Source organism: Mizuhopecten yessoensis, unplaced genomic scaffold (assembly GCF_002113885.1).
Source record: "Mizuhopecten yessoensis strain PY_sf001 unplaced genomic scaffold, ASM211388v2 scaffold11069, whole genome shotgun sequence".
In the NCBI taxonomy this organism is placed as follows: Eukaryota; Metazoa; Mollusca; class Bivalvia; order Pectinida; family Pectinidae; genus Mizuhopecten; species Mizuhopecten yessoensis.
The window spans coordinates 1133024-1205112 of NW_018408864.1; the positions used below are offsets into that span (position 1 = coordinate 1133024).

Genomic DNA, 72089 nt, shown 5'->3' on the forward strand with positions numbered 1-72089 from the left:
TGTTTGTGTTTAACGGCCAAACGAAATTTATAGTAATTTAGGGCAAGTATAATCTGTTTAGGATGAGATGACTATTTGACAAAACAGAATCAAAATACGACAATAACTCGTACGTTTTATAGCCATCAGCATAGGCGTAGAAAATTAAGAAAACAATCTTGAATGGGTTAAAATAACAAATAATAGTTAAAATATCGCGTAAGGACTGAAATTGAGAGATGATGCATAGATTGTAAATGCCGTAAAAGAGAGGATGGATTAATGGAATCCAAGTTTATACAACAGACCGATGTCTTATATTTAGCTAATTGTTGTCTTCAAATCTACGAACTAAAAAGGGTCTTTATATCCGGGACACGATATCACGATTGTCTCTAAAATATAAACGTTCTATTAACTAATGTTCCACATACTAATCGACCACGATTGTGTATGAAGCAATGATAAGTGGAAAGACGACGAAGACGACGACGACGTCGATGATGATGATGATGATGATGATGAATTATTTATAAGTGAGTATGGAAACCCTCCTACATTCATTCTAAATGGCTGATCAAGGAATAGGTAGGTATACAATCTTTATTAGGAAGTTCGATATTGGTTTGCTAGGAGTTCAACGCATTTGTTCCAAGGCGACTCAGAATCGATAGATTTTGCATTTCTTTGATATACATGTACCCTCTCGAACTGCCCACATAGTTCCAAATGGTGCTTAAGAAAGAATTAAAAGTGTCATTATCCACTTTCACACTTCAACTGAGCTAAAAAAAATCAACTTATCCCATCCAGAAGAATCCAAAAATAAAGTTAATTTATCACATAAATAGTTTTCCGGAAATACTAAGGGGTACTGAACTCAAACTGGCTGTTCGAAATACTTCACAAAATCCAAGATGATCGCCACCACCGGGCAAACTTTATTTCCTTAACGAGGTAAAAACGTCAATGAAGAGAGTTACACTGTAGTCTATTCAATAAAGAAACAAGAATAGAATACCAGGTCAAAGCCCGGGCACTGTACAGGAGCTCTCGGCTTTACACCTCTCCATTTACATCATATGATTAGTTTACTGTAAAGGAATCTTATTATATATCTTTGATAGAAATACATTTTTAATGCAAGGTCGTAAAGCCACATGATATAAATGAATTTCTTTCCCTGAAACGGTATGATTTGTAAGAACAAGCTTAAAAGTTATCTTACACTTTACCTTGTCCCGATAGGAATGTAAATATTTGTAATAATAAACCATATCAAAAAATGTTTTTTTTCTTTTGTTTCGGCCTATGCCGAAAGTTTAACTGTCCAAAATAATAGAAACCCTGCATTAAATCTCAACCCCTAAATCAGTTTATGTTTCTTCCTTTTTATTTCGAACTATAATTATTTCGATATTAAATCCATGATTGGTTTTTATTCAGTTTTGTTCCAATTTCACCTTATATATAATATTTATTAATCGAGTATTTATAATTTCGTCGCAATAATTTAGTAATGGATTGTGTAAAGCATAAAACGATGTGCTACTCTACATAGAACATGTACGTTTGGTATTGTTATCAGCAAATATCGTATGACATAACCTAATATAAGGCATATTTCACAGTGTATATATGTATATTATTTTCAATTTAAGTATATCAGTTCTCTATCTTCTTGTAATATGATGTATATGTACATGTAACTGTTCTGTTTCACTGTGTCTTGATAAAGGAGCGGATCGCTCCTAAAATTGTCCACACTGTTGGAATTACTTCTTTGCCCCATATTTATATGAGGATATATACTGCGATCCGAAATTAAACAACAAACTAAAGAAGTTACCATTTCGATTGCTTGATATTTAACGTTAAAAGTTATTACTTATTGATTGGAACAGTCGGGGCTTAATGATGATAACTGTTCTGTTGAAAGTGTTATATATATATATATAAACAAACAGATAACGACAATTTCTAATTCAAATTCAAATGTCAAATTCTAAGGTTACTCCGCCCCTTTTTCAAGGCAGAAACATGAACACTCACATATGAAACATATAACAAAGATAAACAGCCAAACAGCCACTGTGAAACAATACTACAACAGAATAAAATAATCAAAAAAGCACGTATCTTTTACCCCCTCAGTTATCTTGTACCCCAAGGCTACGTTTTGTAAAAAAATCGTCTACAGGACGAATTAATAAATATAGCAGAATAGTCAAGTGAATTAATAAATGTAGCAGAAATCCAAATAAATGTAGTGAGAAAATGCATACCTGACGGGATTCATCGGCGAAGAAGACACTGACCCTTTCGGAGAACCTGCCCTTATTATCCCTGTACTTCTCCATGGCATCTAGCTAACATTCAGTTATTAATTACTAGTTTGAATTGTCGATAAAACATGTTAAAGACAATACAGTCAAACGTTTTCAGGTAGTCTAGAATTTTGAAGCTTTTTATTATTTGCTACACAAGTATTCACCTCGTATCGGCCGAGGGTCAAGGCAATATAATAGCAAGTGCTTTACAAGTTCAACATGTCTGTAACATTATATTCATCGAGACTAACCTTTTGGTTGGTTTCAATAAAGAATGTGAGTTATTAATATGACCCATCTGCAGACGGGCAAAGTACAAACTCATCTGGATGTCATCCTCTTCAGCTACATGCAGGGCACCATTTCCCCAAATACAATAACAGTTGTAACAGCGTGTAATTCGATTTAAAGGGTGTAGTGTGCTTGTTCTGGTTATGCGAGCCTAGGACAACGTATGAGTAACATATATATTGCTTTGATAGGGTTTAGCGTCATTGTTTATATTATACCTGAGTGTAATCATTACAGCGTTAGGTAAACAAAAAAGCAGTAACGCATTTCTATACCACGCATTGTCAGTGAGCATGCGCAGATGTATATCTAGATGTTACATTACTCGTTAACCTCTGTTAAGGTAACAGGTACCAGATAGTTAAAATGTATCATTACCAACGTTACAATCGTGAAAGAATCGATTAATGCCTGTTCAGGTTAATTGTAATTGTAACTGAAAATAAGAATGAAAAGAAAGAAAACAAGAAAAGGATCGAACTGGGGACCTTAACATAACAACGCCTTCATGTTACCACTATACAAGCCCGACATCAATAGGAGTATCATGGACCCGATTGAAGATAAAAAAAAACCCAGGACGATGGAAGTCATCGTGGCCAGAAAACGTCGTCTAGGTTGCCTAATCTTCTATAGAAGGGAGCATACTCCGAGTAAGATTATAATGATAAATAAAATCTGATTGGAACTCTTCTTCGCGATTGAAACTGATGCATTGGTACCCTTCACGAGTACATTAAGGGGAAATGTTATTCAAATTGCCAATAGACTGAACAGGCGACTGACTGGAGTGTACATCAGATATTACATGATAAGATATTGATCGTACCTCTTGACCCCGTCCAAATGACCATGGTCTGGTGTTTAGCTACATACATAACATACACGAGGGACACTGGTCAGTAGTATAACAACATACATTATGTACAAGCTACCCGATATGGCTCATTCAATTAACTCAAGTAAAACGGTAACTGAGACAGCGGGGCAAAGCCGAGAAATATATTTGTGTAGGCTACTGTAAACCATAGCGATGCAATGTAGAATTGTGTAGGCACCTTTTATCAATTAGACTGAGATATAAAGAGAGAAAAGAAGATTTATGTAGGTTACTGTATAACAAACAGGCTGAGGCAGAAAGAGAGAGATTTCTGTAGGCTACTGTATAACATACAGACTGAGACATAAAGAGAGAGATGGGGCTGTTTTATTAAAGTTCTGTTTATGTTGATGTGTTGGTGTTGTCCGCTGTCTGCTTTTCGTAATGATGTCATATATGATGGGTTTTTTTCGTGTGTTTTCTTTTGTCAGTGTACTGTGTGTAATGTTATACATTTATGTTAAGGATTAACATGTTATGTGTATGTGTTTCCTTTGAATTATACATGTATTATATATATGATTGAATATAAGTTATATGTGTTATGAATTGATGTGTGTATTTTTTGCTTATGTCATGAAGTGTTGGTTTGCCGATGTATGCCATCTACAGGACAAAAAAACACATTCAGTTGTCGTTTGATCTGATGCAGTATTAATTAGAGAGAGTTGTAACATCTACAGGACTTTTAACACACTCCCATTTGGTCTGGCCTGTTGTTGTGTTACTTGGTAGCGAGAGATGTAACATCTACAGGACTTTTAACACACTCACATTTGGTCTGGCCTGATGTTGTGTTGTACTTGGTAGAGAGAGATGTAACATCTACAGGACTTTTAACACACTCCCATTTGGTGTGGCCTGATGTTGTGTTACTTGGTAGAGAGAGTTGTAACATCTGTAGGACTTTTAACACACTCCCATTTGGTCTGGCCTGATGTTGTGTTACTTAGTAGAGAGAGTTGTAACATCTACAGGACTTTTAACACACTCCAATTTGGTCTGGCCTGATGTTGTGTTACTTAGTAGCGAGAGTTGTAACATCTACAGGACTTTTAACACACTCCCATTTGGTCTGGCCTGATGTTGTGTTACTTGGTAGCGAGAGATGTAACATCTACAGGACTTTTAACACTCTCCCATTTGGTCTGGCCTGATGTTGTGTTACTTGGTAGCGAGAGATGTAACATCTACAGGACTTTTAACACTCTCCCATTTGGTGTGGCCTGATGTTGTGTTACTTGGAAGAGAGAGTTGTAACATCTGTAGGACTTTTAACACCCTCCCATTTGGTCTGGCCTGATGTTGTGTTACTTGGTAGCGAGAGATGTAACATCTACAGGACTTTTAACACTCTCCCATTTGGTCTGGCCTGATGTTGTGTTACTTGGTAGAGAGAGTTGTAACATCTGTAGGACTTTTAACACACTCCCATTTGGTGTGGCCTGATGTTGTGTTACTTGGTAGAGAGAGTTGTAACATCTTAGGACGACTAACACACTCTGCTACTGTTTGGCCTGATGCTCTACCGAATTTTAACATCTACAGGACGATTAACAATATCCCACTTGGTCTGGCCTGATGCTTATTCACCTGGCAGATTGTATCCGAGGTGTACCTTCTTCAATAAACCATTGTTTGTTGCAGAAACATTCAGGAAGCAATGGAAATATACTAAGACAATCAAGTTAACATTCACGAAGCATTGGAAATAAACTTAAGACAAGAGAATTAAAGTACATGTAAGTATATGTTGACCTTTTTCCTCAACCTAACATTTTACCTATTTTCAGTCATGTTTTGGGATTTTTTTTATGATAGTGTATTTTTTAGTTTTATATTTTATTGATACAAAAGGATTGGGCACAAGTTATTAAACTTATATGAAGCCCTCTCCAACACATGTTACAAACATTTATATTAACAATTCGAAGATGGCAGACTTTCAACATCGTGATAACAAGTATATTAAAAACAAAATATTATTGTACAGGCCTGTTGTTTCTATCATATTCAACTAGAGTGTATTTTTTGCCTTGTATATATATACAATGTAGGTCCACCATTGTCTTATGTTCTACCCCAACTTAAAATTGGCCTTCGAATGCATCACATGGTAATTTGTTAAAAAAACTATGGAAAGGTATGAAATTATTCTAGAAATAGGTAAAATGTAACTATTTATGTATGAAAATGTAATACGAATTGGTCATACTCATTTGTTTTCTTTATGTTCGACTATTTACAAAACAAGTGTTTAAGACATTACACTGTATACAATGACATTGTCATACATTTATTTGGTTTGTCAATATTGTTTCTCGATAACCTTTGTGACACACGAGATCAGTTTCATGTATGAAGCTGTAGCAATGAGTCACCCGTTGAGGGCGACACACAATTAATTTATTTAAATATTCTTTGGTGATATTGGTGATAAATTAGTATGGAATACTTAGATTAACTTTAACATTATATTGACTGTATTTCGTAATGGGATCATTAGGATAGTCTTCCTGGTTGTCCCGACTACAACCGGTCTGTGCTGAACAATATCAAGGAACCCTCTCCCCAGGCTGGTCTTTAAAATGATAGTTAATATTCCCTGCTTAACAGTCTTGAGGGTAATCACAACAACTGGTTCACCTGTTGTCAGTATAATGTGATCGAGCGTAGCGTAGTAGTCTAATTTCGGCATCTGATCCAATATCAAGGAACCCTCTCCCTATGCTGGGGTATATCAAAATCTTCAAAATGATAGTTAATATCCCCTGCTTTACGTTCAGTATTTAGAGTAATCACAACTAATGTTATCGGGAGGAATACAGTGCTGGCTGTGTATGGCATGGTATTTCAGTGGGGGAGCACTCTAATTTCGGCATCAGATCTGTGCTATCGGAAGGAGGCAAATATATGTACGCCAACAGGCTGCATCCAGCACACATGGAGGCTCGTCCTAAATGACCTTAGCTGTTAATAACGTTTAACAAAACAAGACATACCCTAAATATATCGAACCTTTAAATGAATTCTGATATTATAATATAATGTTATCTCTCTTATAGCCTTCTGAAAGAAAGTTCCTTTTAAAGTGAACTACTTTCACATGCATTTTAATTATTTTTACTCTCTCTCGTAACTCTTTCAGAGTGGTTTTCATCATATGTTTAATGTATATTTTATTGAATCACTGTATATATGTATGCGGAAAGTGAGACTATATCTAGATAAACTATCTATATCTGTATCTGTATCTCCGTCCTACCGACTTGGCTAGGGAAACATCTCTTTAGCTCAATTTGTAGATCGTAAGACTCGTAAGCCAGCCTAGGTAGGATCCTTCAATTAATAAGAGATATTGGGGAAAAAATGAATTATGTTACTTTGGTGTTTAAGCCAGGACCCGGTAAATATTGACAAAAACTCGTACTTCTTGTTTCACCTTAGATTTTTGTCTTGGTCTAAATTGTCTTCATTAATTCATGTACTCAAAGTTATAAACACACCTCAGAGCTATGTATGTCATAATTCCCGTTAAATAGCATACACCTTAAAGCAGGAGAATATACAGACGATTAAAAGTAAGAACATCTTAAAAAGGTCCTCAAAATACTTTTTTATGCGTTGATATAAAATTGACAATACGTTTAAGTGTATCATTTAAACAGAGGTTTAATGATTTCAAAGTAAAAAACCTTTACCAAACGGAAGTATAAAACCGGGTTACGATGCTAATGCTGCGGTAAGCTGAATTATATTTCTTTCTTGTCGATATATCGTATAGTTGTATACATCAATCTAACCAGTCTTTCCCGTCAGGACTTGATGTGTTATATTTTCAAGTACGCGAGCCCTCAATTGTTAGCTTCATGGAACATTTACAGGACGACTGTGTTCACCGTGCAATAGTCATAGACATATAGTTGTATGTAGGATTAAACTACAATTCACTTCAACGTTGATAGTGATGAGATATTATACACTGTTATATGTTAAATAAAGTTGTAGTATAATTGACATCACAATAAGCTATTCAAAGCTATAGACTGGTCATGTTTCTGAGCACCAGGATGCAGTGAGTCAGTACGATTTTGTTGACGGAGAGATCTCCGGTACACGCACGTCTACGTCCGTTTTAATTGTCACTTTTGTTATGAAAGCATTAAAAAAAAAAATCTGTACACATCTCACAAAACTCAGCTTTAACACGTCCATACCTGAAACAAACGGAGCATCGTGAATCACCCGCCACTCACCTGTAAACATCGGAATGACAGCTCGGTTTGTGTGAGGTAGGTTTTCTTTGAGATTGTTTTTCTATTACCCCGTGAGGTGTTTTTTTCTGTCGGTTACATTTTCTTTGAAGGAGGTTTCTGTGAGGTACATGTAGGTTTGTCGGTGAGGTAGGTTTTTCTGTGAGTTTGGCTTTTCTGTGAGGTAGATTTCTGTGAGGTAGACTTCTGCGAGTTGTGTTTCTGTGAGGTAGATTTCTGTGAGGTAGATTTCTGTGAGTTGTGTTTCTGTGAGTTGTGTTTCTGTGAGGTAGGTTTCTGTGAGTTATGTTTCTGTAAGGTAGAATTCTATTTAGTAGGTTTTCTGTTAGGACGTCGTTTTGAGGTAGGGTTTTTGAGATGTTAAGACGTCGTTTTGAGGTGCGGTTTTTGAGATGTTAGGACGTCGTTTTGAGGTAGGGTTTTTGAGATGTTAGGACGTCGTTTTGAGGTAGGGTTTCTGAGATGTTAGGACGTCGTTTTGAGGTAGGGTTTTTGAGATATAGGTATTGTTAGACTAGAGTCTCTGAGCTGGTTTTAGTTAAGATATCTATTTATAGGTCTACACTGACCGGGAAGTAAATCATTTGTACGACGAGATCTTACACAAACAAACCACAACGCGCCTCCTAGTATGGGTTATTATGAGCGAATGGGACCGTGGTTTCTATAGGTTATGAATTTTAACAGTTAACTACTTATTATATCGAGAAGGTTTATCATGTTCATTGTTAGGTTGAGGACATGCTTTGACTTTACATGATCTCGGAAAATAGTGAATTAGTGTAACTTATGTAACTTAACTTGTGTACCACATGTACTGACAGGTTGCAAAGTTATAAATAGGAAATAAAAGGTAAACGATTTTTAAAATTATTTAAGTTTCCCTATTTGCACTGTGTACTTCATGAATCAGGACAATTACCGGGACTGTTATCAAATGTCAACAATGCTTTAAGCTGTTCCTAGTACTAAACACGCTATACGGGGACCTTAAAAAATCCGTCACAAGTGTCAAGAACCACATATATGATATATATAGCTTGATCTTTATATTACAATCCTTTGAAGTGAAGCAGAAACCCTCTTTTGAATTGGTCTTTTCATGACGTAAACGCTGCGCGGTAATTCTCCCTTGGTATACTGGCGAGACAGTCACACTGGTAGATTGTACTACACAGAGCACTCCTAAAGTTCTACAGTAAAGGGATCAGAAAGAAGTCACACGGACTTAGATCTTGTGAATAGGATGGGTGGTCGTTCTGTACTACTTCCCTTTGCTTCAAAAACGCCTATACAATAATGCTTCATTTCATTTCATCAGATTTTATTGACTTTATATATGACAATTGGATTGGACATCAGGCTAGGCCTATTTAAGTCCTTTCCAAACTTATTTACAGACATTACATATATTCTGTCTTAACAATCCAATTAAACAGTGCAGGGGAGATAACTCCAATTTAGCTTGTGAAATGAACATTTTCAACTTTTGTTGAATCATTTTTTGTTTATGTTTTAGATATTAATAATAAAATAAATCATGTATATTTATTGACAACTTATCCTACATAAAATCCAAGGGATACAGGCCCACAATATTGCTTGAGCTGGTTGCCACCTAATACTTTATTTGCACGCTTTTTCGTGTGGGTTCTTTTCACCGGCCTCGTCACTTTGTCGTTGTAAAACTTGGCAGTGATATCTTTCCATTCCTTGCACGGTATCCGATCCACAGACCCACTAGAATCAAAACAAATATGGCATACTAATCCTTATTGGCGCTTTTATACGTCTTGTAATCACTAATCACTAGCATTTCTTGATTTCTCGACAATCATTACTTGTTATTTAGGTATCATCTCCTGTAAGTATCAATTACCATACCTTTTCAAATCATATTAAGCAAATTTCAAACTTTTGGTCTTTTGTTCAGATGTCAGCAAATGGGGGATCCACTAGGCACACAGCTTCTTTAATTTCAAGCACTTTGTCAGAATGTGATGTGTACTGCCTTCTGAAATGCCAACCATATACGCTATCGCCTGCCTGGCGGTGTGACCTCTTTGATGCCAGTTAAACCATTCTTGAATTTGTTCACCCACCTGAAAAACAGTTCTGAATGTGACGGTAGAGGCATCTATTTTGGCGGTATCTGTAAAACACATCGTACTTAAATATAGGAACGTGTTTCAGATTGAGTCTCATCCTTCATTAAGCATTGGAAGGTAGCTACATGTCACGAGTGCATACCATTCAACAACGAATCACCTGTTTAACTCGTGTCAGAGGATGTCGAAATTGTGCACATACATTGTTCTTAACACAATTTGACAGCGTGTCAATGCGCTAAACTATTACAATGCCCCTTCGTATGGGAGCTGTGTGGTGACAGAATTTATTGAATGGCCTTGAACATCGCAATGCATATACGGGACAACGTTAGACTCGAACGTCCAATGCTTACAGTATATCACTGCTAAATAGGGTTTCGTCAAGGTATCATTGGTACTTATTCTTATACAGCTATTCTAAAAGTTTAACCCCTTGCTCATTAATTAAAACATGTTGTGTTTGCCTTTAGAACAGGAAGATGGCCGACGGTTACTAAATGGACAACTGTTAATCTGGTGGATGTAACTATGACGTTATCTTGGGCGATATGTCTTTGTTTGAGTTGCCTACCGCACGTGCTCTGTAAGTATACATGTAACTAGTTTAACATATTACTTTAATCAAAGAAATTCTCTTTTGACAACGTGTAGCGACAATGTCTTAAACATTGTATCATTTGTCGGTTAACAGTGTTATAATGTGTCACAGATTGTAGCACCTATATGGCGATGTCTTACTGATTGTAGCACCTATATGTCAATTTCTCACTGATTGTAGCACCTATATGGCGATGTCTTACTGATTGTAGCACCTATATGGCGATGTCTTACTGATTGTAGCACCTGTATGTCGATGTCTCACTGATTGTAGCACCTGTATGTCGATGTCTAACTGATTGTAGCACATGCATGTCGATGTCTTACTGATTGTAGTACCTGTATGTCGATGTCTCACTGACTGTAGCACCTGTATGTCGATGTCTCACTGATTGTAGCACCTGTATGTCGATGTCTAACTGATTGTAGCACATGCATGTCGATGTCTTACTGATTGTAGTACCTGTATGTCGATGTCTCACTGACTGTAGCTCCTGTATGTCGATGTCTCACTGACTGTAGCACCTGTATGTCGATGTCTCACGGAATGCAGAACCTATATGGCAATGTCTAACAGATTGTAGCACCTGTATGGCGATGTCCTACTGATTGTAGCACCTATATGGCGATGACTTACTGATTGTAGCACCTGTATGTCGATGTATCACTGATTGTAGCACCTGTATGTCGATGTCTTGCTGATTGTAGTACCTGTATGTCGATGTCTTACTGATTGTAGCACTTGTATGTCGATATCTTACTGGTTGTAGCACCTGTATGTCGAGGTCTCACGGATTGTAGCACCTATATGTCGATGTCTTACTGGTTGTAGCACCTGTACGTCGATGTCTCACGGATTGTAGCACCTATATGTCGATGTCTCACGGAGTGTAGCACCTATATGTCGATGTCTTACGGAGTGTAGCACCTGTATGTCGATGTCTCACTGACTGTAGCACCTGTATGTCGATGTCTCACGGAGTGTAGCACCTGTATGTCGATGTCTCACTGAGTGTAGCACCTGTATATCGATGTCTCACGGATTGTAGCACCTGTATGGCGATGTCTCACTGATTGTAGCACCTGTATATCGATGCCTCATTGATTGTAGCACCTGTATGTCGATGTCCCAATGATTGTAGCACATGTATGTCGATGTCCCACTGATTGTAGCACCTGTATGTCGATGTCTAACTGATTGTAGCACATGCATGTCGATGTCTTACTGATTGTAGTACCTGTATGTCGATGTCTCACTGACTGTAGCACCTGTATGTCGATGTCTCACTGAGTGTAGCACCTGTATGTCGATGTCTCACGGAATGCAGAACCTATATGGCAATGCCTAACAGATTGTAGCACCTGTATGGCGATGTCCTACTGATTGGAGCACCTATATGGCGATGACTTACTGATTGTAGCACCTGTATGTCGATGTCTTACTGATTGTAGCACTTGTATGTCGATGTCTTACTGGTTGTAGCACCTGTATGTCGATGTCTCACGGATTGTAGCACCTATATGTCGATGTCTCACGGAGTGTAGCACCTGTATGTCGATGTCTTACTGATTGTAGCACCTACATGTCGATGTCTCACGGATTGTAGCACCTGTATGTCGATGTCTTACTGATTGTAGCACCTGTATGTCGATGTCTTACTGATTGTAGCACCTACATGTCGATGTCTCACGGATTGTAGCACCTATATGTCGATGTCTTACTGGTTGTAGCACCTGTATGTCGATGTCTTGCTGATTGTAGCACCTGTATGTCGATGTCTTACTGATTGTAGCACCTGTATGTCGATGTCTCACGGATTGTAGAGCATGTATGTCGGTGTCTCACATGTTGTGTGTTAAGTATGTTGTTGTCTCCCGGGTTGTATGATTTGTGTGTTGTTGTTTCACAGATTGTATGTTCTGTAGGTCGGTGTCCACATATTTTATGATCTGTATGTCGGTATCTTACAGATTGTATGATATGTATGTCGATGCCTCACGGATTGGATATTTTGTATGTCGATGCCTCACGGATTGTACGTTCTGTAAGTCGATGCCTCATAGATTGTATGTTTTGTATGTCGATGCCTCACAGATTGTATGTTTTGTATGTCGATGCCTCACAGATTGCATGCGTTTTATGTCGGTATTTCACGGATGGTATGTTTTGTATTTTGGTATCTCACAGATTGTATCATCTGTATGTCGATGTCTCGCATTTTATGAGAATAATAATAATAATAATTATAGGTTCTTAAATACCGCTTTATCACAACCTAGTTCGTATGTCGTCTCAAAGCGGTTCACAAATTATTATCCGTGATTATAGGGCCTTTGCAACCAGCCAATACCGTTCTCTACTCCCTGGGAAACATACAGCCGGAGCTGCCATTTCGGCGCTAACAGCTAGTATTCAACAATTCTAGCACTGCCAAACCACGTACTCATTTACAGCTGAGTAGACTGGAACTAGCGGCGTAAAGTATCTTGCTCAAAGATACAACACATTGCCGTACCGTGACCCGAACCCGCAGCCCTTCGGTCGTGAACCCGGCGTCCTACCACTGGACTACCGTGCCTCCACAGATCTGTATGTCGGTGCTTCACGGATTGTATCACCTTATGTCGGTATCTTACAGATTGTATCATCTGTATGTCGGTATCTTACAGATTGTATGATCTGTATGTCTCTGTCTCGCAGACTGTATGTTCTGTATGTCGATGTCTCACGGATTGTATCATCTGTAAGTCTGTTTCTCGCAGATTGTATCATCTGTTTGTCGGTTCCACGCGAATTTTATCATCTGTATGTCTGTGTCTCGCATATTGTATCATCTGTATGTCGATATCTCACGGAATGAATCATCTGTATGTCGATGCCTCACGGATTGTAGGATCTGTATGTCGGTGCCTCATGGATTTTATGCTATGTATGTCTCTGTATCGCAGACTGTATGTTATGTATGTGTCTGTCTTGCAGACTGCATATTTTGTATGTCGATGACTCACGGATTGTATCATCTGTAAGTCTGTTTCTCGCGAATCGTATCATCTGTGTGTCGGTGCCTCACAGATTGTATCATCTGCATGTCGGTGCCTCACAGATTGTATCAGTTGTATGTTGGTGTCACGCATATTGTATCATCTGTATGTTGGTGTCACGCAGATTGTATCATCTGTATGTTGGTGTCACGCAGATTGTATCAGCTGTATGTTGGTGTCACGCATATTGTATCATCTGTATGTTGGTGTTATGCAGATTGTATCATCTGTATGTCGGTGCCTCACAGATTGTATCATCTGTGTGTCGGTGCCTCACAGATTGTATCATCTGTATGTCGGTGCCTCACAGATTGTATCAGCTGTATGTTGGTGTCACGCATATTGTATCATCTGTATGTTGGTGTCAGGCAGATTGTATCATCTGTGTGTCTGTGTCTCGCAGATTGTATCATCTGTGTGTCGGTGCCTCGCAGATTGTATCATCTGTATATTGGTGTCACGCAGATTGTATCAGCTGTATGTTGGTGTCACGCATATTTTACGGTCTGTATATTGGTGTCACGCAGATTGTATCATCTGTGTGTCTGTGTCTCGCAGATTGTATCATCTGTATGTCTGTGTCTCACAAATGGTATGTTTTGTGTGTCTGTGTCTCGCAGATTGTATCATCTGTGTGTCTGTGTCTCGCAGATTGTATCATCTGTATGTTGGTGTCACGCAGATTGTCTCAGCTGTATGTTGGTGTCACGCATATTGTATCATCTGTATGTCGGTGTCAATGTGTTATTGTTTCACGATTACATAACCAGAGTTTCTTAAATACTAGAAAGTAATCAATTATGGACTAGTTGAAGTTTGATGGACAAGCTGAAATTTGTTTTTAATTTCCTAAAAAATATATTTTTCTGTCTCCTTTAATTAATGTCCGTTCACCCTCCTTTTACTTGCTTTCTGTCCTTAGGTTTTGTCCCGTGTAATAACGCGTCACTGCCCGGATATTGTTACGAAGGATGGCACTGCTGTGATAACGGCTGGTGCTGCTCAGACGATTTCATGTGCGGAGACAACAGGTGTATCTACCTCAAGTAGGTATCTTCAAATACAGTGTCTCTCCAAGTTACAGAATATCTCCATAATCCCAAACATTACGTTAACATTATAACTACCTCAAATCTACAAACTGAGCGTCACTCCCAGTAACAGAATATCTCCATAATTCCAAATATTGTTGTTATCATTATAACTAACTCACGTAGGTATCTACAAAAAGAGTGTCTCTCCTAGTAACAGAATATCTCCATAATTCCAAATATTGTTGTTATCATTATAACTAACTCACGTACGTATCTACAAACAGTGTGTCTCTCCAAGTAACAGAATATCTCCATAATTCCATACATTACTGTTATCATTCTAACCAACTCAAGTAGGTATCTATAAAAAAAGTGTCTCTCCAAGTAACAGAATATCTCCATAATTCCATACATTACTGTTATCATTCTAACCAACTCGAGTAGGTATCTACAAACAGAGTGTCACTCAAAGTAACAGAATATCCCCATAATTCCATACATTACTGTTATCATTATATTATGGTTAACGTCCCCAAACGCAGATTAGTTCGCTTGCAGTTTGCTTTGATTACATAGCGTCAGTTTCAATCTGCGAAATGTGCTTGACCGCTTTTGAAGGTTACAAATATTAAACTTGGTTTTAATAACTTTCATGTTAAATGTGGCAGATGTAGGATCAGTTTGCCAGCAACAATAGATAACATGTAAGCAATGCAGGTCATTTGAGCATCTTTTGTGTGTATGTGTGTGGTAACGTCATGTCCTATTTGACCTTGTGTGCTGATGTGGTGCATTTCGTGCATGTGTGTTGACGTTGTTGTATATCTGTCTTGGTGTATTGATGCAGTGGTTTATTTGTATTTGTGTGTTGACCTTGTGGTACATTTTTGTAATAATGTATATCTTTCAAATGTATTCCATAGGGGTCTGTATGTACCTGTTGGTATTGTTGTGGTGTCCCTCTGTGGCGGACTATTCATCTGCCTGCATCAGATGCGTAAGTATCCATACACATGTCTGGGTGACCTATCAACAAACGTCCCGGATCCTTTTGTTTTGTAGTAAATGCAGCTCCTTGAAACATTATTTTGTACCTATCCTTGGTTGATACTCGTTGCTTCTTGTTATCTCATGTTGAAACTTGTTATTTCTTAGTTTGACATGAAAGTCGACGTTTTTAATTATTCTCATCAGTCGTTATTTGTTGTATCCACCTCATTTCTATCACGAGGACGACTAACACTTGAATCTGACGTAGTGTTAGGGGTGAGACTGACTGACGTAGTGTTAGGGGTGAGACTGACTGACGTAGTGTTAAGGGTGCGACTGACTGGCGTAGTGTTAGTGGTGAGACTGACTGACGTAGTGTTAGCGGTGAGACTGACTGACGTAGTGTTAGGGGTGCGACTGACTGGCGTAGTGTTAGGGGTGAGACTGACTGACGTAGTGTTAAGGGTGAGACTGACTGGCGTAGTGTTAGCGGTGAGACTGACTGACGTAGTGTTAGCGGTGGGACTGAATACCCTTACTATCCTTTAAACAAAGTCATATTTTCCTTTGCTCATATTTATCCTTCTTGTTTTTATCGATTTCGAATTCGAATTACGGTTTTGTTAGCATTTCAATATCATCTTGTTATACTATATCACATATATAAGCTTGGTAATCCTCGATACCAATCGCAAACGGCAGTAATTATTAATAACGTAAATCATTTCATCGTGTTTTTCTGATGTTGTGTTTTAGGTAAAAAGAAAAAGTTCGGGCTGACTGAGAGATTACATAACGAATCAAAACAAAAAAATGCAGGACCCTGAAGATATTAACAATGATCGGTGCTCCAAGAAACACGCTAATGATTGAATCATTGTGTTCTTCTGAATGGTCGAGTGACTTAATCATTTAAATAATTTCATATCATCATGTTTTTAATGGTAACCAAAGTGTAATTTAGAACCGTTGCCTTCAGCTGTGAAATTTATCGTTGCATGACAAGACGTAATATACCACGTTACTGTCAATGTTACCACAATACACAATGTTACAGTGTGACCTATCTGATCGCAATTTTGTTTTCGTCGCTTTTTTACCAAGTGGTAGTTTCCAATCAGCGTTGTGTCGCGCAGCTGAGGTGACAGGGCATATATCTCTGTGAGAGAAAACAAACACACCACATGGACTACAGAGGTTTCCCTGTGTGATTATAAAGACAAGTGTATAATTAACACCTGCCTATTAAATTATGTTGCTCCCTACCCCGGACGTTATGCAGACATATCCATAATTATTACATGCCTATTAATATTGGTTTTTACGTATCAACGTTTATAATAAAGTGACGGTGTTATGTTGACATTCGTTAAATGTATAGTTTACATTCGTAAGCTGGTTGTCGTTAGGTAGGGTTTGGACTTGTTTGCTGATAAGTCGAAATACTGGTATATATATCGTAATCATATGCTTTTAAATCGAACGATTGTAAGGTTTGGACTTGTGTGTTGATCAGTCCTGATTCTGACCCTTGTGTTAATAATTCCCTTTGTATGTTTTTGACTCGTATGACCAGATGAGTTGTTGAGTTGTTGTATACTTTTGAATCGTACGTTGATCAGAGTGAGGCAGCAACTAGCGTTGTTTTATATGTAATATTTATGTGAATGTTTCAGCCCGTGATTTTGAATTTTATTACCTGTAAATATTACTATATATTTGTACGAAGGTTGGATTTTAAAGATGGACTGTATTGTATACGCATACCATTACCTTGTTTATACAATGAGCATATCGCTATGGCAAGTCAAACATAATCTTTTTAATAAATAATTACTAAACAAACAAAAGCTTGTCGATAGACTGTTACTTATTATTACCGAATAAGTGGAGCGAACAGAAAACCCTCGTTTCATCAACGAAACGTATATGTCGCAGTTTAACCTGTAATAAAGACCAGGATACGTTAATATTATGGCTTTGTTTTAATTTATAATTTTGGAATCATATTCCCTTTCCCATCATACCTGTAGAGCTTTTCATATCCTTTAAGCGTGTGAGATGGCCGTTCAGCATCATACAACACACAGATTAATTATGACGTCACAATGACCGGTTTGGTTTCGTGGAACAAATGTGTCTAACATAATAAGCTTTCTGTTAAAGTTGTTTATTTTAAAAGTGCATATACCTGGACCATTACCGAACACCTTCCTCGACTTTTCGAAGGCCGGCAAAATCCGAAAGCATAACAAAGACACACGAAGACGCGTGCTCATGTCACAGACAACCATCTCTAACCAAGGGGAAACATCAACATTTCATTCTAACAACATCGATTTCGTCGCCTTGTAAAAACGCAGGCCCGCTTCCGAATCTTCCGCATAGAAAGAAACACTGGTGATGAAATAATAGAACACTCTACGTGTTATTTCATATCAGCGTGCAAACATCGACCAAACATGTTCGTTGTCTTTTCAGTTCGCCATTTCCTAGGGCTTTTATTGTAAACTGGTGCACGTGTTACACGAGAAGTCAAGTTCGATAGCTGGATATCTATCGTGGAAATAAATACGGAACAAAATCACACGTGTGGTCAAATAATTTATTTTTACTCGGATTTCCTTTCCTTAGCAAGGCCTTAATTATTTTTTGAGCAATTAACATTCATTGTGGTCGTCTCATTTGGCTCTAATGGGGGGCTGTCAGTCCCCGAGGTTGGCGGAACCCGGTAGCTGGAATTCGTTGTGCCACGGTTTACATGAAGTACTAGCTAAATAATAAAGTATCTATTGCTGTTAAGAGTTGCAGATTTGTAACTTCATGAATTTTATAGGCACTTTTCCTCTTTCATTGTTTTCTACATATATTTCGGAACATTACGACATGGATTGTTAATCGTTTAACCTTAGTTCCACTGATGAGTCTAGAACGGACAATATGCATATGTCTACAAAGTATGAAATAACTAATTCTGAAAGTGAAACCAGTGAATAAGCCCTTTTTGTAATATGAAAGTGTATAAGAAATTGACTTGGTTCAGAATGAAGAGCTAAAGTTAGATTAAACATATTTTCTTTTAGACCATCAACAAAACGGGATGATGGGACAATTTCATTTGCATATATTAACCCTTATTATTTGTATAGTTAACAATGATTGGAGATATTTGGCGATCGTATCATTAAGTGTTGCTGTTCATTCCGTTACCGTGGTGATAAAACTTGACAATGTGGAGCTTTAGAGTATATGTATACCAATACCCGACAATGGAGGAAATAGGAAAGTGCATTGTGTCGTGATATCCCGTATACACCATTTGTAAGCTTAACAAAAGACACAGAAACAACCGTCATCAAACTAGCCGTAAAAAGGTACCCAGTACTATCAATGAAACAGGCTACCACACCAAACATCTCCCATTCAATAAGATAACACATGGCAAACTATTACATGTTAACTTACAGGTAAACGTCTCAAACGGAACATTCCGATTTGTCGTTCATATACAGGTTAAAGTTCGCAAGTCTAACAAAGTTTAATTAGGAACAACATCTATAACCAATATCAAATATTTAATGTGTAGATAATCAAATCAAATTGTATCTTTATGCAAATTTAAGTTTTACTTTTGGCTTGACTTGACCAAACTGGTTAATTTTTCCGATCATCTTAATATTGACAAACACTTTGTAAACAGCACGCTTCGTAACAGAATCAACTTGGACTATCTGACTTGTTTACTAACACCTTGTCAACTCTCTGTAAGGTCAACAAACCAACTTGGTGGATTAGCAACATCGTGTAAGATCGAGATACTTTCCATTGTTTGACAGGAAATAACACAACGGCACATTTGCATACTTGAAGTAATTCTGTTAATGACATGCATGCTAAAGATAATGTAATAAAAGGTGGCATAAGTATGTGTGGATGTATAATAACCCCCAAATGAAAGGTGAACACACACATGCATATGACTATGAAAATATGAAAATAATACACCTAACGAAGCCAACCTTATGTACAAGGAACAATTGTTCGTAAAACTTGTCTTACGTCTCTTCCAAATATGATCAAGTATCATTATCTCATACATATTACTTAAACTTGTATATAAAATAGAGACTTTGCCACACACTTCTCTATTTACCACCGTTATATCTTTGGACTTAATTTGTTTAAAATGTAAGATATGATTAAGTATCATTATTTCGCCGTACCTACCGTACTCTGTAACTTTAAATTCACAATTCTGTTCCCGCTGCAGTATTACTATATTAAGTTAACTATGCTCCCTATCAAATATAGCTTTAATTGTATATATCAACATGTCACCCTTCTTCAGCTTAGTAAACTCTGACTGCGTATAAATTAACGTATACGCAGTGAAAAAAAGGCTCGGCGGATATATACTTATTTCAAATATGGCGCCGTTTACGCTTTAGCGAGATAACAGTCCAATGACATCCAATGCTTGGATCATTCACCATCTAGATACATAGAACAGTTATGGATCCATTATGTATAATAATACAATAAAAGGATGCTGACAAACTTCTTTTCCCATGAATGTACATTAAAATTTCTTACGTAAACAATGGCGGCTTCGTTCTGAAACATTTGACCGCGTCCCTTCATGAGCAGTGTGTCAATGCTTGTACATGACGACCGTTGTAAATGAAGAGAAATATTCGAAGGGCTTCACATTAATTTAAAATTTAAAAGCTAAGAAAGGAAAAAAATAATGTCGTTCTCTGTGTTTTTTTCTAAATTTACTCATACATCGATGTAGATTCACTGGAACTATATTATCCTAGCAACCACGGCTACTGTAGTTATAGCTTCAGCTGTTTGTTTTAAGTATAGAAACATTTAAAAAAAATTGAATGTAAATATAAAGATTGACCTTCATTTTAACGGCCTATACGGTAGTATGAACGCAATTGGCAACGAACATATTCTTTATGAAGCACTTACGCGCACCATAGAATAAGTTTGTTGCCAACTGCGTTCATACTACCGTATACGCCGTCAAAATTAAGGTCAACTCTTAAAAATATGTACTGTACAAACGTGGTCACTGAAGTGTATGATTCAATATATAAAATGCATCGGTAACTGCAATCCATACTGTGTGTATTAATCTTTCAGGTTTTTGTCCATGATGATGTTTTTATATATGTACGGTATAGCATTTTGTTTCCTAAGTTATTAGCATTTTATGAGATTCCTAAGGTTAATGAAATTCAAGCCATACAAGAATGCCTTTCTCACATTTTACTAGCATATAATGATAAATCGTATACGGAAAACAAAATCACGGCAAAAAATGAAAACAATGAGAAAATATCACTGTATATAATGATAAGGTCGTAACATGTTATGAGAAAATATCACTGTATATAATGACAAAGTCGTATCATGTCATGAGAAAATATCACTGTATATAATGATAAATTCGTATAATGTCATGAGAAAATATCACTGTATATAATGATAAAGTCGTATCATGTCACGAGAAAATATCACTGTATATAATGATAAAGTCGTATCATGTTATGAGAAAATATCACTGTATATAATGATAAAGTCGTATCATGTCATGAGAAAATATCACTGTATATAATGACAAAGTCGTATCATGTCATGAGAAAATATCACGGGCATAACATGACAAAATCGTATAATTTAATGAGAAAATATCACTGTATATAATAACACTATCATATAATTTAATGAAAAAAATCATGGTACATAATGACCAAGTCATATCAATTGTTCGGAAATATATCGATATGTAATGACAAAATCGTTACATTTAATGAGAAGATATCACGGAATATAATGATAAAATCATATTATGTAATTGTAAAGTATCACGGCATAAAATGACAAAATCGTATCATTTAATGAGAAAATGTCACGGTATATATTGACAAAATCGTAAAAAAATGGGAAAATATCACGGTACATAATGACAAAATCGTATCAATTGATCGGAAAATATATCGATATATATTGACCAAATCATATAAAAAAAATGGGGAAAATGTCACGATATATAATGAAAAATTAATATCATTTAATTGAAAATTATCATAGCATATAATGACAAAATATGATAATATGATGTTTTTTTATATAGTACTATCACATCACTTTATCTTTAATGTTTATCGTATAAGAACAGAATCCTTTCATTTACGTATACTTTAAAAGTTTTTTAAATTTTATTCCGCAGCGCCTAATTTACGTGCTAAAGCGGGAAATTTCGCAAGATTTTTTAAAGTCTTTCCGCAAATTTCAGGTCTAATGTCATGCACATATTGCTACGGTAGGAATCTGGTGAATTTTTGCTTATCATGCATTATACCCCTATTATCGTAAATATCATGACAATTCGAACATCACGAAACAGTATTCTTTGATCATGAAAGCATACCATATCACTATGAAGACACATCATTATAATGTTTCAATAAAGACAATTTGGACAAACAATTATCTTTACATTTAATTTAACAATACTTCGAGCCACTAAGCTACACGCGTCTCTATTTACCGCCGGTGTATTGTTGGACGTAGTTTGATAAAAAGATAAGATAAGATGTAAGATAAAAGACAAACATAATTTACATGAAACACGAACAAGGCTTAATGAAAAGCTATCGATGCGTAAAATGTTATTGATTTCACGAAGGTTATAGTCTAAACAAATTTCTTCCCTGAGTTACATTTTGTTTGTGTTTAGTATTCGTTTATTATAAAAACTCACCAAGTGACTTCATTTGCTATCCGTAAATATCGTCATTAAGAAACTATAACAGAAATACGAGGAGGTTTATTGTGTAGTCTTTTCTGTTAAAGTTAAAGTTCTGTTAATCACATCCTTACAGTAGGACCCTGGATGTTTAATTGGGCAAATGTAACAAACGTCTGTGTACACGTAGAAAGTGGACCTATTTTGTCGAGTGTTGGGTTAGTTCAAAACTGAATGAAGGTAAGTAAGTAGCAACGTGATCAAATGTTAACATTTTTTTCACGGTTCATTTTAAGATTATGCAGTTCGGAATATGTTGCATGAATTAGTTTTTGTATTTTTTAAAAACAATGAAAATATTAATGTATTATAAATTTTGCCTTATGTGAACATAGAACTGGGAAATATAGGAACAAATCTAATAAAACAAGGGTGACAGCAAAATAGAACAGAGTGATATATCTAAAGTAGAACTTGAGTGATATAGCCAAAAAATATGACAATGGTTAAATAGCAAAATTAAATCCCAGGATTAAATCAAAATGCTTCAAGTAAAATATGGTTGATATCCATCTCTTAGTTCCAGAGGAGAAGTCGCTTAAAGCAATATAGCCAAATCGATCCTTTTTGGCCCGCCTCTCAGCCCCCTCAGTCCCACCATTTGTACAATTTTGAATCCCCATTATCTAGGGTTGCTTCCAGTCAAATATGGTTGATGTCTATCTTTTAGTTGTAGAGAAGAAGGCGCTTAGAGCAATATAGCAAAATAACCCATTTTTGGCCCCGCCCCTCAGCCGACATGGGGGTGAGCCCCACCATTTGTGCAATTTTGAATCCCCATTACCTAGGGATGCTTCCAGTCAAATAAGGTTGATGTCCATCTTTTAGTTGTAGAGAAGAAGGCGCTTAGAGCAATATAGTCAAATTGATCCCTTTTGGCCCCGCCTCTCAGTCCACTTGAGGGTCAGCCACACCATTTGTACAATTTTCAATCCCCACTACCTAGGGATGCTTCCAGTCAAATATGGTTGATGTCCATCTTTTAGTTGTAGGGAAGAATGCGCTTAGAGTAATATAGCAAAATAACCCTTTTTGGCCCCGCCCCTAAGCAGACTTGAGGGTCAGCCCCACCATTTGTACAATTTTCAATCCCCACTACCTAGGGATGCTTCCAGTAAAATATGGTTGATATTCATTGCACAGTTCTACAGAAGAAGTTGTTTATAGCAATATAGCCAAATTGTCCCCTTTTGGCCCCGCCCCTCAGCCCCATGGGGTCGAGCCTCACTATTTGTACAATTTTTAATTTCCACTACCTAGGGATGCAGTACAATTATTGCTAGGGTAATGTAGTAAAAGTGTAACTAGGTAACGTAGTGAAATTATAACTAGAGCAATGTAGTGAAATTATAGCTAGGGTGATGTTGTGAAATTATAGCTAGAGTGATGTAGTAAATGAATAACTAGGGCGATGTTGTGAAATTATAGCCAGGGTAATGAAATAAAAGTATAACTAGGGCGATGTAGTGAAATTACAGCTAGGGTGATATCGTAAAGGTATAACTAGTGCGATGTAGTGAAATTATAGCTAGGGTGATATCGTTAAAGTATAACTAGGGTGATATCGTGAAATTATATCAAGGGTAATTATGAGAAGTTCTTTTTCCACAACCAATACAATTTTCTATGTGACGTTTCGATGACTAGTACGATATGTACACTGTCACCTTCATCAGACAAATGACCAATGAAGCGTATGCACACAAAGGTGTTACATGTGTTCGAGTTGTCCATAAAATCTTTGTGTGCATACGCTTCATTGGTCATTTGTCTGATGAAGATGACAGTGTGCATATTGTACTAGTCATCGAAACGTCACATAGAAAATTTTATTGTATATCAGCCGTTCATACACGAGTCTATACCGCAATTATTTTAGATGACGATCTTGACAATATCTTATGCCCCATATCACAACGTCAACAAAATACGTTCTGTTTTAAATTGTGACTTTTGTTGAGGAAAAAATCACCGAAACGCGAAAACGACTGAGACGAAGTCGCGTTCAGCTTTTTTAAGATCTTAATTGTTAAAAAAATATAATAGTAATATGAAATTATGATGTTTGTATTATTAACCATGAAGGAACGTAGGACATTGTCAGGAGTAAGATAAGGCCGAACAACTATGACGTCACAGTTAAAGTTAAGTCATAATAGAATATGTATCTGTTCCTTTAAATGGGTGTATTCACGAGTCATCATCACAAATAACGGACCTCCATATGATCATTATCCAACTAATTTAAATAAAATCAGCAAATGTAATCAAATTTCATAACACATGTTTTCTTGTTGTTTATTTATGTGATATATAAATCTAAATGCATCTTGTATCCTCAGTCATGGCATCTAAATCCTTCATCCATTACCTTAGACGATACCGCTCCAGAAACGCGAGAATGTGGATTTTAATAGCGACGGCTGTAGGATCTTTTTTTCTTTTATTTCAACATCGTTACTCCGGAATCGTCCTAGTCGAACTAAGACCAACATCCTTCAATCGGACGTGGTGGGACGCGAAGTCCTATCCGGTACGTACGACGGCATTGGTCCTATCCGGTACGTACGACGGCATTGGTCCTATCCGGTACGTAGGACGGCATTGGTCGGCTGTACACACTGAAACTCAACGATTTTAACATTTTTATTGAAAACATTTTGTGGGGTATCAGATGACATCCATGTCAAATCCTCATTACCGGTACTCTTGCGTGTCAAACTTATATTAACCCCAGGAATCGTCACGAATATTAAAAATAGTTCTTACATGTACCTCGTTATATTATTTCCATTTTTGATATAATGTATCCATTACCAATTTTTTTGAGATGCAGTTGCATGTGTGTGTGTGTGTGTGTGTGTGTGTGTGTTACGTTCATCTATACATAAGGGTTATAGTAGTGTTTGACAGTGCGGAGACAGCGAGTCCTGCATTCATGTGAGAACACGTATAGCCAGAGTTTCCTCTGGCACTAACACCAGTGGGGCCTGTTGGTTTATGCGGAACAACCGGTTTGACCGTTTATAGATGTAAGAATTTTGAGTATAGTCTTGGCGAACCTGCAAATGTGTATGCAGGCCTTGCAAGGCTTTATCAAGGCTCGCCTGAAAGCAGCATCAGATTACTAGGTCCGACCTTATTTAATAAACAAACAACAGTGGTCCGACCGGTTTGACCGTTTAAACGAAAACGGCCCAGACTTAAGACATTTTGACATATAGATGGCTGGTACACCAGCCGTCTTTATTTCAAAATGTCTAAGTCTGGTGTCAGGGCCAGAGGAAACTCGGGCTATGCTAGGTACAACAGTGACGTTGTTAATTATTTGTGTTATATTGCTTTCCGTTCACAGAAGGAATCTGCTTTTTCCCTGTGCTCTTCTGTTATCCCCACGAGACATAATGTAAGTTTGACCGGGAGCCTGAAGAAGACGATGGAGATTGGTGACGGACCACCACCAGTCAGGGACAAGCTTTGTAGTATGTCATTCGAGGACCTGGAAATGTACTACCACACGTACGTACTGTTAAGGGGAGATAATGCAAATTAATTAGACAACATAGACTGTCAGACTATCTATGAAACTAGATATTAGATCCTGGAATACCTAGCTATTCTTCATCACGATTGCAATATTTTTAAATCATGGAATTGCATAAATAAAATTACTATTGAACCAATCATAAATGCATAACATAATAATAATATTCATTTCTAAAATAGCAAATGAGGATTATTGATGGTATGTTTCAGTATGTAGGAGTTTGGTCAAAGGGATTTACAAATATCCTCCTAAAAAGAGAGACAGCACCTAATCGTTACTAAACGAGGTCCGATTTGAAATTCCGATCACTGCTATGATATTCGTCATATCTAAAATGACGAAACGCCTGTATGTCGCAGTTGATTCATTTTTGACATACTGCATCAAATATCAAATTGTACATACACAAGTCTATGTCAAACGTTCATCTGAAATGAAGTTCAGTCGTCATCGACGGGGCACCTCTCTTCTTTAACTGAGTAAGAATTTTGGAATGTTATTTGTAAATTTTAGACAAAATGTTACTTTTCTCAGCCGATGAACAATTATTTAGGTAATATACTTGTTGACTTCACAGGTACTTAAGTACGATCCAGCGACCCTGTAAACGGTCTGTGCGAATGGGACACACTATGGACGGCGGATGGGACGTGTGTGGTGAAGAATTTAAATATATACGGAACGAATGTCTTGTTTACTCTTTTGGGTAAGTACCAGCGACGAGTCCTCGAAGGACGAAGCAGCTGTATGATGCAATGTGGTTCCGTTTTTGGCGTGCTGTATCTATTACAGAGTTTTGGGGGTGCATCACATGTGTGTGTTACGTTCACCATTCGATAGTTCCCGTTCGTTATCACTAGTTCCCATGAGGGATACTAGACAGATCTTCGTCAAATTTCAAATTCAGGTTCTCCTTTTAACACACTAAGTAATATGTTATATTAGGTCAAACGTCAACCTCTCTTTGAAGGAACAATCTCGTGTACAGATGTATGAAGTTTTGATCTAAAGTTACCACAAGGTGCATTTAATGTTTACACGACTCATTGAAACGGATAAGAGAAAATGTCTTTCTTACATAGAACATATGAAGTCGTCAATATTCTTCTGGTCATTGAAAGCCAATCCACAAGAACCGAAAACTTCCCCAAAAACATAGAGTACACTTACTCAAAGATGAATGATATCAACGAACGTGTCACTGAAGAGATCGTATACTTTATGAAACGACTGTGATATGCTCTATATATACACATACCAAATTTGATCTGAATTGTGCAAAATCGAACTGTCTGATATCGCTATTGTTCAGGAATTACTGGAGAAGTCTTCTTAAAACTTTGCGAAAATGTACACTCTGGACATTAAATGGCAGACAGACTGGTTCAGGTTAACGTGTTCACAGTACTCTTTACTCGATAAAACCATTCTCGGGAGGATGATTCCAGGTTATATCGAAACACATAGGCATATTGTTAATGTTAATAATTCTGAATTAGTCATACTTTCCTTCTTTGCTTGTTCCTTTTAACGACAGAGGGGACTTTGAAGTCAGAAAAGAAAAGATCTTTCTTATTGTACTATTCAGTCTTTTCGTATTACATAGTTATCTGCTCCTGTGAGCAGGTATTGATTGCTACGTCATTGGTTTGTGAGAATAACGTCATCAATTGTTGAGAAAACGACGTAATTTTCTCACACAAACCAATGATGTAACAATCAATACCTGCTCACAAGAGAAGAATACGCAAAGACGGAATATGTCTAACAAAGGTCGGACTCGAAGAATCTTCTAGGATATCTCGTTCCTTGCATCTAAGGTCAAAACTGACAAACAACCAGATCTATATCGACTGCCCTGTTTTACACAAACGACACATGGCTCAACCAAGCATGTCGATCAATTGATTCTGAGACTAAACGCGAATAAAAGTGCCACGTGCCTGGTCACCTGTTCATGCTGTATTTAGTCTCGCTACATGTACAGTACAAAAGTGCAATGTAAGTCGCTGTTTTCCTTATCATGTATTTACATTGATTTCGCCTCTCCTAACAGTCTCAAAAAGTCTCAATAATTGACACATTGTCGATTTTCTTTTACAGGATACAGTTTGATTTTTCGTTCGATGATGAAATGGCGTCAGTGTTTGGATGTGAGGTACACTCGTTTGATCCAAGGTAGGTACCTGACTCTGAAAGACATACGAAGATACATTATAATATGCAAGTTAAACAAAGTACCAGAAAATGGAGAATGGAGAATATGGAGAGTTTCGCAATACTATTCGATTTGCCTATATGGTTGTTATGCCTTGTCTCTCCTAATTGTTCAAGGATTATTTCTGTAGTCTTGCTTCAATTGCAGCATGCACGAAGTGGACCACGTACACAATCCGTCGGTGTACTTCCACGCCACTGGCCTTTCAGATTATAACGGTATCAGTAAAGACATGGCAGGCTGGAAAATGAGGACATTCAAATCCATCCGGAAAGAGCTGTTCCATAACAGTGTAAGTGTCCTTACAGCAATGGGCTTGACAATAGCAATGGGAATACGCAATAGCAACGGTAGAAAGATCAAGGTTTGACAAACAGTAAAAGCAACTGGAGAGGTGTTTCACGGTAGCAAATCAATATTAGCGACATTAAAAGTGGGGTGACTTGACAATAGCCGAGGATGAGTTTGGTAAATACATCGGTAGAAGGATGAAGGTTTGACAAATGGAAAACAACATGAACCAGTAGAGGTGTTTTACGGTAGCAAATCAATTTGAGGGACATTAAAAGTGGAGTGGCTTGGCAATAGCCGTGAATGAAGCGCTTTACAATAGTAATGGGGGAGGGTATGGAAATAGCAACAGTAGAACGTGGAGTCTTGTACATTTTAACCGAGTTTTGTCGTCGGCCGCCATGTTGGGGAGATTGACCAGTGGTCAAGTTTGGGTTCAGCTTGCTGATAGCATAAGTTCGAAATTCTGACGGTATCAAGATGGAGCTCTTATCGGAGCAGTTGTTTGGTAGCCGTCCAGGAGAACCGGGCTCCTCTGAACATGGTGGTAAAGATCGAATTAACAAAAAGATTGTAGTGGTCAGTAGGATTCCGTTCATTCCCGCCATCTTGACCGGAGACCGGACCATGTTATGCTACATTAGAGAAGGGTCCTAGTGATGATTCGGTCCAGCTTATTTTCTTTTGAAGTCTCCCGATCCTTTAGGATACTATAGGTTTGGACTTCGTCTGTTAGTCAGAGTGTCCCTTTTTCCGTGGAGTATCACCTACTGAGTATCTGTTGGAATAGGACTAAGTGTCAGGTTCCGTGTTCTACATACACAATCACGGCGCTTTTATATTTTTGATACCGAAGTTTGTCCGGAGATAATGGAATATTTTTTGCCTTATTTCATAACTGCTCAAAAAACAAATCAAAACAAAAAAGACAAAAACAGCTAATTGGGGGTCCGTCTATAGATTACGGGAAATATAAAACAAACAGCTGCATCTTATATAATCAACGAAGAATATAGACAAGTGCGTTCCTTTTATACATAACGAGTACTTCCACATTAACACTAATTCTCTCTTTTACAGCGTACCCCTGACATTCTAAAGATGGATATAGAGAGCTGGGAGTGGAACGTCCTCCCCGACATGTTAAAGACGTCACAACTTGATGGCGTCAAACAGCTTCTAGTGGAGTTTCACGCGCGCACCGAGAGTCGTGTAAAGGAATACTGGGTCCATAAGCTCCTGATACTGCGTGGGCTGTACCTGGAAGGGTACCGCGTGTTCTGGGTGGGACGCAACATGATGTGTACCTACACGTCACCCGCGCTTAACCGTACATTTTACGGTTGTTACGAGGTTTCGTTTGTCAAGGTGAATATACCAGGTGCTGGCTAGGGACACGTTACTGCACTGGTAGTAATGAGGTGAGACTGTTTCTCGTGGAGGAATTTGGACACAAATGATCGGGTGAGAATGTTAGCCGACGGATAATTAAAAACAAAAGTGGTGAGACGGAAGACCGGGTAGTAATGTGGACATGCGTAGACCGACAGTTGGGTATTGATCACCAGTGGGTGTGCAATACTACGTTTGCATACACGCACGTTTTCAGCCATCCATTTATTTCGGTTTTCTCATTTTTTTCATATTGTGATTGATGGATTAAATAATGTTACAACTATCGTGTTGTGTGTACGAAGTTTACAATAGGCCCCGTCTTATGGCAATATGTACCCCATAATCATCAAGAAGCAATCTGCCCATATACATGTAGCTGAGCTTGACGTTTGACATTTGGACTTCAAAAAGAATCACAAGGAAGCAAAATATACATTTTACATGTACTATGATGTGAGTCTTGTTTCCTTCCACCTCCATATTTGCTGGGCTTACAGAAATGTAAATACCGGTGCAATACTCATTTGTAAGCTTTGGATTGTTTTATTTCACCTTATTTACCTCCTCCATCAAGAGCCAGGGTCAAAGTCAGAGATCCACATTGTCTTTGACCTTTGGACCCAAAAGACCTTGACCATAAACCCAGTGACCCTGATCTTTGGTCAGTTGACTTATTCTTTAATTCCGACAAACTTTGCTTCTTAATATCATAACAAAATGTTCATCAGTGAAAAATACAAAACTTGACCTTGACCCTTTGGACCCCGTAACCTGGACCTAAGGTCAGTTGACTCTGTGTTAAATTCTGAACAACATTGCTTCATAATGTCATAACAAAATGTTCATCAGGGAAAATGTACAAAATTTAACCTTAACCTTTAACCCAGTGACCTTGACCTTTGGTCAATTGACTCCTTGTCTTATTCTGAGCAACATTGCTTCATCATGTCATAACAAAATGTTAATCAGTGAAAAGATGCAAAATTTGACCTGGACCTTTTAATCGAATTACCTTGACCTTCGACCTCGACTTTTTTACCTCAGTGTGTCTCTTTGTTAAATTACGAACAACTTTCCTTCATAATGTCATAGCGAAATGTTCACCAGTGAAAAGCTACAAAATTTGACCTTGACCCCTGACCCGATGACCTTGACCTTTGGTCATTTAACTCATTGTTTAATTCTGATCAACTTTGCTTCATATTATCAAAACAAAATGTTCATCAGTGAAAAGATGTAAAATTTGACTTTGACCTTTGAACCTTATGACCTTGACTTTTAACCTCAATGTGTATTTTTGTGAACTGAACATCTTAACCAAGTTTCATGTACATCAGTCAATTTATACCAAAGTTATCAGCCAGGAACGAAATTTGTGGATGGACAGACAGACAGAGTGATTACTATAAGGGCACCTGATTTCCGATACGGGGCCCTAATTAAGCTTATGACATCGAGAATGATTGTGAAAATTTGACCCGACAACTTTCTGGAAATGCTCTATATGGTTAAACATACTAGGTCAGTCTAAGGGTGTGTAATTATGTTTCTTCCACAACAAAAGCAAGGAGAGATGTTGATGTTACAATAGGTTTATTGAGTGGGCCGATACATCTGACCCCAAATTCTGAAGAAAAAAGAAATAAGGTTAGACTCAAAATTCCTCAAAATAACCTTTTTCCTTTTCATTTCTCATGATGATTTTGATCTATCCTTTAATGTAAAAATCAACCAATCACTGATAATATCAAATATCTTTCAGTTGTGATATTTACACATTAAAAACACAATCCTTGATTTACAGAATTACTTTTATCCCAGAATTACTTTTATCCAAATCGAAACAGTATTCACTAAACCAGTATCAAAACTTGTTTGATTTAAATAATAATGAGAAAGATGATAAAAGAAAACTATTCGAGAGTAAAATGCTATCCTGGGAATTAAGTCTGACCTTTATTTTTTCGAACAGGGGGTCAAATGACAAAATATACATGAGTGCTTATGTGACACATGTTACTAGTACGCTGGTCCAACTGTCCAGACTTGACCACTTGGTCAACCTTTCACCAAGGTCTGACCTATACATCAGGCCTGTGACGTCATCCTACACACATTAAGTACATTAACAACCGGAGAGGCTCATTACAAATCATGAAAGACATAATTCATAAAAAATAAGTACAAAAATAAGCATTGGTATTTAAAGAACCCAACAAATTCAATATATGGCTATGTTCAAAACAATGTCAAAGGGTTTCTCTATAATATCTATATATCATATCTGCAAATATATTGTAGCCACAAAAAACCAAACTCATGTCATACAAATGTATTCGTGTCTTGTATCTAATAACATTTTGTACTTGTTACCATTAAGTACCAGATAACCTTTTTGTACTTTACACCATTAAGTGTGTACCAGATAACCTTTATGTACCAGATAACCTTTATGTACCAGATAACCTTTTTATACTTGATAACTTTTTGTACTTTACACCATTAAGTGTGTACCAGATAACCTTTATGTACCAGATAACCTTTATGTACCAGATAACCTTTTTATACTTGATAACTTTTTGTACTTTACACCATTAAGTGTGTACCAGATAACCTTTATGTACCAGATAACCTTTATGTACCAGATAACCTTTTTATACTTGATAACTTTTTGTACTTTACACCATTCAGTGTGTACCAGATAACCTTTATGTACCAGATAACCTTTATGTACCAGATAACCTTTTTATACTTGATAACTTCTTGTATTTTACACCATTCAGTGTGTACCAGATAACCTTTATATAACTTTTTGTACTCTACACCATTCAGTGTGTACCAGATAACCTTTATATTACTTTTTGTACTTTACACCATTCAGTGTGTAACAGATAACCTTTATATAACTTTTTGTACTTTACACCATTCAGTGTAAGCCAACATGATTCAATACACATGCTGTTAGCATGTAACAGTTTTATCCTGTATCATAACTAAACCTTTCATACAAATATTCCATAACTTCTGTGATATAACGTTATTACAGCGGGCTATCATGCCGTTCTAATTATGACAACATGCAGCCCCTTGTCAGCTCCTTAAAATGCAGCATGAAAACAAAACAATATTATAGTGAAAACACCTCATCAATTATCTACAGAAATCATTCTTATTTACACAGTCATGTAATAAACAGCACCATGCAAAAATGTCGACTAAACTCACGCCTTTCCTCTTAACAAACATATTTTGGCAACAAACAGAATGATTTATGAGTAATTGTGAATTGCCTCAAAAAAGATTCGTCCTTTATAAGTTTTAATACATCAACAAAACTGGAAAAAGTAATAAAAAAATGACAACACTAGTACTGTATGCTGAATATTAGTAAACAAACGAACAGCAGATTCATTCTCAAGATAGTTTAACTATCACATCTGTTATAATCTGTAGAGCTATCACTGTACACATAAACAAATATAAAAAATATTAAATCCCAAACGATTAAACCAAACTTTAATCAAATATCAATACAACACAGAAGTGAATTGTATTTAGTCATTTATCTTTTTATGTGTTTCACACTTGAAAATACAGGCACACTTAAAATAACAATTGTGTCAATGTCTAAATCAGAGCAAAATGTTGTCAACGTCTGTAACAATACAATGTGTTGTCATAGTCGAAATCAATACAACACGTGTTGTATCAGAGTCTTAATCAATATCAATACAACAAATGTTGTTGAATTTTAAAAAATAGAACATTTTACAATTGTATGTGTGAATATTTAGTACAATTACGTGCAAAACCAGGATTTTGTCTTGAAGTTCAAGTGTTATTCTTCAATACAATATTGAAAATTATACAGCATAATGACCCATGTATACTCAAAGAGCTATTAAAGTGGTGCTGTGACCCTTAGCTGGATTGTAGACTGTAAACAAATATCAACTTGAACATGTTACAACATTGATGTGTATAACTTGTCCACGTTGTGTATGCAACAGTAAGTTCCACTACTTTGATGAACAATTTTGCATTCTCTAATATTATACAATTGGTAAAATCTAGAAGAATTTGAAGGTGGTAATTAAGGGGTTGATCAATCTGAGTGGCTGTTTTGTTCAGTTTGTGACAACCTAGAAACACAAATTCAGTTTGTGACAACCTAGAAACACAAAAACACCAATTGTAAGTAACAACACATAGTCCGATTGACCATGGTTTGTTACAACCGGGCTCTTCCAGTTTTTACTTGTAACATTATATTACAGAAAACATTCACATTAAAGAACCTGAAAGCACTGTTAAAATAGGAAATACATGTTGTTTTGTAGTTCTTATAGGACACATAAAACATTGTTCAATGTGAGCCTCTATACTAATGTTGACAGGTACTTTGTAGAAATATTTAAGACACATTAAACCATCCCCACATCCACTACATGCATTTCTATTGCCTGTATTTTCGATTTGTAACATGCTATTATAAATCCTGACTGGCAAAACCTTTAATTCACTTGGGTCAGATTAATAAAGTCATCACCAGAAATGAAACTTTAAAAAGGTAGATGAGACCTGTTTGATGTCTTAGGTCGGAGATAATAAATACAAAGGGGTATCATTGTGGCCACGTCTCCAACTTATAGACTCTAATGGGTCAACACATGAAAGCTATCCATAGCATGCAATGCCTTAGTGATCATACAGTCTACAAACCCTAATCATTGATCAGAGTTAGATAACAGTTTCACATGATATTTTCACTGACTTGGAAATCAATCTAAGAGGTCCCATCTGCATGATATTTTCAATGACCTAGCCAAGCAATATCTTCAAACAATCTATAAGGTCTACACACTTGGCTTCCTATGACAATTTTAAAACTTTCCGAGAATCCAGGAAAACAGAGATTCTTTGGTTTGTAAATCTCCATGTAACCATTAAAGTCTGCAAAGGATATAAAACCTAATACAGCTGTAAGGTCAAAATCTCAAAGTACACATTTAAATCCATATGAATGTGAGTTTGTCTATAAAATCATACAACTGATTCCTTCTCTAGACAATTGGGGCAAAAATCCTCTCATATTCACAACAAAGCAGAAAATGATGTAAGCAAAATTCTGATGAAATTGATCCAGATGGAATGTGTCTGATTAATACAAGTTTACTAGAGGGTAGGAAAATAATGCGTTGTTTCAGGCCAACACATGTACACAATCCCTCGATATAGAGTTTTATTTATCCGAGCATATTAGAGTTAAATAAAGCCTATTTTACCATAGGGAGAAAGGGACATATCTCTCTCTTGTACATAACATCTGACTGTTTAAGTTTGTTATCACCAAAGACCTGAGTCAAGACATGTCATGTTCGTGTACCAGACACATGCATGTCTGCAATGTATACAATTAACCTTTCTTATTGCACTCTCCAACGCATTATGACTTCAAGATACAAAACATAAATCTTCCAGTAAATGATGTGATGTCAATGTCAGAACATGTTTTGAGAAAATAAGTTACCATCTCTTGAAACAAAACAAAACAAACTGTATGCCACTACCATAAAACTGTAGGCTGGGAATTTTTTGTCGCAGTTGAACTTTCACCAATTTATCATCAGAGCCAACATTAATAACATCATAATAAACATGGCAATCAAACGGGAAGGATACCATTAACACTGGGAAAATACAGATTTCACCAGCATAGGGTGAAGGATACCATAAACGCTGGGAAAATACAGATCTCACCAGCATAGGGAGAAGGATACCATTAACACTGGGAAAATACAGATCTCACCAGCATAGGGAGAAGGATACCATAAACACTGGGAAAATACAGATCTCACCAGCATTGGGCGAAGGATACCATTAACACTGGCAAAATACAGATTTCACCAGCATAGGGAGAAGGATACCATTAACACTGGGAAAATATAGAAAATTAAAACCAGCATAGGGCGAAGGATACCATTAACACTGGGAAAATATAGAAAATTAAAACCAGCATAGGGCGAAGGATACCATTAACACTGGGAAAATACAGATTTCACCAGCATAGGGTGAAGGATACCATAAACACTGGGAAAATACAGATTTCACCAGCATAGGGCGAAGGATACCATTAACACTGGGAAAATACAGATTTCACCAGCATAGGGCGAAGGGTACCATTAACCCTGGGAAAATACAGATTTCACCAGCATAGGGCGATGGATACCATTAACACTGGGAAAATATAGATTTCACCAGCATAGGGCGAAGGATACCATTAACACTGGGAAAATAGAGATTTCACCAGCATAGAGTGAAAGTTAGACTGGTATACAGTACCCTTGCTACAGCTCGAAAAAATCAGAAATGGGGCATAATTCTCAACAAAATAAAACAAAAATTGATACTGCATAACTACCTTAATAAGGCCTTCATCATTTCTATCAAATTTCATATTAAAAAGATGATGAGAAGGTAATTTGGACAAAAGATATAACTTGTAATCAGAAAAGGAGCATAACTCTCATAAATATAGTTATATCCAAAATAAATCGTAAATCAATCTTTCCAAGGAAATGGTCATGTATATCAGGTTTGTTAAGCATCCGTCAGAAAAATAAGTAGTACTTTTGACAGATTTATAAATAGATATCAGGCATCAGAAATGGGATGTGATTTCCGACAAAACTGTCAAAAAAACTAAAAATATATGGCAGATGCACTATGGCACTCGTCATGTTTGCCAAGTTTCCAAAAGATTCATTTGAGAAAGAAAGGAATGCATCTCTTGTCAGCCACAGAAGGAAGACCACTCTTATAACAGTGTCAACTATCATCAGGCGTGACAATAACAACAACAGGGTCATACCCCTCACCAGGCATAAAAACTCAGGAAAAGAAATGATTGTTTTCAATCCAAAACAAGAAACCAAAGATAGTGTACATAACAAATAAACTGTAATTATACAAAACAACCATCCGGTGTATATAAACAACCATCCGGTGTATATAAACAACCATCCCGTGTATATAAACACACAGACCGATGGGGGTAATAAACATGTACTATCAGATTCTAGAGCTCCCATAGGAGCAACTAATGTATCCACAATAAGTATCCATCAGTGTTACATGTAGTCGACCCGAGATGTATCCACAAATAAGTATCCATCAGTGGTAAATGTAGTCGACCCGAGATGTATCCACAAATAAGTATCCATTAGTGTTACATGTAGTCGACCCGAGATGTATCCACTAATAAGTATCCATCAGTGGTAAATGTAGTCGACCCGAGATGTATCCACAAATAAGTATCCATCAGTGGTTAATGTAGTCGACCCGAGATGTATCCACTAATAAGTATCCATCAGTGGTAAATGTAGTAGACCCGAGATGTATCCACAAATAAGTATCCATCAGTGGTAAATGTAGTCCACCTGAGATGTAGCCACAAATAACGTGGTAAATGAAGTCCACCCAAGATGGATACACAAATAACGTCTGATGACTGATGGACTTGTGGTATTACAATGATAGAACACCGAGATGTATCCACAAATAACGTCTGATGACTGATGGACTTGTGGTATTACAATGATAGAACACCGAGATGTATCCACAAATAACGTCTGATGACTGATGGACTTGTGGTATTACAATGATAGAACACCGAGATGTATCCACAAATAACGTCTGATGACTGATGGACTTGTGGTATTACAATGATAGAACACCGAGATGTATCCACAAATAACGTCTGATGACTGATGGACTTGTGGTATTACAATTTTAGAACTGAAAAGTTTGACCAAGATGTTGAGTGGCTAGATAGACAGACCAACCAGAAACACTTAAAACCTTACTAGCTATATGCTGCAGGAGCCTAAGAAATCATATGAAATCTTACAAACAGTAAATGTTATGATGCTAGCTTTATATCACAGGGGAACCTCTATATAATGTTTCTTGTGTTGTCTATCTTACAGTGGTATCAGCTGACTACATCAAATTTCATATTTCTAAGTATAAAACAACAACTTAAGAAATACAGAATGACCCACCAAAGAAAAATATGTGTAATTTTGTATCAATAAAATACAAATTATTGGAAACACCCAGCATGGTCATTGGAGGGATAAAAGTATACAAGTTAAAATAAGAATTTGAATATGTTACATCATGAAGTACTATTTTTTTTCCAAATAAGTTAATTTCAAACATTGTTCAAATAAGTAAATTTTAAATGTTGTTCAAATAAGTTGATATAAAATTTGTTCAAATAAGTTAATTTCAAATAATTTTCAAATAAGTTAATTTCAAAAATAGTTCAAATAAGTTTATCTGAAATATTTTCCAAATAACTTAATTTCAAACATTGTTCAAAAAAGTTTATTTCAAATATAATTCAAATAAGTTTATTTTCAAAATGCAATATACACCACAGATCTACATGATACATAAAGTATAACATCGAGATATGTAAGAGATCACAAAAGCCAAACTATAACCTCTCAAATCCTCCATCTATATTTGGCAACCCTTTGAAAAAGAAACAATTCAGAATGTGTAATATTATACAGATCTAGCCAACATACAATCGGTCCATCACATGTATATATATATACGTGTATGCATGGATTTTTTTTATATTATATAAGTCTTTGGATATCACACAGAATAATTCATTTTCTCCTTATGTGTGGATTTTTTTTATATCTGTATTTATCATAACATTCTTTGGATATCTCACAGAACAGTTCATGTTCTCCCTACTGAAATCATCAAATGATTTTTTTCCCCTTCAAATCACAGCAATAACTTATCTATGTAAATTATCGCAATAAATATTTATGGTATATTGTACAGGTTCATATAGGATCTTAAAGGAGTTTCCATTTCCTGAGATAAATGAAACACGTCTTGAAATTTCAGTTCATCAAGGTCTTACCAAGATAAATAAAAATTTGAGGACAAGCTTTGTAAATCTCAATAAGAATTAGAAGTTTGAAATTCAAGCTTCCTGTTATATCACATTGTCATATACGAATACACAGTATTCACGAAAAGCACTTTCCTCTTGACCATTGTCAAGTCTACAACCCCATTTAAAACCATTTCTAATATCTTCAATGGGCGCATCACAAAGTCATCTTAAAGAACATCACCTACCGGTAAGGTCTATTATCGTAATTCTGACCACACAATAAGTGATATGAGATGATACACATATTACAAGGGTGTATTAAGTACGTACATAACAGTCGTGGTGTGATAATATGATAACTTTAAACGTTAACAATCAACATTCATCCACTCGCAAACACTTAACTAATAGTACTATTTAGTATCACATAAAATTTGTTAAAGTTTTGAGTAAGTTTGTAGTCCCCCAAGCACACGACACTCCCTAGTCTGTGTCTTCCCTGTAAACATGCCCCACCAACATAATGTCCAGCATGTCAGGTACACAACCAATTTGCAACCCAGTGTCCCACCTGTCAGGTGCACACACGTGAAGTGACCCACCAACCCAATGTCCCACCTCATTTAGTGTTCACACTTAAAGCACTCGGAGAGTTAAAGGTTCACTATACTGTCCGACTGTACACGACTGGGGTCCTGATAGCTTGTCTGATACCCGTTTCGCTCTTGATGGAATGTTGCAGCCATGACTCGGCCGTCGGCAGATTGTACTGTGTAGTTACTCTCTATGCCAAGATCATCCACCTCTGGTTCTACGTCAAAAAGCTCTGAGGCTACATCCCTCATCAGTAGTTTCTCCTTCATTGCCCGTCTGTTACGTCTGTAGCTATCAGCACGCTGGTGACTCCTGGCGTTTTGCTGAACTTGCTGGCTCTGTGCCTCCCAGTTAAGAGACTGAGACTCTGGACTGTACTTGGTGCCCTGTCTCTGGATCCTGTAACAAAAGCAGCATAATGTTACACAATGGTTGTCACTCACCATAGCCAATACAACAGATTTATTGCATAAATTAAGGCATTGAATAAATATAAACTTTTTAATTTGCATCTGGTTCAGTTAAAACAGGGCAGGACGGGCATTGAAGATGGCTGTAGTCTGGACATTTAAAACTGACAGATACATATACATCATTGTTTGTAAGGTTGTCCATCACTACTGAAGATGAACACACAGATAAGTTAGTAAAGTGACACAGACTACATCGTGCTACAACAGGAGTTCTGTGGGTCTGAAACAATGTATGCCACCACATGCAATGTAGTTCCCTTCTAAACTCAATGTATACTAATAGAGTTAAGTAATTGACGGAACAAGATGATAAAGGATATATGGCAGATGGAAAACAAAGATAAATGGACAGTTGTATGGAAAACGGCAACAGATGGAAAACATAATGAAGGAAGCAATTCAAGAAACCCCAAAACTTCCCAAGCTGCTTAGTATAGCAAGTTTTGTAAATGTAGAGGAAATAGGAGGAAAATTAAGTCATCATGGACAAGTTGACCCCACAGTCCAACTGGGGAAATATCTCATGCTTCTGCTTGAAAAGGCACCAGGCCACTACAGGTTTCTACATGCTGCAACAAGTGAGAGTGGCTTCAAGTTACTTCTAAATCACAGTGAATACTGGTTTGATAAGCATTGTAGGAATAGGCACTACATCACACAGATTGAGAGGCTACAGAGTTACCTCTCCTTCACATACATGTCATGTCATTGAATGGTTCTCAAATAAGTCAAGGTAAATTATACAATGCAATGTTTGGGCACACAGGCATATCCAAAAGCTTTTAAGTAAAGAGCGCTACAACACCTGAATTTACATAGATTTACATTTACAACATTTACATAATGGAGAATAGGTCATCATGACAAAATACTAAATTTGCTTACAAACAAAGTTTGAGTGAGCCTTCTAAACAACACCCCCCTCCCCCATCTCTGTAACAAGTAGAATTAGCCAAGGTGTCAATCATGTACAGTTATACATGCATAGTATTGTGAAGTAATAGTTACTTAACGCTATAATATAGGATTACAATATATGCTGAGATATCAAGTAAGTATATCCCAATACAGGCAGAAACTGAGCAAAGTTCTGTTTAAATGAGTGAGGTACAAAACCTGTTTCCAAAACTGAGTTATTGCTCATGACATTGTCATTCAAGGTGTATTTGTATTTCCGCATCCGTAAACTACAACACATATACAGCAGCACTGTGAGCAGGAAGATCTGTTACAGATCCTTTAAACATCACACTCCCCTTTAACATCACACTCCCCTTAAACATCACACTCCCCTTTAACATCACACTCCCCTTAAACACCACAATCCTCTTAAACATCACAATCCTCTTAAACATCACAATCCCTTTGAACATCACACACTTTCCCCATGAACACCACAATCCCCTTAAACATCACTCTCCCCTTAAACATCACTCTCCCCTTTAACATCACAATCCCCTTAAACATCACAATCCTCTTAAATATAACACTCCCCTTAAACATCGCTCTCTACTTTAGTATCACAAACCCTTTAATCATCACAACCCCTTTGAACATCACTATCCCTTAAAACATCACTCTCCCTTTAAACATCACTACCCCTTAAAACATCACTCTCCTTGAACATCACACTCCCCTTAAACATCACAATTCCCTAAACATCACATTTCCCTTACACATCAAACTTCCCTTGAAAATAAAATTCCCCTTAAACATTCACTTTCATCATTGAATGATCACTAGAGACTAAACTGTACACAAAGATAAACTTATGAACATTTAGCTTATAAAAGGTGGAAACTTACATACTAGTAGTATTGTGGTTTAAAGGTTGTTTGTGGGAAGTGAGTTTGAACATTCTATAGTACGGCCATTTCTGTTTTGATCAGTTATGTGACATGGGGAGTTAGTTTGAACATTCTATAGTACGGCCATTTCTGTTATTATCAGTTATGTGACATGGGGAGTTAGTTTGAACATTCTATAGTACGGCCATTTCTGTTTTGATCAGTCATGTTACATGGGGAGTTAGTTTGAACATTCTATAGTACGGACATTTTTGTTTTGATCAGTCATGTGACATAGGAAGTGAGTTTGAACATTCTATAGTACGGCCATTTCTGTTTTGATCAGTCATGTGACATGGGGAGTGAGTTTGAACATTCTATAGTACGGCCATTTCTGTTTTGATCAGTCATGTGACATGGGGAGTGAGTTTAAACATTCTATAGTATGGCCATTTTAGTGTAACATTGAGAGCAATCTAAATGTTCTATTAAATTTAGAAGCTTTAGTTCAGTGACTTTATCTTGAATATCAAATTTCAATGGGAGACTTGAAATAGACTTTACTAAATAGACTTAATTAATAACTGTGTTAGCAGCAGCCTTTCTTCATGTACTGTATTAATTTTTGCAAGTCGAACAAGCAATTTGAACAAAAATCTTTAAATGTTATGAAATTAAAAATACAATAGAGATAACATGCATGTCAACCTAAGTTGCAGTGACATATGTTAAAATGTTGTGGTGTACATACCTCTGTACAATAAATATCACTATAACAAGTATGGCAGACAGCACATCGACCGTCACCCACAGAATCAGGTAGTTCCTCGGCAGCTACAAGTAAAACACCCTGTTAGTACATATCTCGTCTTATCATTGTTTTGACTGTCTAAAACTTATTAACCTTTTGTTTTATGCAATTTATACAATAAAAAAAGTACACAAAAGTCTAAAATTCAGGTCACACACTATGGCCACAAGGAATAGGGCAAGAAAATGAGCAATAATACAATATCATGAAGATAAGTAATGCTATTTATTTAAAATTAAATACATCAACTATAATTCTTGTTTTGAGTTTCCTTTCTCAAAGTGGTGTCGCGCACGATAGATGGGTTGCGATGCAGTAATGGTTGACAGCGCCGCGCTATATGATGGAAGGGTTAAAGAATACCATAGCACATCAAAATATTTCTGGGGAGAACACTGACACAGGAATGTTAAAGTTGTGTCCCTAACCACTCACCATATTGAAATATTTGTGTAATATCTCAACACCTATCCACTTCGAACTCCACCCCTTTCCAATGAAGCTTTCTAGGAATTGTAAATGCAAGATGAAAACAATGGCAAGGGAAGTGACTTAAGGCATACAGACTGACAGATGGATGAACACCGCACGACAGCTACATCTCCCTGAATTTTTTTCACAGGGATAAAAAGACAAGTTACACCGAGGAAATCTGATACTGTAATAATATAAGCTAAGTGATGGTTATCCAGTGTATTGTAAACACTGTGGTAAATGTGGGTTAGTAACTCACCAGAGTCCACACTGGCCGTTCCATCTGAGAGAGGGTGTGACAGTTATTAGTACTGATGCTGGTTGTGCCCACACACCAGAACAGAGACAGAAACCAGCCTTTGTTGACGGTGTGTATATTGGTAGTGATGTTATTGGCCCGGTACTCCCTGAAACATGACAGGATAAAGTGGTCACACACAAAACTAACTAGTCACAGACACAAAACGTAGTACCAATACAGGACAAACTGTTCCAGATGGGACAAAGTGATCCCGGTCAGGACAAAGTGGTCCCAAAGTGGTCGTGTACTGGACAAATGATCCCAGTTAAGACAAAGGTTTCAATGACATGACAGAGAGATCATCCGAACTAATATAGTTGTCATCAATGATTACTATTCTTAATTCTAAATAATAGCAGTTAGAGAACTATCTTTTTCACTTCAATTGGTATTTAGGTTTTTTCATTTACTGAAACCTTTTTCCGAACCAATGGCAGCAAGCAATGTTATCAAGTGGATATCAACCCATCATGTATATTATAAATGGAACATTATGGAAGACTAAACTATTTAGGACACGGAGTCAGACTAATATACATTTGTAATGGGAGATTGTTGGTTTCATTGAAAATTGAGGGGAAAAGTTATGTACTTACCTTATTTGATCAATAGAGATACTACTGAATTCTATGTTAGTGTTGTAGATATGCTTCTGGCGGAGAACATCTGGAGGTGAGTATTCCCTGACAACTGGCGTGTAGCCTTCGCTGAGTTTGTCTTCCACACTCATCAACCACCATACCTGACAGGGTAATAGTTTAATACAATCAACCACCATACCCGACAGGGTAATAATTTAATACAATCACCACCATACCTGACAGGGAAATAGTTTAATACAATCAACCACCATACCTGACAGGGTATTAATTTAATACAATCAACCACCATACCTGACAGGGTAATGGTTTAATACAAACAACCACCATATCTGACAGGATAATAGTTTAATACAATCAACCACCATCCCTGACAGGTTAATAATTTAATACAATCACCACCATACCTGACAGGGTAATACTTTAATACAATCACCACCATACCTGACAGGGTAATACTTTAATACAATCACCACCATACCTGACAGGGTAATAGTTTAATACAATCAACCACCATACCCGACAGGGTAATAATTTAATACAATCACCACCATACCTGACAGGGTAATAATTTAATACAATCAACCACCATACCTGACAGGGTATTAATTTAATACAATCAACCACCATACCCGACAGGGTAATAATTTAATACAATCACCACCACAACTGACAGGGTAATAATTTAATACAATCATCACCATACCTGACAGGGTAATAGTTTAATACAATCAACCACCATACCTGACAGGGAGATAATTTAATACAATCACCACCATAACTGACAGGGAAATAATTTAATACAATCAACACCATATATACATGACAGGGTAATAGTTTAATACAAACAACCACCATATCTGACAGGATAATAGTTTAATTCAATCAACCACCATACCTGACAGGGAAATAGTTTAATACAATCAACCACCATACCCGACAGGGTAAGAATTTAATACAATCACCACCACAACGGACAGGGTAATAATTTAATACAATCATCACCATTCCTGACAGGGTAATAGCTTAATACAATCAACCACCATCCCTGACAGGGTAATAGTTTAATACAAACAACCACCATATCTGACAGGATAATAGTTTAATTCAATCAACCACCATACCTGACAGGGAAATAATTTAATACAATCACCACCATACCTGATAGGGTAATAATTTAATACAATCACCACCATACCTGACAGGGTAATAATTTAATACAAACACCACCATACCTGACAGGCCATTATGTATTTAAATATCACAATAATACGTAACAGAATATGAAATATGCCCCAGAAAAAATAAAATCGAAGTGAACAAATTAAAGAGCTACAAAATGCTATCAAGACCTAACTTTACCATGCAGCACTCTCCAAGAGGTATGCACACACAACATTTGTCATTTGTAGGTTAAGAAAGAAAGTGTATGAGATATGGCCATGAAAACAAATTCACAGACTAACTGATGGACAGATATGTTAACCTGAGGCCCCATCTAGTAGAATACACAGGATGAAATAGATGTTGATTATAACAAACATTAGGCTGTTTTGTGTTTAATTGATAGCAAGCCAAAGTATAGAGATACATATATATACATGCTTCTAGCAAAATAAACCCTTTAAAGTTTGTAATAGGAACAGTAGAGAAAAGTGATCTGACATAAACACAGCTTACTCCAATAAAGTTAGAGATTTAACATGGCGAGATACTTTTGACAAGTGCTATGTAACCTCTACAAAAATCAGCCACAGTTAGTTAGAGGTTAAACAGCGCTTGTCAAAAGTATCTTACCATGTTAAACCTCTAACTGCCTGTGGCTGATTTTCCTGATGCTAACAATCAAAATTTCAAAGTTTGGATTTCGACAAAATATAGCGCCTTTACAAGTTGACATTTCTGTGTTCAACTTGTTACAATAAATATTCCTTTCCTTAAATTTATTCTTATCTCAAAAACAATGACTTTTCACCTTTTGAAGTGAAGCAGATACCATGTCTAAACCAAAAAGTGAAAATATCACATGATTACCCAGTTGATACAAAAATGGACTACATACTACATTCAACAAGTGGAATGATTTATCTGATGGCTAAAAATTGTAATGATTTGTTCCATTTGAAACCCCGCTGCTACTTTGGATCAACCCAGGAAGCAATGTTGCTCTTGTATTTCCTTGACCATTCTTTCACAACAGATCTAGAGACACGCATTTTGTGCGTTATAGTAGTAATACTGTGTATACTATATTTTTGTGCCTGTGTAATATAAATGGGATTTATTTTACATGAACTGTAAGATACATTATTGTCATAAAGTTTTGAACAATTTAAGTGAGATTTTCATGCCTAATGTTGTTCCACCCAGATTTTTGGCAGAAACTGCATCAAAGAAACAGTGCTTCGGAAATAAGAGGTGCAGTCAGCACAATCATGTCCAATAAAAATAGCAGACCAGCGCCCACCTATGTTATAGAGGTAAGACACAGCTGTGTTACTACAAGGGCTACGTTGGCCAGGTGGTTAAGGCATCTGACATTTTGCTACCACTAGCCCTCCACCACTGGGTCATGGGATCGAGACCTGCGTGGATCAGTCGCCAGGTACTGGTCATATGTCGGAGGTTTTTCTCCGAGAACCACCAGAACCTGGCACGTCCTTAAATGACCATAGCTGTTAATAGGGCGTAAAACATAAACAAACCAAAGTGTTACTTCAAACAAATCGCTACTACATGTACCACAATGTGCTTCCTCTCGCCTACTCCCCCACATACCGTCTTGGGATCAATGCCGGACTCGTGTATGGCGTTGTGGAAAGGTCCCATGTCTGAGTAGAATGGATGTGATTTTGAAGGCAAAAGAAAATCAAACACGACAACCTTGCCTGTTTTGTTGGCAAACTTGAGAAATTCAAGAAGTGTAGGAATTTTCTGCTGTTTGTAAAGCACCTTGTTCTTTGATGACACACTGCTCATGGTCACCATCGGGTCAGTCTGTATAAAACGGGAAGTCAGTATATATCATATATTGAAAATCGTGTTCTAATTATAGCACTTTTCGCAATTTAGATATCGGGCGAAATTACGATTGCACTGATTAAAATTTTCGCAACTACCGTTAGTTTTCTATTGCAGAGATGTGAGTGCTTCAGTTCATCGTTGTTCTAGTCTGTTTAAATCTGATAAGTCACTTAGATTTCAGTGCACTAAAATAAGTATACAGGGCCCTTACAACTAAGAAATTCAAAGTATTTTCAGGCTTTTGTAGATTCTTTTTCAGTAAAGATCCAGCTTCTAGACTTACCATACTAACACCAGACAACAGATATTTCATTTTTCTTGTATTTCTGATTTAGTTTTTATGAAGAATAACACAAAATCACTAAAATTAATATACAAACTTAGTTAAATAATCACTTGGCCAAATTCAAGGCTTATTTTTACCCTTTCAAGATAGTTTTTTTTTAATTAGTTTTTTTTTAGTGCTTCTTAATCAGTTTTAGGTCTTTTTGACAGGAAAGCTAATTATATCTGAATTTGTCTTACAGGACTAACAAGTTCCGTCACTATTGTATAACTTAGGGATGTTAATTAAAGATCATGAAAACATACATTTAGGTTCATGTACACAAAGACTCATGATGACATCTGTATGCCCATAATTATCTTACCAAGGGGCTCTCGTCTTTAAAATCAAGACTCAGCATCACACTGTTATATCTGAGATCTTACCTCTACAAACCAAGACCCAGCATCTAACTGCTGTATCTGAGATATGTTGAACATGGAACAATCTGTTTTTATTAAATCGGGAAAGACATTGGCAATATTTGTAGTTCTGGCAAAAGTTGAGTCATGGAGTAAAAATGGTACACCGTCAAAACTGTAAAATAAAATACAACATCTTAGTCACATGATTAATACAAGTTACCCGAAATGTTTAGTTCTTCGGATGTCTGCTTCACTGATCAATATATAGTTTGATTGTAGGTATGGTCTGCTTCACTGATCAATATATAGTTTGTAATTGTAGGCATGGTAAGCTTCACTGATCAATATATAGTTTGTATTTGTAGGCATGGTTAGCTTCACTGATCAATATATAGTTTGTAATTGTAGGCATGGTCTGCTTCACTGATCAATATATAGTTTGTAATTGTAGGTATGGTTAGCTTCACTGATCAATATATAGTTTGTAATTGTAGGTATGGTATGTGTTATGGAATATCGCAATTAACAAAAACATTTATTTTATAGTTGTTCAAACTTGTCTGCATCTAATTGTGTTTTGGTCATTTCAAAAACAAAATATTCAAATCACCACTGTGATGACACAAATATCAATTTTGAATGAAACAAAACACTAACAGTCTAACAGATATCACAATGGGTGATATAATATTTCATGTACAGTGAAAATGAGACATGCAGTATATTCACTGTCTTCACATGGAAACTCATTGGTGGAAATGTGTTATCCTTTACCTGATTCTCACATCAGCTTCATATCCTAAAACTCCATATTGATCAGCAATCTCAAATGAGATCATAGTATTCTCTGGAGCAATCTGAAATATACGTAATACAGAGAAATATAAATATTTAACAGAAAAATACTAAGATACATAAATTTAAGAGAAATTTAAACTACAGAGAAAAAACGAATTACTGAGAGAATTTTGTAATGTAGAATAATGTTCATCTGTATAAACTTTGATCAAAATCTTTTAAGAAATGAAGTAGGTAGATCTAGAGTAATGATACTGAATGGTCTACAGTGTACATATCGTACTAGTCATTGAAACGTCACATAGACAACCTTATTGGTTATGTAAAAAGAACTTTTCTTAATAAATTTGAAAACCCCTTGGATGGAATTCCCTTATCCTATACCTTTGGACATGTTCCTATTACAGAGCATATAGTTTACTTGATATCTCACTAAAACTTATAAAAACTTTCTGCATTGCATGCCCCTGTTTGGTTTACAACACCTGGTGTTAGAGTCAGGGCTACAACAAAGAGTACTTACTCCAGATGCTCCTCTGTGACCTATGATAAATGGCTTGGGTGGTAGTTTAGTGGTCGCCACCACACAGGGCGAGTCAATAAACACGGGAGATATATACAGTCCAACCATCACAGCTAAATATACACACAACCAAAACATCTGCAAGTCTGAAAGCCAAACAAATGTTACGTAAAATTATCTTAATTGACAAAGTCAATCAAATACAATTCTCTTATTTCCCTGTGTGTAAGATAGAGCTGTCCAGGGTAAGAAAGGGGTGTAGGACATATCTATCTTATACCCCATTTCATGTGACGTGACGTCACAATGGTTCAACAATGATGTGATGAAGTTAAAACCTTTTACAACATATTCACCGTACAAATTAGAAAGACGAGATACATTTTTCAGTGCAAACTCTGTTTGCAAATATACATGGGGTATGCTAAATCTGGCTGACTTTCGTTTTCGTCTAAAATGCTCAGGGGAAAACTGATATTTTCAAAATGGTAGCCAGTCTAAACTCATTTTCATAATTTCAGAGCTTATTCTGGTAGTTGGAATGAGCGAAAAAATACTCTTTCAAGCCCAGGGGTGTAGGATAGGGAAATTCCACCCGACCCCTATCCTAAACCCCTGGGCATGAAAGAGTTTTATAGTTTTTCATATGATTAATTTTATACATGTAATCATAATTACAACAGACCAACTAACAAGTATGTTAATTGTCTGGTGGATGATATTTCACTACACATAATGTTATACTGACATTATTGATAATAAAGTTGTATTAAATATAATCATGTTTAAACCATTCCAGCATAACACAGAAGTTCCAAAAATTGCAGTCCAAGCACTTTTGCTCCCTCAGGTTCTTCAGGCTATTGTCCAACAATTAACATGAATTCTATCATTCCTTCTGCAGGGCATACATTGATTCCTGAAACTTGCTGATTATAGAAGGGATGGATAAGCCTAGATGGTTGGAAATAGAAAATGTAGGCTTGTCCCCAGAACCACAAATTGGATAGCAGGAAATCTGGATTAGTGGTGACTAGAAAACAAGTTTCAACAGAACCTACACTGTAAATGGCAGGAAGGTAAAGGTGTTTCTGCAAAAGGTTGTTTTGGTATTTCACAACTTCTAATGTTTTCTAATCACTTTGACTGATATTTTGACTTTGTACCTTGTATGTTTCGTGTCCTGTATGTTGCCGACTAAATATTTTAAGATATTTCAGCATGTTTTGCCTTTACATATTTCAGCATTAACATCTTGAAACTACCAGGTACAAAAACGAATACGATTCAAATAAGAGAATTTTAGTAGTCACAGGAAAATGGTGTAGTAAGAAGTAACAAACTAGTCATGTTTAGGGATGCACTTAGCTAGTGACTACTTACACCACTTGGTCAGGGTAAACCACTGTCCTATAATGACATACGATATTGATGTCATTAATATTACACTGCCAATTTGCAGGAATGGACCAATGACCTGAAACAAAAAGGATTGTTCAATAGACAGTCATGAACTTTGTTTTCCAGTTCACTTTTAACACCAAAATCATATTATATTAAGTATACACTAACCTGGTCATTTGATCCAATTTTTTCTATATTTTCCAGACACCAAGACAATAGATTCAAATATTTCTCTTATAGGACTCTGGAGGTTGATTCATTTGATTGGGTGATTGGAGTCAACTTTTGTTAAACTGGGATAATCATCATACATTAAAATCCATCTTAAATGTATTGCTTATATATATACACATGACCATATCTATGTAATGCTATTAAGTCCTGTGTTTGTACATCAGCCTACCTTAAGAGACAGCCAGATGGCAAACCACTCAGTAGCCCATAGCTCGGAGTAGCTGACAGCTCCAGCGATACAGCAGGCCAGACAGAAGAAGATAAATATAACATGTACAGGATGTACATACAGCTGGTGACCATGTATGATGTGACAGAGGGAAAGGAGCTGAAGAATAAAAAGTGAAGTAAGAAATACATGGTATAAAAAGAGGATAGCATCCATTGATATCCTAACTAGGACTGTTACAATGTAATACAGTAAAGTAAGGAATATCTGATACAAAAAAGGTAGCATAGTAAATTCATTGACATCCCATTAATAGGACTGTTGCAATGTATCAGAAAACTGGTATAATACACAGGAATATTATACTATAGACAACATAAAAATTAAATATATGTTAGATTTTTACCTCTGCAAATAATTTGCAGTGTACAAAAACTATATGCCCACAACCATACTTTATTTCAAGTAGCTAAATAAATCAGTAGAAATTTCTAAAATCAATGAACAAGCCATCGAAAAATTTCAATCTGTATGATCTGTTTGTTTTATTATGACTCTGCAGCATCAGCCTTGATAGCATTTATGAGCAAGTAACCTTTTTCTGAGGTACATTCCTTCTGAACAAGAGGCCCAAGAGGGCCTGTATCGCTCACCTGAATATTAAAGCAGTCATAGCAAAATATTCTCATTAAATATTATATTGCACTAAAATTATTTTCCTCGCAAACTTTGTTGGCTCCATCTGTTGAAACTACCAGCAAAATATTATTACAAGATTCTATGCTTTTTGATTCTTCTTCAGAAGTTGCTTGACGTATTTTTCCCTGTGACCTTGTAAGTAGGTCAATGTCATTATCCTTCTCAAACTGGTTAGCTCTATTCCAAAATGCTACCAGCCAATTCTTATGAATCCATTCCTTTTAGTTCTTGAGAACAAATCCTTTAAAATGATGAAGACCTCTGTGACCTCTAAAGTAGGTTGAGGTCATTTTCATTCGCAAACTTTGGTGCGCTCTATCCCAGGAAGTCACCAGCCAAATATTATAATTTTATGAATTTTAATTCTTCAGAAGTAGTTTGAACCGTTTGACATATTTGACCCATGTGACTTTGAAAGCAGGTCAAGGTCATTTTCATTCGCAAACTTTGTTGGGCTCCTACCAAGGAAGCTTTCAGTCAAATATCATGGCTCTACGTCTGTCTGTTCTTCAGAAGAAGTTGTTTAAAGGAAAAGTTGACGGACAACGCACCATGACATTTAAGTTCATTTGCCCTTTTGGCAGGTGAGCTAAAAAGCAGAGGTATATTCTCTTCTCACCATTAGTATAGATATGTATGTAAAAATTAGACTGTAAGATCAAAGGCAGAGGTATATTCTCTACTCACCATTAGTATAGTAATGTATGTAAAAAGTATACAGATCACAGACAGCAGCACAATAAAATATGGAGCCCAATTGTTGAGGTTCTTATACATGAACCTGTTAAAAAAATAAAATAGAACAAATTGTAACTCCTGTTAAAAAAATAAAATTAAACAAATTGTAACTAACAACTTAACTTGACAAAATATGAACTACACCAAATTCATTGCTAACGAAGATTAATAATATGTAGACTGTGTATATGGGACATGAAAATTTTAACAGATAGTGTAGAATTTGGGTCAGAACAGTGCACGTGGCTTTGCCAAGGTTCTGACACCAAATTCTGCACCCGAAGGTAGAATATCCATATTGTTCATGCCTGCATGATGATTGACGCTATTTCTCTGACCTCTTTACCAGAATTTGGCTAAAACAGGACAGAAAACGCAAAGGCAACAGTAAGTATAGCAAACTAATATACCAAATATTATACAAACTAAGGCCATATTTGGGTATACTTCCAAATCACAGATTCATGCAAGACTTTCAGGACAAGCTTGTACAACAATAATTCTGTTTTTGAGGTGTTAACGTTGCTAATGGTAGGATTGCCTGTCAGTAATACGACATTTTGACGCATTTTCAATTGTGACCCATTAATAAAACACTGTCATCTGATTGTGACATCATAATAATACAGGTCATTGAGTCCGAGTGCCTCATGTGGGATAGACGTATTAATTCCACATGGGTGTTCCACATGGGACACATGTTTCTCTTACCCTGGGCAGGTGTATCCCCACTTTTACCGGTGTGAGATTTCCTTGTCTCACCTTAGGGTTGAGATGGGGGGATTCCCCTATTCATAACAATGATATGAAGTCACTTCAACAATAAAATGACGTCACCTCAACAATCCATCAACGTCACGTCAACCCTGAATTTAGCCTGTGACGTTAACATAACGTTTTGTATATGATACACAATGGGTGAACAGGGTAAGAGAAAAAGAATCATTCACCCCTCTGTGGGTGAGATAGGGGAATATAAACCCTCGGGGAAAGATTCAGGGGGTGAGAAATTCTATTAATCTTAAATACGAAGAGATGGGAGGAAATTTTGCCTTCATTAGGATTGTCAAACCAGTCAGATCTTTCATCTGAGTAACCAGTAAATGTGTCAACTAGGTAATCATACATTAGCTAACGACCATTCTATTTGTACCTACTGGTCATTATTAATCACTCACCAATTAAAATCGTCAAAGTTGTTTCTTGATATCAGAATGACATACAGGAGAAAGGTGAGGAAGAGAAACGTTAACGACATGATCCCAAACACACAGAAGTCCATCTGTAAGTATAAAACAAGAGAAAGCCCCATGCACGTTACTATGTTACATGTATCTAAATATACATATATAACTCTCCATCCATGCATGTATACATGTATCTAAATAATTACAAACGATATTTTATCATGATGATATATAAGTGTTTTATTCGGTGGCTACATCATAAGTACTATGCCAAAATATAGCTACTACTAAAAATGAATTACATTTTACATGTAAATGTATTAGCATTATTACACAGAACTGTAAGATTCCACCCAAGAAATGGTTAAAAAAGGCTTATTTTAATGTGTGAACTTTATACAACATAATGATACATGAAGCAATTTTCATAAAATTTGTCAGAGCACTAATCTGGAATATAATTCAGAAAAAGGGGGGCCCACCACCCATAAGATGCTGATGCTATTTAGTGCAGACTAAAATTTTGAAATTATACATACATTCAATGCTACCTTAACACATTAAATGATTATGCATGTATCTAATCAATTCTGATAATTGATATTGAATTCTAATTAGTTTCATTTAAATCAATCCATTGGCTAAGGAGTTTTCAACTAAAATGTCAAAATGATTACGTACAAAAATGTATAATAAATCTGCCAGTGTGCCAGCAATAAACACCTGAGCCAACTTTCAACTGTGAATAACTCACCTTTCTGTTATCACGCAGGGATTGTTTGTAGCGGTGCCAGCGACACCCCAGCGACCCAGTGATACACACCAGGCCATAGTTGTGGCGATAATACTGGAGTTTGGCGTGGGTAACCATGGTCACCTTCAGAGCTCCACCCTTGAGATCAGCCTCCTACATCTACAAACTGGTCTACAGTTATTGTCACATCATTCTGAAAATAGAACAAATACATGAAATGTGTCACTTGAGTCGCTGCTGTACATGTGTTATAGAGAATCTAATTATCACAGGGCCATCACAGATCCCATTTTCCAATGTCCTTATAAATGTGATACATACTGTCTATAATACACATGGAGGTTTCAATGGAGGCAAAAAAATGAAACTGTCCCCCTAACCACAGTTTATAGCTATCATCCTATGGCCATTCATTTCATGCAGTCATGGTCGATCTTTGTGGCCCAGCTGTAATATAATTTAATTAATGTAATGAATTTGACAACACACCTAAAGCTTTGTGGTTAACATTGGAAAAAAGCCAGATCAGCAAAACGTATCTTCATATCATTATGTTACCCCTCTTATTTGGTTGTGTTGAACAATACAATAGGCCTAATATATATATTACAGTAATAAGATGCAAGTCAAATCAAGTCTTGTCATCATGGTCAATTTAACCATAATCTAGACACCAGAAGGAAGACGACGAGACCAAAATTGAATATATCTTCACACTATAATACCAATATGTGTACACTAGGCCTAGTTCGAGATTTTAAATCATTGTTAGTAAAATCAAAAATTGACTACTCCGATAATTCGAATTGGCCTATATTTTAACAATGGAGTGGTCAGTTGATGATTTCGATGTATACAATAGTGTTTTTTTTATCAGAGTAAAGCCGTTACAAAACAGACATGGTTAGATAATCAGACGACACCATTGTCTTACGTATGTCATCACGCCACTCTACTGTGTCATCAGTGACCCCGTCATGCTAAATTTTGTAACGAAGCAGGAAGTTTGTACGAGATGTTGAATGGGTATTTACTCTAAACGTGACACTTAAACCTGAAACGATGAAGACAAACACGTAAAATAGACATTTGTCGAGTTTCCCCTTTCCTAATATATCATAAAATACCAACCAGACGAATGTGTATTCCGTGTTTTCATATTGACGTCTTTTTTCAATGTGAGGCCCGCCATCTTGGAATGTTTTCTTGACGGGTGAGAGGTCAAAGTGAAAGGTCGTCAAACAAAACCTCGTTCTCGAATTTACAATGTATATATATTCTTTCTCGGTGACGATGGAAGGGAATAGTCTACTTTGGTGGGACTACCAGACCAGTAATGTGATTATTCCTTGTCATCCTTGAAAGCGTCACCAAGCATCCGGTTAGGTTTTTCAAAGTAAAAGGCGTAGAGATACGCTATTACCAAACCTAAATCTAGACCTCGGGATAAGATCTATTCACACGAAAAAAAAATACTGAGGAAAATACAATTATTAAATTACTAAAAGGGAGTCGGGATATTTACTTTTGGAATGGTAGAAGAAAACCATGACCTCACGTAGGTATATATATAAAGCTTGGCATTGTCTTTCGCATTGCTGTCAGTATATATACCAATTTATTGAAATAGCAATTTGGAGCAGGTTCAGTCGTGACTGATTAAGCACAAACTCTAATTAACTTGATAGCTTTTCACGACCGACCTCAATATAATTATAACGTTATAGACACGCAGTAAAGCAAAATATCAGATATGTTAATATTAGTATCAATTATGTCACCATAGTCATTAGACACGTCTCGTCACTAGCATACTACATTGTTCATAGCTCCCTTTTCGTGGCGTAAAAGTGAAATTTGTTGCCCCGGTATCTAAAACATATACGTATACCCACGGACTAATTCCGTGGTATACCGTAACTCTCATAAAATGTTCAAACAGTTATCACAGTAAACATAAAAAAAATAATCTATGACACATGTAAATACTACAGATGGCACGATCAAACACTAGCTTATATATATAACTGATAATATTATCATAAGCAAAAAGCAAGAGAAGATACACTTTGCTGAAAAATGAATAAAATTACCGTTATATTTGCAACAGAGGACGCAGCAAAGCTGAAATGATATTGGACATAAAAATAAACAAAAGATGAAAGAAACATTTCTAAATACCTATATCTATATGGTCATATGACAGCGCAGTTAGCATGACTCTACAGTGTTAAATCAATAATTGATAGATACAATTCAAAACGAGAATCTAAATTACTTGCATATGATACATGAAAAGGTCAACATAAAAAAAAAACAGTTATTGATTTTTAAGCATGCAACAATATAACTATTTACAAAGACTGCATTTATCGATCTCGCCATTCCAGAAAATATCGGTATATTCTGCCATATGAGTGGAATAGATATTATATTCAACCGGAAAATAATTTAATTTTCTAATTATTACAGTTCAGCACAACTACTTACAATTTTGACGACATTGTACTGCATCAAACTAGTTGGGGATATAATAGCGATATCTTTGGCGCCATATTCGAAATGTTGTCATGCTTGACAAGAAGGCTGAATGGGTTACTCAATATCATTTTACCGTTATCTGCTATTATTTGGTAATATTTGCTTATATCAAGAACATTAAGTTTGTAGGTAAATTAATATCTTTGTATACGCTGCAAAGATCAGAGACGTATACATGTATTATACATCTCTGCAAAGATGTACAAAATTACAGAAAATCTTTGAATGAACTGAATGGAAAGTATCGCTCTGGTCAATTCCGAAAGCGATACAGGCTTATATAAGATTATTGATATCTCATATGTTTTTCTTTTCAAAAATAAAACTGATATCATATGACAACCACGGATTTGAACTATGTATAGCTGGAAGTCAAAATGATTTCCTCGAGTTACTTCTCTTTGTTCACTACTATTTTGTCATCAAGTGACTTTAGTTAAGATAATAAAGAAATTGTTTGTCTTTCATGTATAAAAACATTCGAATGGAAGGCTTAGCATCATCTGATAATCAAACAGTGAAAAATTGCGGTAAACCTACAAGTCACATTTTCAGTATTCAAACTGACAAATTAAATGTTACTAGTTTTATATCTCATTACATATTAAAAAATGTCAGAAAGTATACTAACTTTACGGTTCTTAATTGATATTTGAAATTTTTCTCAATCGTTATTTTGTTTTGTCGCTAGGCGTATTTTCGCGGGCGACAAAGCCAAAAGACGAAAGGTGATATATAAGCTGTCTGACCTAGAGTTATTATCTGACGCGAATCAATTTAAACTGACCTGTTTTGTTCAACATAGTACTATAATTTGTTAATGTTTAGGTTTTCGTGCTTATAATTACGATCTCCAGGTTGTCGGTGGTGGTTTTCCCATTTGTACATTCGCATTTAGTGAATGGTTATGCATAGAACGATACGGTTCAACATCAAATTCATGGTGCCTTTTTACAATGATGTAACAAATATAGAAACGTCGGACAAAATCAACCATAGGGATTTTTTCCGCCCTCTTTGGGATCTAGAAAAAAATCAGCAGATATTTGACGAATATTAAAGTGTGATAAATAAAAAAACATCGCAAGACAAATTAAAGTGGGCTAATCTGTTTCAGGTCTGTTCTTATTTCTTTCTTTCTTTCTTTATTGTAGGATGACTACGTATGTGTGGTAAAATACAGCTGATTATATTGGGAGCTGTATAAATGTTTTAAATAATTATTATCAATTCATCCCAAAACAAGAACTTACATGTTGTCTCCACAGGTATTAATTGCGCTGGAGCCTGCTGGATAAAAGAAAAGTCCTCTCCACAAGAAGTGTCTGCAGCCGTCCTCATCACAGAGTTGTCTGGCACCAGTCCGCTATAAAGAGGTGTCAGTGGAGCAACTTCTTACAAAAGGGGTGACTGCGCAGCTATCCTCACCAAAGATCTGGCTGCAGCTGTCTGTACCACATAGGAAATCGGAAGACAGAAAGATATGTCTGCTTCAATTCTCAGTGTCTGCAGCCGTCCTCCGGTAAAATGGGTCATCCTCGCCAAAGAGATGTATGCGGAGTCGTTCTTACCAAAACATGTCTGCAGCTGTTCTCACAAAACAATTTTCTTCCCGTAACTCATACGAAAGACAAACCTGAATTAGTCCTTACCAACGCGGGTGTCTGCATCCTTCCTCACGAAAGAGGTGTCTGCATCCGTCCTCACGAAAGTGGTGTCTGCATCCTTCCTCACGAAAGAGGTGTCTGCATCCTTCCTCACGAAAGATGTGTCTGCATCCTTCCTCACGAAAGAGGCGTCTGCATCCGTCCTCACGAAAGCGGTGTCTTCTTCCTTCCTCACGAAAGAGGCGTCCGCATCCGTCCTCACGAAAGCGGTGTCTTCTTCCTTCCTCACGAAAGAGGAGTCTGCATCCGTCATAACGAAAGAGGTGTCTGAATCCGTACTCACGAAAGAGGTGTCTGCCTCCTTCCTCACGAAAAAGGCGTCTGCATCCCTCATCACGAAAGAGGTGTCTGCTTCCGTCCTCACGAAAGAGGAGTCTGCATCCGTCATAACGAAAGAGGTGTCTGAATCCGTACTCACGAAAGAGGTGTCTGCCTCCTTCCTCACGAAAAAGGCGTCTGCATCCCTCATCACGAAAGAGGTGTCTGCTTCCGTCCTCACGAAAGAGGTTTCTGCATCCGTCCTCACGAAAGATGTGTCTGCATCCGTCCTCACTAAAGAGGTGTCTGCATCCGGCCTCACGAAAGAGGTGTCTCCATCCGTCCTCACGAAAGATGTGTCTGCATCCGTCCTCACTAAAGAGGTGTCTGCATCCGGCCTCACGAAAGAGGTGTCTGCCTCCTTCCTCACGAAAAAGGCGTCTGCATCCCTCATCACGAAAGAGGTGTCTGCATCCTTCCGCACGAAAGATGTGTCTGCATCCGTCCTCAAGAAAGAGGCGTCGGCATCCGTCCTCACGAAAGATGTGTCTGCATCCATCCTCACGAAAGAGGAGGTGTCTGCATCCTTCCGCACGAAAGATGTGTCTGCATCCATCCTCACGAAAGAGGAGGTGTCTGCATCCTTCCGCACGAAAGATGTGTCTGCATCCGTCCTCAAGAAAGAGGCGTCGGCATCCGTCCTCACGAAAGTGGTGTCTGCCTCCGTCCTCACGAAAGAGGAGTCTGCATCCGTCATAACGAAAGAGGTGTCTGAATCCGTACTCACGAAAGAGGTGTCTGTATCCGTCCTCACGAAAGAGGCCGTGACTGCATCCTTCCTCACGAAAGTGGTGTCTGCATCTGTCCTCACGAAAGAGGTGTCTCCATCCGTCCTCACGAAAGATGTGTCTGCATCCGTCCTCACTAAAGAGGTGTCTGCATCCGGCCTCACGAAAGAGGTGTCTGCATCCGTCCTCACGAAAGAGGCCGTGTCTGCATCCTTCCTCACGAAAGAGGCGTCTGCATCCGTCCTTTCGAAAGAGGTGTTTGCATTTCCGATCGCTGACCTTTATGTTCCTCAATATTCGAATTAACACATGGTTTTCAAACACACCATCTCCTTAATGATACAGTACACTTTGCTGAGCTATTGTGCATTGTTAGGAGAGTGTAGTTATACAAAGATGGACTGTTTTAGGATTTTGTCGTCCATTGATACTTCCGCTATATCCCTTATAACACTCTCAATTTATTTGCGTTCGACATTGTAATAATGTGTCTGTTTTCTTTTGTTTATCTTCTTAAGTGATTTTATTATATTTAGCAAGTCTTCATTGTCTCCAACCAATGCAGGAACGCTACATTAATTTAAAAAGACACTGTTATTATGTAATGTTAGAAATAAGCATGTTAGCATGACCGTTTCTGTGTTCAGTTCGTTGCCAATATCAATACTCCCTCTCTATGTATATAGATAGTTGATCCAAATAATTCAAATCAATTGATCTTTTTCTTGTTGTTGTTGGATAGTTCGATCAAGGAGTCGCTTATTCCGCGAAACATTTGTTTTATTACAGTTCTGTTCTCCTGTGACTCGGTTTTAATGTTAACTATACAACAGACCAGGTATTCAGGTTTTGTAAAAGTGTATGTTATATGTTTGTATTATGGAAGTTAACCGGCCTCACATGGCCAAATCACCTCAAGCTAGTCGCAAAATTTAACACGATTGTGTTGTTCTTAATATCCCTTGTTCCATAGACAGGTACAGACTAACCGCTAAAGTTACGACGAATCACGTACTATTCAGCTGCAAATGGTTTCGAACGTTAATAAAAAAACCCACATTTTTTTGTTTCTTCGAGAGTCATTAAAACTCAATTTTGAAGCAATACTATGCAATCATGAATAGTATTTTTAATGCTGCAAAATTATGAAAAGCATCTCAAGTTTACAGAAACAAAACATCTGTAAAAGTCATATCTATCTCGTTATTATAGGGTCCCAGATATGGACAAACAATTTATCTTAAGCTGTTACATGAAAAGACCATTTGTTTTTAATAAAGTCATCAAGAAATAAATGTGGTTCAAACACTTTAGAGTAACTAGATATGGGCCTGATTCTTCGCAAGGAAGTCTCTGAAGCATAAAAATGTTGGTCAAATTAAACAAAGTTCAAGTTCAAGTTCAAATGTTTTATTTTCGTGTCAAACACATAGTATTCATAAAATCACAATACATATACCTTTGAATATAAAATGTGTCTAGCCAAAATGACTTATTAGACACGTTATAAGAACAATCACACTATTTACTATCTTCAGACATGTTATGTTATTAACGGTCTTTGTAAAAGTCTAAAAACAATTGTGTTTGATAAATGTTTTTTTTTACTATTAGCAGGACTATAATATGCATATATATAATACCACGTACCCCAACAGGGTAAGAGATATACAAGAGTGGTTGGGCCTATCCCTACCGAAAAATTATATATCCCCCACCCCATACCTGCACATCTGATTATGATACATAATTTAATATGGGAGAAACATAGTTCTTCTCCTCCTCCTTCTCCTCCTCCACATAGAGAAAGTTGGGTAGCTAGTGTTTTTTTGGAGAACTGATTCACACATCACATATCTGGACTGTTAAAATTTGTTCATATCATTGAAAAATCCATATACATTGTTTGCTTTCGTTAAAATAACAGATCTAAGATCATCATAAAATATACATTCCATTAAAAAATGATACTCGTTTTCTACATCATTCTTGAACATTTTACATAACATATTATTGACAGGAATCACAGGTCGGGCATGCCTACCTTTTTCAATTTCAAGGGGCAAAGAACCACATCTAAATTTCAATAAAAAACATCTTTTACATTTGAGATGAACAGATTTTGCATAATCGCTAGTGACAGGCTCATACTTGCATGTTTTACATGTATATGTAGGCAGTTTATTACCATTTACATTGTTTGTGTCATCCCACAAAGACAACTGCCACTTATCATCTTCCAAACTCAGGACATTCTTAATATCTTTCATACATATATACGTTGATGTATTTGCGGTTAAAACTTCACTTAGATTTTTATCCGCTATCAGACTAACAACCCGAGAGTCCCAGTATTTTCTAATAGAACATGACCATTTATGAATTGTCTGCAGTAGTCTGCTATCATCGCAATTCTTTATACGTAAATATAATCTAAAAACTTCAGTTAATTGGTTAACTTCACATGAATTCCAACCCATATCTCCTCGAAGGGCTACATTACTTGTATTTCTAGCAGCACCCAGAAAATACCTGCATGCTTTATTTATTCAGACCCCAGATTCCAGTACCATAACACAGCACTGGTTCCACTAGTGATGCATACAGCTTACAATAAACTTCATAACATATTTTTCCAGCATGTACATACTTGGAATAAAGAGCATACAATGCTCTACTTGCAGATTTACACAATTCTTGTACAGTAAAATGTAAATTTAGGTGTTCATGAAACCATAAACCAAGGTATTTGTAATTCTGGACTTTTTCAATAGGTATAGCACCACATGTAAAATTAAAATTTGTTAGAGGTACAGATGGATTGCGAAAATGCACCACATTTGTTTTTTCTTGATTTATGCCTAAATTCCACCTTTTACACCAACTATCAAGCTTGTCTAACATATGTTGCATCGACTCCTCATTTGGTGCGATAAGTGCTATATCATCCGCATACAGAAGTATGGATACCTGGGCATCATCGACCTTGACACCTTTACCTAGTGGTTTAATATCAGAGGCCAGATCATTTATACATCATGAAAAAAAAATTGGGGAAACTTTACATCCCTGTTTCAAACCTTGTTTTACTTCAAAGGCATCTGTAAGTTTACCGTTAATCTTAACCCTTGATTGGATATCATGGTAAAAAAGATTTTATGGCTTGTAGTTGCCATGGATACCAAAATGTTGCATTTAATCCATAAAAAATCACGTCTAACACAATTAAATGCCTTTATCATATCGACAAACAGACAAAAGTAGATTGTTTCCTAATTTTCCTATTGTTTAAAATAGAATATAAATTGTACTGATGATCAAGACAACTTCTGTTTTTTTCTAAAACCATTCTGTTCTTCAGCTAGACGATTGTTTGTTTCTAACCATTTGGATAAACGCTGGTTTAGAATATCAGCATAGATTTTGCATGTGATAGATATCAAAGAAATCCCTCTGTAACTTAATGGTGACATTTGATCTTTCCCTGCCTTCATTATAGGATTTATAATGGTATGTCCCCAAATATCTGGGACTTGACCGTGAACAAAACAAAATGTTAAGATATCAAATAAAAGGTCTATGTACGCTGGGTTACGTAAAACCGAGCTCTGAATAGCATCTATACCTGCTGCTTTATTAAGTTTTGCTCGAAAGACAGCATCTTCAACCACTTTCCTTGTACTAGGTAAATTAAGTTCTTTACTATCCACATTTGACGGTGGACCCAAATAGTTTATAAGTTCTGCGTAATTAACAGATCACTACACATACCACGCCATTCTGATAAAACTTCAGTTGGTTCTGTAATCAAATTACCATCCGCATCTATGACCTCTGTAGGAATAATATTTTTACGTTCATTATGTATACCCAATTTACCTATTTGCTTTGAGAATAATTATACACATTCAAAAGCTCTTCCCGTTTTGTCGCCTGGAATTTTCTTTTCTCCTTACGTAAAACAACATCAAATGTTTTACGTTCTGGTACAAATTTTTCTCTCAGACAACGTCTTTCATGAAATTGGATTTTATTAAACATCTGCAGCATGCCATCAGAAGAACGACCCTATCGGATCATTGACGCAAGTATTATCCATTTAGCAATTATCATAATTAGACAGACATAGACTTAAAAAAAATCAAATGTGAACAGACGAACGGTGCCCGTTTCTATTTCCCCCACCAATGTCATTTAGAGGAGATAATAACCGCACAGTTGGCTATTTAATTACCTCATATGTAATCCCGTGTTTACCTTGGTTTTTCAAGTTTCAAGTTGTTTTTTCATTTCCGAATGCAGTACAGCATATAGGTTAAATGTATACACAATACACAAAACATATTTCAATTTTCAAGATGGCGGAGGACAATTCCATAATGGGGTGACGTCATAAGATGGCGATCTGCATTGTTCGAGTCTGACCAGCTCCACCAAGAAATGCTGTGTTATACATCTGTGTGTGTTCTAGACGGTGGGTACATATCTGTCATTTTGACAGCGTGCTAATCTTCTTGTCATTATGCTATCTTAACTCCGATTATACCCACCCATGAAGAGACGTTTATGTTTTTGTCAACCGCCCNGACCACTAAACACGTTCTAGTATCCTTCGTATTTAGTCATTCTACTCCAACTACATAATGTCGGCTTCAAGGAGCACCCCGTCAGGCCCAGCTAAAAGGAAGTCTCCGGACTCAGTGTCCCCCGGACTTACTGACCACCCAACCCATAGGAGGCGGAATTCATTCTCGGGGGTACCTTCCTCTCTGGAGGAGGGCCAGCCACTCCAGCTTGATGTAGGCAAAGGCAAGATTATAGACCTTACCAGCTTGATGCATTCCACCCTATCCAGTCCTTCATTTGTATCCAGTATAGCACCTGCATGGGCTGAGGCGTGCATACCCCACCTCCGTGAAACTTTCTAGACTATTGTTCGCGATGCTATGGCAGACATGATTATACCGCTACAGCAGACGATACATGACCAGGCCACTGAAATCAATGAACTTAAGACATTAAACGATTCCTTGTCATCCAAATGCTCAACTCTTGAGAATCAGGTTGGATCCCTAGTATCCCAAGTCGAGGAGCTTGAGCAGTACGGTAGGAGGAACACCCTCAGGTTTCATAACATTCAGTTATCTAGAGAGCAACAACGTTTCACTGACCGAGTCATTATTGACATCTGTAAATCTCAGCTAAATGTTGACCTACGCCCTGAAGATATTTATAGGTCTCATGTTATTGGGAAGCCCACTAGCGAAGGGAAATATCAAATCATATGCCGGTTCAGCAGCTGGAATCTTAAAAACTCTGTATTTAAAAATAAAAAAACGCTTAAAAAATAACCCGTCCAAACTCTTCATTACCGAAGACCTGACCAAAACTAGGCAAGTGATAGTTAAGGATCTTGGACGAGCCAAATGGACCAAGTCCATTGATCCTTATTGGACCAGCGATGGGAGAATTTTCTTCAAACGATCGAGTGACTCGGAAAAAATCCTAATCAAAAACATTCACCATCTGCATTCCATCATTCCAACTTTTCGCAATGACTCCTCTGCATGATCAGTATTGAAGCACTCTCAGTACTTTGATTTAGTGTATCGCGTCCTGCAACCAGCATCAGCAACATCTTCATCAGCACTGTCTATATCTTCTGCAACTTTATCCGCTCGAATAACCTCACTGTTGACTGAACATGTCGCGTACGTTCATGATGTGTGTACTTTTATCACTTTACGTGATGATCCAGTATCCCTTTATCGATTCATATGTAGATAGTTAATCCTAAAGAGATATTCATATCCATGTATCGAAATGTTAACTTACCATTATATTTGGACATCAATATGGTTGTATTGCATGCAGAATGATGTTATTTATTGTTTGATATTTTTTTTTTTTTTATAAAAGTGTCATTCGTTTGATATCTAAGGCAAGTATCATAAGTTTCATATATTGCTTGATATCCAAAACAAATATCATTTATTGTTTTATAACCAAAATAAGTATCATATAATGTTTGATACCCAAAATAAGTATCATTTCTGGCTTGATAATAAAAACGAATATAATTTATTATTGGATATATCAAAACAAGGATCATTTGTTTGATATCAGAACTAATACCATTTATTGTTTGATATCTAAAACTGATATAATTTATTGTTTGATATCTAAAAGTAATATAATTTATTGTTTGATACCCAAAATAAGTACCAGTTATTGTTTTGATTTCTAAAATAAGTATTATTTATTGAATCGATATCTAAAACAAGTATTATTTATTGTTTGATATCCAAACAAGTATCATTTATTGTTTGATATCCAAATCAAGTATTAATCATTGTTTGATGTCCAAAACAAGTATTATTCATTGTTTGATATCTAAAAATAAAGTATCATTTATTGTTTGCTATCCAAAACAAGTAATATTCATTGTATTATCTATTGTTTGATATCCAAAACAAGTATTATTCGTTGTTTGATATCCAAAACAAGTATTATTCATTGTTTGATATCCAAAACAAGTATTATTTATTGTTTGATATCCAAAATAAGTATCATTTATTGTTTGATATCCAAAAAAGTAATATGTGTTGTTTTGAATCTTCAAATAATTATCATGTGTTGATTGACAAGAACCACAATTACAGATATCCTGTGATGATGGGTATCTCAAATCAAGTATCCTATGATGGTTGATATCACAGAAGACAACTATATTGTTTTCACTGATATCACTAAAACAGGTAGCCTGTCTTGATTGATATCCGTATGATTCACGTGTCTCCCCAAAATATGCCTACGTGATTACCCATGCCTTCTTTCGTTTTACCTATGATATGATCTATGTTTAACCCTCTACGTAGTCTGATTATGTCTACCTTGTCAATATAAGCTATCTAAAGTGCCACCTATAGTACCCTACCCTGTGTTGTTTGTGTACCAAATGTACACATTTGTATAATCTGTTTGTCCCAAGCTGACTTGTATATACTTAATGACTATGTTATTCATATAGTTATACCATGCTGAAAATGTAAATAGTTTTCCCATTTTTCTATACATTGTCATTATATACAAAATAATCATAATCTGTCGGTCTATCTATCTAACAATCATTTTAACTCTTACTCTTCTTTATAGCAGCAGAAACATCCTTCGGTTCTCCACCTATGTTTTCTTTTACTTGTATTTACCTTTCCTGTTTACTATTCCCCCTTCTCTTCCTACTTCCCTCTTGTTTACTTCTGTGTGACCTTCACCTCGAGTCCGTTTGTACTGTTGGACAGGTGTATTCGCACGTGCGCATGTTCTTTGCCGATAGCCACCCAACCATGACCGTTCTTGATAATGGGTAACGATATAGTAGCACACAGGGTGGCGGTCGGCAATTTCTACATGCGTACACACTGTAACCACTCGAGCTCATCTTCAATATTTAAAATTAATTTAAATTTCGTATTTGATGAATTTAGAAATCTATTTGAAATCCTTCTTCTTACATTTAAGACCACACAATACGGTATTCTCTTTTATGTTTTACATAGCTCTTTCAGTAACACTAATTTCATCCTTATCCTCCATCTTTTATTATTGATTTGCATGGACATACATGAAAACCCTGGGCCTGATGTATCTTCCGATGAATTAACAATTTTCCATTTAAATATACGTAGTTTACGAAATAAGCTAACTCACCTTGAAAATATTGCAGACGAATTTCACGTAGTATGTATCACGGAATCCCACTTAGACAACAGTATATCTGACGAAGAAATAGCACTTCCAGGTTTTAATAATAATCCTTTCCGGAAAGACCGTGAATACTCACAGGGTGGGGGTGTCGTTGTTTATATTTCGCCTTTAATTTCTGCCCAGCGGCGTTTGGATTTAGAATTTCCATCAGGTGAGGCCATCTGGGTCGAAATTATTTTTAATAACTCCTCGTATCTTCTATGTACAGTATATAGACCAAATGACTGTGTAAATCCATTTTGGGAACAATTTGAAAACTCCATTGAAAATGCACTTGATGAAAACCCACATGTCATTATAGTTGGTGACATAAACGTTGACCTACTGGTTGAGACTCGTCATAAACTGAACGACATTATCCGCACGTATCTGTTTTCTAATGTAATAAACCAACCAACTCGGGTAGGCCAAACACGTGCTTCGCTCCTTGACCCCGTGCTCGTGAGCGATACATGCGTTGTTGGTTTTTCCGATGTTATTGAAATTGACAGGGACATTTCGGACCATGACGCTACTCTCGTTGAAATTAAACTAAACATTTTTCTTACTAACAAATTTAAACGCATGATTTGGTGTTATAAAAATGCTGACTATCCTAAATTTAATAACCTGTTACAAAACACCGATTGGCAATACGTATTTAGAAATGCTTACACATGCGACGATATGTGTTCGATTTTTACAGATAAGTATTTGGAATATGCTCATCTTTGTATTCCAACTAAGGTTATTACTGTTAGACCAAATGATAAACCGTGGTTTACTACTGAACTACGTCGTGAAATTAGAATTAGAAATAGATTGCATAAAAAATTAAAAAGAGTTTTTTCTATAGAGAATTTAGCTAAATTTAAAAAACATAGAAATCATGTCAACAATCTCAAACGTAGAACAAGAGAACTTTTTTATGCTGATATTAATGGACTTTTAGATAACTATGCAAAAACTAATCAAAAGAATTTTTGGAAACTGGTTCGGAGATTAACTAAAAGTGCAGATGTATCTTACATTATACCTCCTCTAAAAGACCCTATTACTAATTCTACTGCAGTAGATGATGAACGAAAAGCTAATATTTTAAATGACTATTTTGTGTCTATCTCTACTATAGACGACTCAGGTGTACCTTTACCACAAGTTGATATGAGAACCCAAAGTCGCATAGATAATATATTTTTTACACAAGCTGATATTGTTGACATCCTTAAGTCTCTTAAATTAGGTAAAGCTGTTGGATATGATAAAATTAGTCACCAAATGCTTAAAAACACAGCTCTTTATGTTTCATTTCCGCTATTTCTTATATTCAGAAAGTCTCTTGATCAAGGAATTTATCCCAATTCCTGGAAAAAAGCTTTAGTCATGCCCATTTTTAAGAAAGGCGATAAACAATGCCCCAGTAATTATAGACCAATAGCTTTATTAAGCACTGTAGGGAAAGTTTTTGAAAAAGTTATTACAAAATTTCTGCATAATTATTTATTAGAAAATTCATTGTTATATAAATACCAATCTGGATTTCAGCCAGGTCACTCAACAGTACATCAACTAATTGAAATTTATCATAATGTATGCATAAATCTAGAAAACCGTCATCATACCTGTCTTGTTTTTTGCGACATTTCCAAAGCTTTTGATCGGGTTTGGCATGCAGGTCTTGTACACAAATTAAAAAGCTATGGAATTAATGGAAATCTTTTAGACTGGCTATCCGATTATGTACAGAATCGCCATCAACAAGTCTTCATCCACAATTTTACTTCTCATACCAAAACAACTAATGCTGGTGTACCCCAGGGTTCTGTCTTAGGTCCGCTTCTTTTTCTCTTGTATATCAACGATATAACTGATAACCTTGTCAGACCTTTCCGTCTTTTGTTGATGATACTTCCCTATCCGTCTCTTCTCCTTCCGCAATTGAACTTGAAACTACTACTAACCGAGATCTTGAAAAAAATCATAACTGGGCAGAAAATTGGCTTGTTAAATTTAATCCTAATAAAACTGAAGCACTACTAATTTCAAATACCAATGCTGAGCTTGATGTCAATCTCATTTTTAATAATGTTAATATTGATTTTATTGAACATCATAAACATCTAGGCAATTTCCTAGATGCTAACTGTAAATGGACTCACCATATTGATAACATTTGTAAAACTGTTACGAAACAAATAGGAATTCTCCGCAAGTTAAAATATACTTTAAATCGCAAGACATTAAACAGAATTGATCTTACTTTTATACTCCCTCTGCTTGAATACTGTTGCGCAGTTTAGGACGGTTGTACAACTGCCGATGCAAATAAACTTGAAAAACTCCAGTTAGAAGCGGCGCGTATTGTCACCGGCCTGCCATCTTTTGCTAGTAGAGCGTCTCTTTACTTCGAAACTGGTTGGGAAGTCTTGTCTCAACGTCGCACCCGCCGCAAACTTCAACTTTTCTACAAAATTCACAACAATATGACTCCCTCTTACCTAACTGACCTTCTCCCGCCACTAGTAGCTACTTTAACTCCTTATAATTTGAGAAACTCTGAGAACTATTCCATTCCTAATTTCCGCTTACAATCTTCACTCAACTCGTTCATACCTTCTACTTTAAGACTATGGAATGAGCTTGACACTAATATTAAAACTGCACATTCTTTTAAGAGCTTCACAAACTGCCTCAAAAAACAAAATGAAACATTTAAAGTGCCTGTTTTTTATTTAGCCGGTGACCGTAAGTTAAATATTTTACTAACCAAACTCCGTCATAAATGCAGCCCTTTAAATGATGATCTCTTTAATGTTAACCTAATCAACTCTCCTATTTGTGCATGTGGATATCCTAATGAAAATGCTCATCATTTCTTTTTTACATGCAGTATATATACTGATCAAAGAGTTGAAATGTTTAGAAATCTTCATGAATACTTACCTCTAAGCTTAGAGAAATTATTGTATGGCCATGAAGATTATTCGAGTGACGAAAATAAAAATGTATTTATATATGTCCAACAGTATGTATCGAGTACTCGCAGGTTTTAAATTTGGTCACGTTCTTCTGTCTCCTCTCCAACAGTCCTCATTATCTTTCATATTCATTTCTTAGCTTGTGTACGTATTACATGGCATAATGTGCACTTGTGTGTTCCTTATTATTTTAGTAATCCTCTGTAATGTTTAACTTTCTTTTAAGTGCACGAGAGCGTGAATGCAAGAAGTGTGCGTGTGCTTGAATGTATGTAATATAGGCATGTGATGGGCCACTCAGTTACAGCCAGTGCGGTAGAAACGAATTTTCGAGAAAGGATTGAATGAAAAGGAGAAAGCCACAAAGCACGTGACGTGACGAACTGTTGAAAGTATGGAATAGTGCCAGGATATCACTGCGCTGACTATGCTGGATGGTTCCATTTTCATGACCAAATTTCAAAATCTACCATAATTTGTAAATAAAAGTAAGAATGAATGTGTGCATTATATGTTGAATATTAAGATGTACATTATATAAACTGCAATGCATAAGTAATAATCTCGAATCGAATTTGGTTTGAGACTACAATTTTGAGCATTTACGAATCTGTGTCTACACAACNTCTCTCTCTCTCTCTCTCTCTCTCTCTCTCTCTCTCTCTCTCTCAATAATAGATAAATGTAGTGATTTAAACTATGAAAGACATCTTATGATGTGTATATACAATTATTTATCTTATAAGGAAAGGGCGTTAATAATGTTCATGTAACTTGTGCCCAATCCTCTTGCATTTTTTGGCAATAAAATATGTTTAAACAAAGACGGACGGTGCCCGTTTCTATTTCCCCACCAATGTCATTGAGAGGAGATAATAACCGCACAGTTGGCTATTTAATTACCTCATATGTATTCTCGTGTTTACCTTGGTTTTTTAAGTTTCAAGTTGTTTTTTCATTTCCGAATGCAATACAGCATATAGGTTAAATGTATACATAATACACAAAACATATTTCAAATTTCAAGATGGCGGAGGACAATTCCATATTAGCATTTATCACACAAAAATGAATTCATAATTTAGTAATACCACTACACGAGGGTTTTATTTTGGCGATATGTAAAACATATGTATAGACTAAGCTGTTAATGTTATTATTACATCAATATTAACTACCGACAAAAAGACGAAATCTAAAGACCGGACACATTTTACAGTGTAAAGGGGGGCCAGGAGAGAAATTGGTGAAATGCCATCTTTGTGATGTGGAACTCACGCCAAAAAAGTTGCATGTATTGTCATTTTAAGAACGCGATTTCTTAATGTGAAACTACAGAGAAGATGCAAATATCCAGGGGCGGAATTGTCGATGAAATCATAATTTTCATCCAAAATGTAACCATATGCATTTTCGAGTTGCAAAAACGTGTTCCTCTTTATTCTTACCGTTGTTGTAAGTTATTTTAATTTATTGTGCTTACTTCCGTTGTTTCTGTGTTGATGATTGTATTTTCATGTACGTGATTAAACTAACTTGTTAAATACAGAATATATGTAGTGAGGAACGTTTCCCCTGGTTAAGATACTACGTATTTGTTGATATTTATTGTTTATCACGTTGACCGATTGGCCTGTTGGTCGGTCTGATGATGTTTTGAGAAACCGGTAACATACATTCGACCGGTTTGACAACCTTAGTGGAGATATAGCTGAATATGTCTTTGTACGAACAGTTGTATCAGCTTATTCCATCATCCACAGACCGATTCAATGAAGGTTGAGTTGGCAAGAATCTCTTCCCAGTCATCAACAACCTGCTCTTCCTCATCTCCATCAATCCTCTCACTGTAGCTGTGGATGTAGGCTATCAACATCACTCCAGCCACTATGACTGAAGACGAAGATGAGTTCCCTATATCCAACAATTGTCACTTGGGGAAACGTTATAACCATCAACCCAGCTACTGGAGCGGGAGACGAAGATAAGTTGCCTCAATCCGACAACTGTCGCTTGGGGAAAACTAATCAGCATCAGCTCAGCCACTGTGGCTGAATGTGAAGATGATATCCCTGTACGATTGTGTTTTCCATCCACTCGGCCGGTGTAGCAATTAAATCATTG

The 72089-nt window shown here is 36.5% G+C and overlaps 3 protein-coding genes across 6 annotated transcripts; 2 read left to right on the forward strand and 1 right to left on the reverse strand.

Moving 5' to 3' along the window:
* The first annotated feature begins 7578 nt into the window (after positions 1-7578).
* LOC110465331 lies at positions 7579-16356 on the forward strand. 2 transcript variants are annotated; one of them, XM_021521075.1, is made up of 5 exons: positions 7579-7772; positions 10341-10448; positions 14427-14550; positions 15462-15535; positions 16285-16356. In XM_021521075.1, exons 2-5 carry the CDS (start codon positions 10394-10396, stop codon positions 16353-16355), a joined length of 324 nt encoding a protein of 107 aa, XP_021376750.1. In that variant the 5' UTR covers positions 7579-7772; positions 10341-10393; the 3' UTR covers position 16356. The 2 variants fall into 2 exon arrangements, with proteins under 2 accessions (XP_021376750.1, XP_021376749.1); XM_021521074.1 differs by having other exon boundaries at positions 7581-7772; positions 10336-10448.
* Positions 16357-22351: 5995 nt separating this feature from the next.
* LOC110465336 (methyltransferase-like protein 24) lies at positions 22352-30185 on the forward strand. The gene is made up of 7 exons (XM_021521085.1): positions 22352-22531; positions 24694-24884; positions 25707-25870; positions 26476-26604; positions 28002-28076; positions 28264-28408; positions 29488-30185. The coding sequence occupies exons 2-7, from the start codon at positions 24696-24698 to the stop codon at positions 29797-29799; spliced, it is 1014 nt and encodes a 337-aa protein (XP_021376760.1). The 5' UTR covers positions 22352-22531; positions 24694-24695; the 3' UTR covers positions 29800-30185.
* A 7991-nt stretch (positions 30186-38176) lies between these two features.
* LOC110465327 (glycerophosphodiester phosphodiesterase domain-containing protein 5-like) lies at positions 38177-55205 on the reverse strand. 3 transcript variants are annotated; one of them, XM_021521062.1, is made up of 15 exons: positions 55119-55205; positions 54368-54434; positions 53988-54180; positions 53225-53328; positions 51996-52089; positions 50610-50768; positions 50186-50279; positions 48803-48948; positions 48256-48338; positions 47503-47653; positions 46546-46764; positions 43765-43910; positions 43127-43274; positions 42334-42416; positions 38177-39721 (listed from the first exon to the last, which is right to left on the reverse strand). In XM_021521062.1, the coding sequence occupies exons 3-15, from the start codon at positions 54102-54104 to the stop codon at positions 39382-39384; spliced, it is 1884 nt and encodes a 627-aa protein (XP_021376737.1). In that variant the 5' UTR covers positions 54105-54180; positions 54368-54434; positions 55119-55205; the 3' UTR covers positions 38177-39381. The 3 variants fall into 3 exon arrangements, with proteins under 3 accessions (XP_021376737.1, XP_021376736.1, XP_021376738.1); XM_021521063.1 differs by lacking the exon at positions 54368-54434 and adding an exon at positions 40912-40982 and having other exon boundaries at positions 39505-39721; XM_021521061.1 differs by lacking the exon at positions 54368-54434.
* Between the last annotated feature and the right edge of the window lie 16884 nt (positions 55206-72089).

Excerpts from the sequence above, each read along its gene's own strand:
- LOC110465331 (XM_021521075.1), top strand. The coding sequence starts at position 10,394 with ATGACGTTATCTTGGGCGATATGTCTTTGTTTGAGTTGCCTACCGCAC. Across the intron at positions 10,449-14,426 it reads TTGCCTACCGCACGTGCTCT|GTTTTGTCCCGTGTAATAAC; the intron begins GTAAGTATACAT and ends TTCTGTCCTTAG. Across the intron at positions 15,536-16,284 it reads CATCTGCCTGCATCAGATGC|GTAAAAAGAAAAAGTTCGGG; the intron begins GTAAGTATCCAT and ends GTTGTGTTTTAG.
- LOC110465336 (XM_021521085.1), top strand. The coding sequence starts at position 24,696 with ATGGCATCTAAATCCTTCATCCATTACCTTAGACGATACCGCTCCAGA. Across the intron at positions 25,871-26,475 it reads CTGGAAATGTACTACCACAC|GTACTTAAGTACGATCCAGC; the intron begins GTACGTACTGTT and ends TTGACTTCACAG. Across the intron at positions 26,605-28,001 it reads TGTCTTGTTTACTCTTTTGG|GATACAGTTTGATTTTTCGT; the intron begins GTAAGTACCAGC and ends TTTCTTTTACAG.
- LOC110465327 (XM_021521061.1), bottom strand. The coding sequence starts at position 54,104 with ATGGTTACCCACGCCAAACTCCAGTATTATCGCCACAACTATGGCCTG. Across the intron at positions 48,339-48,802 it reads GTCACAGAGGAGCATCTGGA|ATTGCTCCAGAGAATACTAT; the intron begins GTAAGTACTCTT and ends CGTATATTTCAG. Across the intron at positions 43,911-46,545 it reads CCGGCATTGATCCCAAGACG|GTATGGTGGTTGATGAGTGT; the intron begins GTATGTGGGGGA and ends TTACCCTGTCAG.